This window comes from Papaver somniferum, chromosome 4 (assembly GCF_003573695.1).
Source record: "Papaver somniferum cultivar HN1 chromosome 4, ASM357369v1, whole genome shotgun sequence".
In the NCBI taxonomy this organism is placed as follows: domain Eukaryota; kingdom Viridiplantae; phylum Streptophyta; class Magnoliopsida; order Ranunculales; family Papaveraceae; genus Papaver; species Papaver somniferum.
In genome coordinates, this window is record NC_039361.1 from 47,586,360 (window position 1) to 47,657,240 (window position 70,881).

Here is a 70,881-nt window from a genome sequence, read left to right on the forward strand (position 1 = left end):
TTCGAATTTAAATATATCATTGGGTTTCCTAGAGGTGGTAGAAAACATGGGTTGTTGTCCGATTTCGACAAATCAGTCAAGGTGGCTAACGGCAGTGATGACAAGATGGCTCCTGCTGCTGTCATTGCTTCTCGAAGATGAAGGAGGGGTATGAGTTTAGAAGGATACAGACGGAGTTTATAGTTGCTGGCGATTCAGGGACTGAGTTCGAAGAACAAAGAAGAAGAAGAATGGCCGATATTGGCAGTTACGGAGCTGAGTCTAGTTTTCTGTTGTTGATTGAGATGATAATGACGCTGTGGAGTTGAAGATTGTTGTCAATCGAGATAAGAGCTCGAGAAAAGCTGCTGCCGTTGATGGTGATCATGGAACGAGATGACGATAGCAGTAATGATCGGTGATGTTTTGGAAGAACAAGGGACTGTCATCGATCATTGGCAGAGAACTCGAGCTCGATAGGGAAGTGATGATGATCGAGATGGAGTTGATGGAGGCAGTGACGGAAAAGCTGACGGTACATTCGATGCTGCTGGTAATGAGTTGATGAATCTCGTGATCAGAGGATGGAGTTGTGACGATGGCAGAGATGAAGAGGTTGCGGAAGAACAAAAGATGGAGGAGGGGTGTTGCTGCTGAATACAAGCCAGAGATTGAATGAGTTGATGGTGTAGGTGGGAAGTCCGAAAGTCGTACAAGTCAGAAGAAAACAATAGGGCAAGCACGTGATTAAGGAAGAGTACGTGTGGTGGGCCGTGGTGCAGCAGTTCTGCATAGCTCTAACGCGTAGATAAGAAGGTGTTGATTGTGTGTACTTCGGAGTATCGAGGAATGATACATAGACGGTGTAGATAAAGACATAAAGGGTTTACAGAGGATCGAACGAATAAGAAATCATATACACTCTACTAGAGTGTACCGCGATGCACCAAATTATCAGTGGGATAAACTCCGCCAACTTTGCATCTTTATCATGTACGAGTTTTGTGGATCGGGTAGGGTATTTGAAAGCTATAAATAGCAAGCAAAAAACTTAAGAGAAAATCACTTTTGTTGTATGATATTCAAATCATACCGACAAACATTTATAGCTCATCTTAAACGTAAGATGATGAGAAGTCAGGTGGCAGTTGGAAACTCGAATCCTTCATGGATTCATTACATTTACTAGTCATAACAAGATGCAATATGAGTCCTTCATGGACTACCACGCTAAAGTGCATCTATATTAGGATAATGTTGTTCGTTTTACAGAGTCAATCCTGGGGGGTTCAGCAGGAAAAACCCTTAAATCGCACCTTGAGCGATTATATTACTTTCTCTGCGCTTCATCTCAAACACCAACCTGTAATATTCAGGCCTCATGATTTTTATGGTGTGAGTCGGATCCGATCTTTTACGCTTTTTGGAGAGATTCCATCCTCTACCTTATTTTGAGGGGAATATACTATATGCCTACCAATCACGATGTCGATGTTCCTCTGCAGAGGGGTACATAACCACCATTGTAAATAGATAATTGACAATTATATAAATCCCACACATTTCTCTAATGCATGCATACTCAACAAAAGTTTCACATACTGGTACCAGCGCCACTTCAGGGGCATTATCATTTTCTCATTTTTAATGAGGTATAAGCTTAGAGAGTGTGGATCATATTCCGATAGTCTTCACGAGCACTATCTGTAGTCTCTCTTCAAGAGCACTACATATTAGAAAAGTGATTGGACTCTCCTTTAAGAGGCATATATGAGCCAGTTATTCAGGCCTCAAGCGTGTTTTAACACACGACTTGGTCATTGCGAGATGCATGATTTAACCTGATGTGACAACTTCTCGTGTCTGCATCCTCAAGCAAGTGACAAACAATATTTTCCCAGAGCTATTGCAGTTATTTGTTTTAATCATGAGTAATCTCCAACACCTCAATTACATCCAATATCTTGGTGTGAGAAAAACAAATGAGATGTTTCACGCCAATTCTTGTGGCAGCCAAACTTTCTTTGATCAAGATAAGGCTTAATCAGATAACCTATTTGATTGTCGACATCTCTTACTGCAACCCTTAGGTGATGCATGTCATATCTATGGATTCAAAGGAAAGCCTTTAAATTTGTCGACATAATACGTGCCATCTTAAAACGACAGTCTTTCTCCCCCTCATTAAGGCGGGAGAACCTTTTTAGGTTATCAACACAATTCGCACCATCATCTTGTGGTGACTTTTCTCCCCCTGATTAAAGTAGAAGAACCTTAAAGGTTATCAACCTTGGTCACGCCAACTTCTGGTGGCGGGTTGTCATGCCAACTTCTGGTGGCGTTTTAGTCTTCCTGATCATGGCGGAAATATTACTATCTCATTTATGGAAACTTCTGGTCCCATAATTGCCTGATTTTCGAAGGCAATTCTGCTCATGATAGTTTCTGGGTGTTAATTAAACCACACAATAAGTATCCCAAAAACAGCCGCAGGCTCGACAAGAGATGAGACATTTCACGCCGTTCCTTTTTAGCGGCTTACTTCCTCCCCCTAACGGCGGGAATACAGTCTCATCTTCAATAGGACATTACCAACACATGGTTTTAAATGTCTTATGAATCGAAACCAACATATATAGCTAGGTGACACTATGGACCAAACACGTAAATTGTAAGGTTGCTTCGCAAGACATAATTGATGGTAAATAGTTGGTCGAGCAATAAACTAAAGATGCTTAAGCAAAGAACTCAACTAGACCATGTCGAGTGCGCACATGTGCTAACTATATGCTCGATATAATACCAACTGAAGGCAAAGCATCAAAAACCAATAAATTTACCACCAAAATAAATGGACTTAGATGGAAAGTCCAAAAATGGATACACAACCACAAGATTTGCACAAACAGTTTGGCAAAATCTAACATCACGTGTTAATATAACAAGAGACCATCTAGTAGATGTGTCTATCACTACGATAAAGTATTGAAATAATTGTCCATACTGCAGTGTCAATAAGTCCTGCATATGCCACCTTGAATCCTTTCTAGGGATTAAAGTTGGTGTTTTAGCAACGGGTTACCATAATGTTAATGTTAATGCAATTTAACAACTAATTGTCTCAAGTACCAACAACACAATTTACATCCTCATATAATGGAAGCTTCAGGTTCTGTAAAGGATTTCCATGAGCATTTTGAATCGTCTACTCATCTTGGTAAAACTTTTGTTGTCCATATCGACCATGTCTAAGCATGAAAAATCAAGGTCATTAACTTCTGGTTAATGACACTGTGAGATTCTACTGATAGAATTTTCATATGGCACACCCCATAAAGAGAGAGCCTCAAGCTTCTCTTAACGTTCTTCTAGCACAAAAACAAATGAAGTAACAAAATACTCCATAAAAATGCTCATTTATTATTTCAAGGTGGTAATACCAAATATTTCTAAAACTCAACAAATTCTTCTGGAACCTGATAGAATATAAGGCAAGTACTACACCACCATATAAAATGATACACGCTCTTCTGCAGATGTTTATCATATTATTCGAACCTGAAATGCTATTTTTCACATTTCCAGAAACCTCTACAAGGTTATAAAATGGTTCGAAAATTCGTGTTTGTTGTTTCGTCTAAATTTGAGACAAGTATCTCCATCGTCCATATATATACTGGATTGATTACTTCTAGAATCCATATCCTTTGGAAAAGATAAGACGAGATAAAAATAGTAGAGTCACCAACAAAAACATTTGGTAATCATGGGCTACTTCGGGAACCCAAAATTTTATGGCTTATTCCTGAAATCCATGGACCACTTCTGGAGCCTAATATGGATTACCACATAAACCACATATTACACGTTGGACTGCTTCTGGAGTCGACAACGTCTCATGGATTACTTCGAGAATCCATTATTTACAAAACAAGGAAATAAAATAAACAGAACTTAAAAGCAAAAGGAAACATAAACATATATATGGTACTTAAAGGAAATAACAAATCTCCATTTTCGTCACCTTCAGGGTCGACGAAATATTAATTTCCAAGACTGCACATGGACATAGTCTTTGTGGAAAAATTTCCTAAATATCAGTTACATGTCACTTCAGGGACCACTGATAAAATCCGGCTAGCATTTGTACCGGGTCATTTTTGGGACCGATTAGCTAACCAGTACCATCCAATATCCATATCGTGTCGCGTAATATTCCAACTTCAGGTGGAATAATTTTCATTTCTAGAGATCATTTAGCGAAGAAAATTTGAATTTGTGTTGCCCCTGTGGGATGCAAGGATTCTTCGCTCTCATAGTACTCTCATTACATTAAAACTCTGAGTACCAAAAATAGAGAAAAAAGCAACGAGACAAGTAATTATCCACTATGAGTATATGAACTCACCGTTGATATACAATTCCGCTAATTAATTAACTTACCCACAAATATCAACTCTTGGCTGATATCTTAATTAAGAAAGAAACAAATTAGCCTTGATTCAGTCGTTTATCGAACTCATGGTAGAAATATGATTTGGAGAGCAGCCTACCCACGCATGATTAAATGGTGTCCTGCAAGACCTACACTCACCAAAATAACAATCATGTGAGTACAAAATTAGACAAGGATATATATATAATGAAGAAAATAAATTAAGCAGAGAGAAGAAGTGTCTGTCTGTCTTCTTTATGCTATCATTTCTCCATTTTCTTCGTTTGGAGATTTGAGCGGATAGCACATCGTTCCATATGTATCTGAGCATCTGTTCGAGAGCGATTTCGTGCTGATAACGTGTTGTATGATATTCAAATCATACCGACAAACACTTATAGCTCATCTTAAACGTAAGATGATGAGAAGATAGACGGAGACTTGACTATCTAGTTAGTTCACTAAATGGGTAATACACAAATAACATGAAAAGTTATATGGGAGAAATGGGACTTTCGTTTCCCTTTTCATTTCTTCTTTCTTAGTATACATTTCTTTCTCTTTAAAATGTACTCGTTACACAATGATACAATGGCCATTTATAGCCGAAGGGTGAAAATATAATGGTGACACGTAATAGTAACATGTGTCAGAATTACACCAGATTCTTAAAGGTTAAGGAATTAGTTATCCTTATCTAAATCAAAACTAAATCTAGGAAAAGCCTAGATTGATCTCGACGGTAAAAATGGTGGGCCATTCCACAAACTGTGTTTACACAATACTCCCCCTTGGACCACCATTCTAAGAAATGTTGACTTGTTACAGCTTTGCCGGTAAAATTCGATGGGGCAAAACCCCAGCAAATCCTTTGGCTCGTTAAAACCTTGTCAGAAAAATCCGACTGGGATAAAAAACTGGTGGAAGGAAAAAAGAGTACAACTCTTGGAGCTTTAAAGTGATGATGGTCGTCATGAATTTTCTCCCGTTGTTGAAACTGTGTCAGGAAAACCATTTAGGACAAAACCCGAGCTTAGAAAGAGGGTGGTCGCCGCCACAAAATATTTTCTTTGACAAGATTTACGCCAGGAAAACCACTTGGGATAAAACCTTAGCTCCTGCGTCAGGAAAACCACTTGGGGACAAAACCTGAACGCTTGTGCCAGGAAAATCGCTTGAGACAAAACCTGACCACCAAAATTCAGAATACTGCCGACATCGAAGAGCATGTTGCCTCGCTAAAAACCTCGTCTGGAAAACCACGTGGGACAAAACCAGACCAAAGGAAAAGAGTACAACGGACGTCGCCCAATGACAGTGCTGGATACGCATATGCTGCCTCGTTAAAACCTTAACAAGAAAAACCCCTCGGGACAAAACCTTGATGAAGGAAAAAGAGTACAGCGCGTTTAAGCTCAGCCAAAGATTCTACGAGTTTACTCCCCCTGAAGCATGACTTCTTAAAGCGGTTGGTGGTGTGGACATTTTACAGCCTTTAGAAAAACTGCTTTACTAAGTTCAGTTTATGGAGGATTGACTGCCATATTTTGCGCCGGCTGAACAATCGCCATTGTACACCTCGCATTTAAATCCTCCGCCCATTGCACACCAAATTCAGTTTTCCGCTTTAACTGTAGGCATAACAATGAAAGGCCTTTTGTAAACTCATAAATACCGTAAAATCAATTTCAGCCTCTAAAAGTGTAACCTGCAAAACAATAGTTAGAACACAACAAGATAATGCATGAATTATATTCGTATATGGTACTTCTGGACCATAAAGTATTATTTTTTACGTACGTATCTGATAGATCGATCACTTCCCATTTTTGGGAATCACATAGTAATGGTGCTAATGTTAGTAGCACAATAAGTATTACCAGTATCAAAAATTAGATACTTTAGTTTGTGCTAGCATACTCTCGAGCTTCTGGCCGAGAAATATTTTAATTTCAACGAGATCTCAAAATTTAGTTCAAGCGTGGATTTTAGCGCTATTAAGTGATCGTTAAGAGGTCAAGGATGATATCATCAACTTATCCGGAATTTAGTCATTTTTCAACAACTCAAAACACACAAAGGGTTGTTCACAAAATTCTCCACTTCTAACTGGTGATTATGACTTGATTTCAAGCCTGACATAGTTCAAAAAGTCAGGTGGCTGCCTGAGTTGGAAACTTGAATCCTTCAGGGATTCATTACATTCACTAGTCATAACAAGATGCAATATGAGTCCTTCATGGACTACCACGCTAAAGTGCATCTATATTAGGATAATGTTGTTCGTTTTACAGAGTCAATCCCGGGGGGTTCAGCCGGAAAAACCCTTAAATCGCACCTTGAGTGATTATATTACTTTCTCTGCGCTTCATCTCAAACACCAACCTGTAATATTCAGGCCTCATGATTTTTATGGTGTGAGTCGGATCCGATCTTTTACGCTTTTTGGAGAGATTCCATCCTCTACCTTATTTTGAGGGGAATATAGTATATGCCTACCAATCACGATGTCGATGTTCCTCTGCAAAGGGGTACATAACCACCATTGTAAATAGATAATTGACAATTATATAAATCCCACACATTTCTCTAATGCATGCATACTCAACAAAAGTTTCACATACTGGTACCAACGCCACTTCAGGGGAATTATCATTTTCTCATTTTTAATGAGGTATAAGCTTAGAGAGTGTGGATCATATTCCGATAGTCTTCACGAGCACTATCTGTAGTCTCTCTTCAAGAGCACTACATATTAGAAAAGTGATTGGACTCTCCTTTAAGAGGCATATATGAGGCAGTTATTCAGGCCTCAAGCGTGTTTTAATACACGACTTGGTCATTGCGAGATGCATGATTTAACCTGATGTGACAACTTCTCGTGTCTGCATCCTCAATCAAGTGACAAACAATATTTTCCCAGAGCTATTGCAGTTATTTGTTTTAATCATGAGTAATCTCCAACACCTCAATTACATCCAATATCTTGGTGTGAGAAAAACAAATGAGATGTTTCACACCAATTCTTGTGGCAGCCAAACTTTCTTTGATCAGGATAAGGCTTAATCAGATAACCTATTTGATTGTCGACATCTCTTACTGCAACCCTTAGGTGATGCATGTCATATCCATGGATTCAAAGGAAAGCCTTTAAATTTGTCGACATAATACGTGCCATCTTCAAACGACAGTCTTTCTACCCCTCATTAAGGCGGGAGAACCTTTTTAGGTTATCAACAAAATTCGCACCATCATCTTGTGGTGACTTTTCTCCCCCTGATTAAAGTAGAAGAACCTTAAAGGTTATCAACCTGGTCACGCCAACTTCTGGTGGCGGGTTGTCATGCCAACTTCTGGTGGCGTTTTAGTCTTCCTGATCATGGAGGAAATATTACTATCTCATTTATGGAAACTTCTGGTCCCATAATTGCCTGATCTTCGAAGACAATTCTGCTCATGATAGTTTCTGGGTGTTAATTAAACCACACAATAAGTATCCCAAAAACAGCCGCAGGCTCGACAAGAGATGAGACATTTCACGCCGTTCCTTTTTAGCGGCTTAGTTCCTCCCCCTAACGGCGGGAATACAGTCTCATCTTCAATAGGACATTACCAACACATGGTTTTAAATGTCTAATGAATCGAAACCAACATATATAGCTAGGTGACGCTATGGACCAAACACGTAAATTGTAAGGTTGCTTCGCAAGACATAATTGATGGTAAATAGTTGGTCGAGCAATAAACTAAAGATGCTTAAGCAAAGAACTCAACTAGACCATATCGAGTGCGCACATGTGCTAACTATATGCTCGATATAATACCAACTGAAGGCAAAGCATCAAAAGCCTATAAATTTACCACCAAAATAAATGGACTTAGATGGAAAGTCCAAAAATGGATACGCAACCACAAGATTTGCACAAACAGTTTGGCAAAATCTAACATCACGTGTTAATATAACAAGAGACCATCTAGTAGATGTGTCTATCACTACGATAAAGTATTGAAATAATTTTCCATACTGCAGTGTCAATAAGTCCTGCATATGCCACCTTGAATCCTTTCTAGGGATTAAAGTTGGTGTTTTAGCAACGGGTTACCATAATGTTAATGTTAATGCAATTTAACAACTAATTGTCTCAGGTATCAACAACACAATTTACATCCTCATATAATGGAAGATTCAGGTTCTGTAAAGGATTTCCATGAGCATTTTGAATCGTCTACTCATCATGGTAAAACTTTTGTTGTCCATATCGACCATGTCTAAGCATGAAAAATCAAGGTCATTAACTTCTGGTTAATGACACTGTGAGATTCTACTGATAGAATTTTCATATGGCACACCCCATAAAGAGAGAGCCTCAAGCTTCTCTTAACGTGCTTCTAGCACAAAAACAAATGAAGTAACAAAATACTCCATAAAAATGCTCATTTATTATTTCAAGGTGGTAATACCAAATATTTCTAAAACTCAACAAATTCTTCTGGAACCTGATAGAATATAAGGCAAATACTACACCACCATATAAAATGATACACGCTCTTCTGCAGATGTCTATCATATTATTCGAACCTGAAATGATATTTTTCACATTTCCAGAAACCTCTACAAGGTTATAAAATGGTTCGAAAATTCATGTTTGTTGTTCGTCTAAATTTGAGACAAGTATCTCCATCGTCCATATATATACTGGATTGATTACTTCTGGAATCCATATCCTTTGGAAAAGATAAGACGAGATAAAAATAGTAGAGTCACCAACAAAAACATTTGGTAACCATGGGCTACTTCGGGAACCCAAAATTTTATGGCTTATTCCTGAAATCCATGGACCACTTCTGGAGCCTAATATGGATTACCACATAAACCACATATTACACGTTGGACTGCTTCTGGAGTCGACAACGTCTCATGGATTACTTCGAGAATCCATTATTTACAAAACAAGGAAATAAAATAAACATAACTTAAAAGCAAAAGGAAACATAAACATATATATGGTACTTAAAGGAAATAACAAATCTCCATTTTCGTCACCTTCAGGGTCGACGAAATATTAATTTCCAAGACTGCACATGGATATAGTCTTTGTGGAAAAATTTCCTAAATATCAGTTACACGTCACTTCAGGGACCACTGATAAAATCCGGCTAGCATTTGTACCGGTTCATTTTTGGGACCGATTAGCTAACCAGTACCATCCAATATCCATATCGTGTCGCGTAATATTCCAACTTCAGGTGGAATAATTTTCATTTCTAGAGATAATTTAGCGAAGAAAATTTGAATTTGTGCTACCCCTGTGGGATGCAAGGATTCTTCGCTCTCATAGTACTCTCATTACATTAAAACTCTGAGTACCAAAAATAGAGAAAAAAGCAACGAGACAAGTAATTATCCACTATGAGTATATGAACTCACCATTGATATACAATTCCGCTAATTAATTAACTTACCCACAAATATCAACTCTTGGCTGATATCTTAATTAAGAAAGAAACAAATTAGCCTTGATTCCGTCGTTAATCGAACTCATGATAGAAATATGATTTGGAGAGCAGCCTACCCACGCATGATTAAATGGTGTCCTGCAAGACCTACACTCACCAAAATAACAATCATGTGAGTACAAAATTAGACAAGGCTATATATATAATGAAGAAAATAAATTAAGCAGAGAGAAGAAGTGTCTGTCTGTCTTCTTTATGCTATCATTTCTCCATTTTCTTCGTTTGGAGATTTGAGCGGATAGCACATCGTTCCATATGTATCTGAGCATCTGTCCGAGAGCGATTTCGTGCTGATAACGTGTTGTATGATATTCAAATCATACCGACAAACACTTATAGCTCATCTTAAACGTAAGATGATGAGAAGATAGACGGAGACTTGACTATCTAGTTAGTTCACTAAATGGGTAATACACAAATAACATGAAAAGTTATATGGGAGGAATGGGACTTTCGTTTCCCTTTTCATTTCTTCTTTCTTAGTATACATTTCTTTCTCTTTAAAATGTACTCGTTACACAATGATACAATGGCCATTTATAGCCGAAGGGTGAAAATATAATGGTGACACGTAATAGTAACATGTGTCAGAATTACACCAGATTCTTAAAGGTTAAGGAATTAGTTATCCTTATCTAAATCAAAACTAAATCTAGGAAAAGCCTAGATTGATCTCGACGGTAAAAATGGTGGGACATTTCACAAACTGTGTTTACACAATAACTTCTTTTTTTATTATTTTCTCTAGCCAGAAGACAGAAACAGAGAAAAATAAAGTTTTTGCTCCTGGCTTTTCTTGTGAACTTTTTTTTTTTAATTCAATTGCTTTCTTTCTTTCTTCTTTATTTATTTCTTAGTACTTTTTAGCTATGTCTAGCTAAACTTCTTATTGATTAGGGATGATTTCAAAGTCCTGAACAATGAAGGTTTAATTTCTTAAACCAAGTTTTATTTATTTGTTGATTATTTTTATTATTTTTTTAATGCTTAGTATTGGGTACACCATAGACTAAGGTGTTGCAACTACAATTCGTGGAAGTGTAGTTAAGGTCGTGACTCCATAAAGGAAGATGGAGAGACCACCGGTTCGATCAATGATCACCTATAAAGAAAGTAGATGAGTAAGGCACAACCTAATTTGTATCATTAATGAAATCATCTCATTTGATTGTCTTTGACTATGTCCATGAATCAATACTGGAGGACGCTCCGATGTTTAATGATTCCAGAGAACAATGAAATCCTAAAGAATTATGAGAACACACACGAGTCAATTAAAAAATCGTTCGAGTACATTAATGATTATTTATATATATAGTTGCTCAAGGAAATAAAGCACGGTGAGATCGAACCAAGCTTCTTATTGTTTAATGTCAACAAAGAGCATATTTGGCCTACACAATCCAGGTAGAACTTGGTTCTTTGACAAATATACATGTCTTCGGTGTTGTAGTGCTAACCAACCAAGTGTATGAGACTTACATGATTATTTGTCATAAAGCACAGTGGGAAGAACGAAGTCTCAAAGTATCAAGACTCGCCTTGTGGCATGAGGTTTCTCACAAAGTCCTGGAATTTTCCTCTTGTAATGATCGTTACAGCGTTCCGCTACTTAGTTAGCTTGGTAATTTCAAAAAGACTTGAAATGCAGCATATGTATGTCGTTGTTACGTATCTCTGAAAGAATCGAGAGATAAAAGATATTTACAAAAGGGCTTGATAGCCTTTTGTTACCCAAATTAAGTGACTTTAGACCACAAAGTGCGTTTATAATTAGACTTGATGCTCACTTATGGATTTAAACAATTATGTGAATGTGGTATAACTATCTAAGTGGCTATTTGATTTGGAGGGGATAGAAAAGTAAGGTATTTTTCCTTGCGTATTCACAAGCAAGTTCCTGGTTTGGAATTGTAGCTACCTATGTCGATGGTACAGACATGATGGGTGCTCTTGATGTAATAAGAGATCCTACAAGATACTCTAAATCCAAATTTGAGATGAGAAATCTGGGGAAAGCTCGATCGAATATTGAGCTCGTGGTATATTATTCCACCAGTTTGCATAAGTCTAAATTTGTCAGGCAATTTAACAAGAACATGCATCCTGCTAGCACCCTCATGGTTAGTCGAGGTTTACATGTAAGTAAGATGACGAAAATGTGTCCGGAGATGAATTTCCCTTATCTAACTACAATAGACGCATTATTGTACTTAGCATAATGTACTCGACCAAATGTTACATCCTCAGTAAACTTGTTATCTTGATGTAGCTCAGTGCCAACGCAACGTCATTGGAATGGTATAATGAACATAATCATATGCATAAAGGTAACCATTATCCCAGCAAATACATAAAAAAGGAATGCATAAGGAACCGCAATCCAAAGGTTGTTGATTATGAAGGAACAATAATATCTTTTCCAACGAAATTAAATCAGGGGGAGATATGGTAGACTATTTTCTAAGTCATTATCGATATTCCGTTTCGAAAATACATGACTAAAGGAACTGGCTGGAAAAACTCTGAAAGTAATCATGGGGAGATGCCGACATCAGGGGGAGGATCCAAGGATATGATGTCGACATATTTTACTTCGAAATTGAAGTTGTGTTGTACTCTTTTTCCCTTCGATCGAGAATAGATTTTCCCACAAGATTTTGTTACTTGGCGAGGTTTTTAATGAGACAACAACAAACACCGGGAAGTAATTTCTCAACTAAGGCTATTGTCTTTCCCATGAGGATTTTCTGCCTTAGGAGTTGTGAAGCAACTAGTCAACTTCAACGGAGCAAAGTAATCATCTGCAACAGATCACCTTTACTTGCATCTGTCACGTTGTACTCTTTTTCCTTCGTCAAGTTTTGTCCCACTGGGTTTTCCTTGTCAAGGTTTTAGTGAAACAACTTATTCGAGTCCAATTATTATAGGTTTGCTTAATATTGTACTCTTTTTCTTTAGTTCAGGTTTTGTCCTTCTGGGTTTTCCTGACGAAGTTTTAACGAAGCAATTAACTTCGACTAGTCGGTCCTTGAAGATTGTATTGCATGTGATGAACTACATGTAAATTACGAGACAACATGTGAAGTACTACATGTGAAGAGTTGTACCAAGGTTTTATCCCACTGGGTTTTCCTTGTCAAAGTTTTAGTAAGGCAATTGATTTCGGCACAAGTCATCAAGGAGAGAACGACATATCTAAATAACTACATCCAAAGCATTATATGTGAAGCACTATGTATAAAGTTTTGTTATTGAACCGCACAAGGAGGAGTGTTACAAGGCATGCGGCCCAAGGATGTGTGGTCCATCTAGTTTTCCCTTTTATTTGTATATAAAGAAACATATGTATTACAACAACTAATCTCTCTAATAAGATGATTCTCCTTCTTGTCTCTACATCTTCTTCCATCACCTCTGATTCTCCTTAATCAATTAAAAGATTTTAATGAATTTTTCCCCCTGTTATTAAACCTGAATTATCATTCAACATATATTGTAGAATAGATTAGCTCAAAGAGTTTTTTATGCTTATTTTAGAAATATGAACTCTAACTGAATGACATGGATCACATAGTCTCCCTCATACGTAATCAAGGAAAGATTTTTCTACATAAATTTCTTCGTCGGTCTCGAATTATTAACACTTAATAATGATAAACACCATGGTTGGCCATTTTGCTTGGCTATAGTTTCAATACAATATACAACCATCACAACCCTCGCTTAGCCTAATAGAACAGAGTTTGAATTGATCTTGACCGGATACCAACAATGGGATTCGACGGTGGAGAAGATATACCATTTTAAAATAAAATAGATACGAGAGAGATGTAACAAGAAAAAAGAAAGAAAATCAAGCAGATATTAATATACATACCTAAACTTAATTTCCGTACTTTAGGGAAATCAAATTACCGTCAGGCAATTTTTAGCTACAACGCGCATTTGTTCCCCATTAAAACCAAGAGATATGGCCATATTATAGCTAATCAATGACCTATAAAGCTAAGCCAAATGCACTGCCGTAGGCCTGTAGTGCTTGGCCATTTTAGGGCCGACTTATCCACGTGCTAGTGCCCTACGGCTCCACCGTTTTTTATCCTAAGCATTTTTCCAAACAATCACTATACTGCCACTGTGATAGTGTTCTCTCTCTAGCGAGTCTGATGAGTTGCGTGTCCCCTCATTGTTTCTTACTAGAGACAGTGGAAATCTACTCATCCCAATCCAAAATCGCTGTTTTTTTTTTGTTGTTTTTCTTTTTGAATTTATATATATTTATTTAATTTAAAGAACAGAAAAAAGAATGAGTAGTTTATCATCATTATTAGTGTCTCAGATCAGATGGCTTCTTCTTCTTCTTCATCTTCAATTTACTCTCAAATTTCTCTCAAGGTCTCTTTTTTAAAACTTAATCTCTCAGTTGGGTAACCCCAATTTTCATTATTGCACACATTACTTTCTAAAGATTTGATCTTTTGGATAATTTTTGATTGATTTTTCTTATGGGTTTTGTTCTATCCTTTCTTTTCTTTTTGTAGGTTGGCCGGTCCTGGCAACTCCATTCTACTCATGATGGGGTACAGCGGCGTGTCATATCCGTTGGTATTGGAGGTTCGGATACTGAATTGTTTGGAACAAGAGTGGTGGGAACAATTGGGACAAAGCTAAGCAACAAATGGAGTTTTGCTGGTGGATCTAGAGTTGTTGTCATATCAGATGTTGCTAAACTAAACCCCTTTAGGAAATGCTGTGGAGTTTCTGCTTCTTGTAAGCAACTTCTTTTGGTCTCTTCAATTTTGCTGCTGGGCAGTTTCCTTTTACCTATATTACTAGGTGTTTGCAAAAGTTCTAACCTGGATTGTGCCAGTAGTAGAAGCAGATATGTTGCTAGATTGCTAGATTGCTAGTTTACACATCTATGTTCTCCTTAATGTGGAAACAATGATTAGAGAGCTATACAGTCGTTTACATTCTTCTTGGTTGCAATTGTTGTTTGGAATTTTGATTGTTTAATCTTGCTAGGATACTGGATGCTGTCTGAGACTGATAGCCGTATAGGAGTTCTTTACTGTAAATGAAGTGAGCATGTCATTTTCTTGTCTTATGACCGTCTCAGTGCTCTAGATTGCTTGTTGGTTCAAGCAGCTTGGGCATTCACATAAGAGCGGGGAAACTTTCAAATAAGTGAGTGAAATATGTATTAGAGATGGAAGAATCTTACAAGGTTTAGATGGAACCTAGTAACAGTGTTCAATACCAATGATCAGACAGTCTTCAACACCTCATGTCCTTGTGTGATTGATTACATTTGTACGCTTATCTTGGTTCACTGATCAAGTGATCAGACTCTTTTTGTTCCTTTTGTCTGCTTTTTTCTTTTCTGAATGGGTTAATCTTGTTTGCAGGGTATGCAGGCTCTCAAATTGCTAGCAGTGCATTCACTCTAGGAACAGTTGCTGTTCTTCCATTCTATACCCTCATGGTTCTAGCCCCAAAAGCCGAGTTGGTAAGTGGAGACTGGCTTTACTCTTCTGTTTATCAACAACTTCGTTTTGGTGTGATATCACGTGAGATAAATAAGCAATAATGATTTGATTGAAACATTTAAAATGCAGACAAAGAAATCTGTGGAGAGTGGTATACCGTATGTCGTCCTTGGTCTACTGTATGGATATCTGTTATACCTATCTTGGACACCTGATACCATTCGGATGATGTTCGCAAGCAAATACTGGTTGCCTGAGGTAACCATTTTTTTACTTGTACGCTTTACAAATTTGTTGCACTGTTAGTTCTTCCAGCTCCAGTTGGAATGAAAAATAAAATAAAAATCCCCTACAGTTGATTTGTAACAAACAGAAGTTATCCGCAGCTGCCAGGTATAGCGAAGATGTTCTCCAGTGAGTTAACGTTAGCATCTGCATGGATTCACTTGTTGGCTGTCGATCTCTTTGCTGCAAGGTATCTCTCTTTCTTTCACTCTTCTGATGTTTCTCTGTTTGGGGAGAATGGGATCATAGTACACCAAGGCAGAAGTAAGGGAGGTGGTTTAATTTCTGACATGTCTTATTCTTGTGTCTCACCAGGCAGGTGTTTCTCGAGGGCCTGGAGTTTGACATCGAGACCAGGCATTCAGTTTCTTTGTGTCTGCTTTTCTGTCCAATTGGAATAATTGTTCATGTAATGACAAAGTTATTAACAAAAAGATCGGGTAATACCTAGCAAGGCATGTAATAGTCTGAACAAATTATCGCAGAATCAATGAATTTGCGTGAGAATCCTATTTGACAACACTTTTGAGCTAAATTTTGTACAGATACAAGCATCTTTTTCTTTCTAGGAGATGCTGTTTTTACCTTTTTATGTATTGAGACTGAAATGATGCCACGGCTGGCTTTTGAGTTGTTTTCTTTTTTCTAGAGCTTTGTTAACTTCAAGTTTTCTCTTTGTATCAATCAAGTTTACAAATCAGCTGCCCGTAAGAAGACTCCGGCCAGTCCGCTTAGGCCGAGCCTTTATTAGCGACCTCTTCCTTAATTAACATTTCCTGTCAGGGAAAGAAAGATGGACTTGCCTAGTTTAAGATTTTTAGACAAGGAAAATGAGCTTGATATTTGTGGATCTTGAGCAGTTGGCCAGTTGAGTTCATAGACGGATGTAAACAAGGTGTACGAAGTAATGTAAAAAGAGATTGAAGTATGAACAGAAAACTAAAGATGACAAGTTTACAGTTTTAAAAGCTTTTGGACAAAACATGGAAACTGTTTATTCACAGCTAGGTGTGAAGTATGCAACCAGCACCATTTCAGCCTTTAAATCAGCTAGGTCCAGATCGTCTGTGCCACTGCTTGGGTGTGCCCTATGTGCCACACCAATAGAAACACGGTATTTTCTCTTGGATTTGTAATATCTTCTTTAACTAATTAATTATCTTTCCTAATCGATTAGTGTTGTATAAATAGAAAATCTATTTAGTTAGTCATGGTTAATGAGAGGAATGATATGGCGTGTTTCTATTGGTATGGCACATAGGGCACACACAAGCAGTGGCACAGACGATCTCGACCCGAAAACATGTATTGCATAATCTGAAAACGCTTAAAGAATATTCTCTTTATTAAATGATGAAAATCTTCCAATATTTCTTTCTATATCAGTTTCGTTTCACATTTATGATTATTGCAGTCCAATCCAATAGAATCCAAAACAAAAGCATTTATATCATAGAGTATATGTATGATACATACTTCAAATTATTTCTCCGACTATAAATCTCTTCCTCTTTCTCTCTTGTCTATCTAAGAAACAATGGACATGTCAAGTGCTCAAAAAATAGTTCTTGTGTCATTGATATGTTCTATGTTCCCAGTGATTTATAGTTGGGGAATTGATGGTCACTATGCAGTTTGCAAAATTGCTCAGGTAAACAACTTTTCACTCTTAAGTTTCTTAATTTGTTTCGTTTTTCATCTTCCAAATGCAACGATTTCTCTGTATTTTGGGTATATAGCCACTGTTGAATGAAGCTGCAGCAGATGCTGTCAAACAATTACTTCCCAAGTCTGCAGAAAATATTTGGGAAGTACGTGTTCATGGGCAGATAGGGTTAAATTCAGATATCACTGGTCATCCCCACTTCATTACATTGACACACCTAGAGCTGGCAAACGGGCCGGGGCTGGCTTGTGACCAACCCGCGGGTTACGGGTTAATACAAGCCTAAGCTTGCGGGTTGAAATTCTTCACGGGTGGTCATTTCTCCAACCCGCGCCCGTCCCGGATAAAGCTTGCGGGTTCACGGGAACTCACGGGTTAGCTGGTTTTTGTTGAGTCAACTCGCCAGAAATCGATTTCTGGGCTATTTCCGGCCACATTCAGGCCATCTAAAGCTCATTCCCAACCTAAGTACTTAATTTAACATTCATCATTTCATCTAATTCATTTGATTTCGATTCAAAAACTCAAAATTGCAAAACTAAACTACTTTGCAATTATATTAGAAGATGGTTCAGCTGCTTCAGCATTATCAGTTTTGGACTTGTTATTTATCAGGGATGCTTCATCAGTCTTCTCTTTGTTTTTCATCTGCAACAACCATAGCTTAGTTAAAATGAGAAGCTATACGGAAATTTCTTTACACTGCAATTGAGATGACAAGTCTTAACCTTTATTTCCAACTGGTTGACCGGCTTCTTCTTTACTGCTTCCTTGCTAGTCTTCATTATTGCAGTTATGCCTTGCAAAAACAGAATTCAATTATCAATGTGGCTCAAAAGCTAACACAAAACCATCATTTCATATCCAGAACATGAACTCTTGTGCATATTATTATTATTTCAAATACTAAATAAAGCATGTGAATAATAAAAAGGGAATCTTCAAACCCATATAGCATCTCAGTCACTACTCTTTGGGTCTGGCTCTCTTTTGCAGACATTATAATTAATGACAAGACATATTTCATGGTTTCAGTTCTCTGTACGTCGATTGACACTCTTACTGGTTTACAGTATCCAACTTATACACAATATGCAGAAGTAGTTTATCTAATTCTGACTATGAAAGTCAAAATCAATCATAAATCCACATAACAACAAACAATCATGTAAAATAGGAGATATGTCATGCATACACTATGAGAGGGTAAAACCATACAAGGCTTAATTTATGCCACAAAACAGAAAACTGGACGGAATTAGAAATGAGACGGGACTCCTCTAAACTAGTCCAGGAACATTATTTCCACCAGAAATAGTATCAAACAGTTCATGTGCATTTCAAATTATCTGCAGGATTTTTAAAAATTCAAATCCACATAAGAAATACTGACATCTCTCTGTGTGTATGCATATGCAATTTAAACATGGATTTCGGATATAGACAAATGAGATGAATAGAAATCATTTCAAATACTTATCATCAACCAAAGAAATAAAATTCAGTTGATTTGTGCGTACTTATCATCAATCAAAGCATGTTAACAAATGAGTTGATTTGCATAAATGAGCTACAGAGACAAAATCATCAAAAAGACCAAAATTATGATGAAAATCATCATGAAAATCAAAGACCAAAATTAAAGATCTAAAATCAAAAATCCCCAAAATTAAACAGGACCCAATATAAATTTCATCATATAAGCAACAAAACTTAAGTTGCATGTTAAGATCTAAAGTTCTAAACATTTCTGAGAGGAAAAAAAAAACTCAAAATTATACAATCCCTAAAACAGAAAACTGGAACAGAAATTATTCTTAAGATTTGAGAGTATGAGAGATTCTTACCCCTTGGTGAGATCTGATTGAGTTCGAGAGATTAATCCTTTGAGTTTCTGCTGAATAGATTGAGAGATTGCTTCTGAGTTAGGGTTTTCTGATTATGGGTTATCTTTTGAGAGATTTAGAGATCGAGAGATTGCTTCTGGGTTGCAGGGTTAGAGAGTTTTTGTTTTCTTTTTCTGGTGAAGAGGGTTTTCGTTTTTAGTGGTTTTCGTGTCATTGTGTTTGTGTGACACGCGGCCTAGTGAACTGAGCCGGGTTACCCGCGGGTTTCACGGGACGGGACGGGCCAACCCGTTTCTTCACAAGCCACTAATTATACAACCCGCGCCCGTCTTGTTTAGTTACGATCCGGGACGGGTGCGGGTTTTCACGGGACGGGACGGGCCAACCCGCGGGTTTTGGCTCGGATTGCCAGCTCTAGACACACCTGATTCTCTCTGCACCTATCAATACAACAGTAAGTTCAATTCAGTATTCTCTTATTAGCCAGCAGTATAACTCTCACCAATAAAATGGAAATTGTGGCAAACTGTGGACAACTATTATGCATGCCAGAAACTTCCTAAATCATTTCGTCCATCATTCTGAAATTGCAGGGGACTGCAAGGATGAAGACGGAGAAAAAGGAAGGTGTGTTGCAGGGGCAATAAACAATTACACTGATCAACTTCTCAGCTACAGAACCTCAACATTTTCTCAAGCCAACCAATGTAAATAAAGATTAGAAAGATTACTGTTGAATCTTAAGTTTTTTTCATGGTTGCTTCATAATTTCTAACGGAATTTCAAATGTCAGATAATCTAACAGAAGCTCTTTTATTCCTTTCTCATTTCATCGGTGATATCCACCAGGTACAACTATGATTACTGGAAATTATTTACCCTTGTGTGAAATCAAGTTCTACTCTCACCCTTCTTCGATCTACCAAGTTTTCTTCAATAACAATTGATCGATTTATGTGCAGCCATTACATGTGGGTTTTACTTCAGACAGGGGTGCAAATACTATTGATGTTCATTGGTACAGGAGAAAAACAGTTCTTCACCATGTAACTACCGTTTTTTCTTTCCGTCTGATGTATCTAAATTAAGCTTTTATTAGTTAGACAGCTAGTAATTATGAATGTAACAGGTATGGGATAATAGCATCACTGAGACATCCCAAGAAAGGTTTTATGATGCAAGTGTAGATGACCTGATCACTGCTATCCAGAGAAATATTACGGTGACACTTTTCACATCAAAGACCAACTTTTCAAAATTAGGAAACACCTTTTATGACTAAAAGATAACATATGCTTTTTCAATGACAGGGTCCATGGGCAGACCAAGTACCAAAATGGGAGAAATGCAGCCTCAATAAGACTACTTGCCCAGACATGTAGGTTTCTCTTGCATAACTTTTACTTAGATAAAGGTATTACTGTTATATATTCTGTTCCTAATTCAATTTTTCTATCTTCTGCACAGATATGCATCTGAAAGTATCAAAGCTGCATGTGAATGGGCATACAAAGATGTCAGTGAGGATTCAGTACTAGAAGGTAATTAAACCATCACACTATCTCTTTTGCATACTAATTTCTCTGAATTGCTGAAAACTAATGTCACATTTGTTCTCTCAGATGACTATTTCCTATCCCGGTATCCTGTGGTCAACAAGCGTCTAGCTCAAGGTGGAGTCCGTTTGGCAGCCACACTCAACCGTATTTTTTCATGAATATCAAATAATGTAAACCAATTATTATTGCTCCTTGTAACGAATAAGATAATACACTATCTATATTAATACATAAAGCAAGGAGGTATTTCGTCTTAAGCGAGTTAATGACCTTGATCTAGGTAGATGTTCTTAATGGCGATAGTGCAACTTTAAAGAAACCATGGTTTTGTTAAAAAATTATCCATATGCTACACAGATAAATTCTCCGTTCATATCTGTTATCTATAGAAAGCTACTTTTGTACAAGTGGAACGAACCTAACGATGTATTCTAATTAACACAAAAACGAGGAAGAATACAACATACACGGAAAGAAGATTCATCATTCACTGTTCAAATGATATCTATATAAGTGCCATGGACAATGAAGGAAAAAAGTAAATGAGTGACTCGAGTTATTACTAATACTAACTGCAGGGTAGATTCTCGTTCTTCTTTCTTTCTTTCTACTGCTCACTCTTAACTTTCACATCTCCATTTGGTAGAATAGTTTGTGCCTGTGCAAGTCGCTTCGACTCCTGTAAGAAACATTTAGAGTAAGACATAATAATAGCAGAGTACAATATACAAATGAGCGCCCAAAGCACCATAAAACTGAACGACAACAAAGCATGAAAGCACCATAAAACATAGAATTAGGTTGGATAACTTCAGGTAAGATGGCATAGATGATTTGAGGGAAAAGTTTTTGCCGTAGCAGTGCTAGAGCATTATTGAACTAGCAGGCTAATAGACGTCGGATCCGACAGATTTGATGTCATCCAACCCATGGATTAACCATGGTTATTTAACTATATGAAGTTTTTTTTTTCTCTTTTCAAGTTCTAGTTTTAATTGGATTTTGTTAATTCATGGCTGCTCTAGATACTTCAAAGAACAAATCTCTATAGGTATATATGATGATAATCATTTATCGATACCTAAATGAAATCAACGTAAAAAGTAATCTACCAAGATAACCCATGAACCTAAAATCCTTGCATCTTACGGGCCAATGGGAAGACCTCTGTTTTGAAAGATTGGTTTCTGATCAAAGGAAGAGTTGGTAATGCACTGATCATTCTTCTTGCTATGAGAAGGTTCGGGAATTACTATCATGTAATTAGGAAGAGAAATACTATAAATAAAATTACCATCAGATGAAGAAGGCAAAGCCGCAGAAAATCTTTCGATTTGGGACAGTTTCGTCGTCAACTAAGTATCATGGAAGATACTGTTTCATGATAGTTATTAATCATTATTACTGATTAATGGAATTAATCAATACGATACAAAATGTGATAACATACTGTTAAGTATCATCCTAACAACGATCATGGTTAACTTACAATTTCACGATAGTTAATCATTATATGTGATACGATCATGGTTAATCGTTATTATACTGATTTTGTCATAATTAACATACTGTTTCATGTAACTCTTCACAATTCATATATAAGGGATCTTAGTTTTACTTAACTTGTCAGCTTCTTTGAACCTAATTCGAATGATTATATCTTCATATATCCGACCATTTATTGATCTGATGTAGATCAGAGGATGCTGATTTTTGCTTTCAAGAAATTAGTTATGACAAAATTTAAAAGAAACTAGCTATGGTTAACTCATGGGTTAGATGACATCACATCTACCGGATCCGACGTCTATTAGCCTGCTAGTTCAAAAATGCTCAAGCATTGCTAGCGCAAAAAATTATCCTGATTTGAGATAGTTCAGACGATGCAAAAGTTTTACCAAGGTCTACAAAGACCCCATAGTTGACTTCCGAATAGAAAGCTTGTGACAACTGAATGAACTTCAGTAGGTAAGAGCTGCGCAGTATGAAAAGAAAAACATGGTGGTTACAATTAACTTACGGCAGCAGAAGTCGCGCGTATCTCCCTGTAAGCTTCCACTTCATCAGGAAATGCTTCTTCCAGTTCCTCCAAAATATGTCGCCGCAGACCCTGTGCCCATAAAGAAAGTAAAGAATTAAAACTACAATCGCATCAAAAAATTGTCCTAAAACTCAAAATCATGAATACTTAATTTATCATCCTTCTTCTGCTACACCTTCTTTCATATTTCTTAACAAGGTTTCTCAAACAAGGATGTATGGAAAAATTCTCCTAATACAACCTGCGGAAATGCAACAAAAGAATACCTTGAATGCATCGGTTTTGCCTTTTGTAATCTGGTTCCTGGCTATACAGCTATTCAGCACATCCCGTGTAAATTCATCCGGATTCTTCCCATCATCAATTAGACTAAACACAACCACAAACCACACCAGTTTGAAAAATAAATAAAATAAGAATCAATGAATTTCAAAATTTCCCAACAAAGAGCATAAAAGAAACTCACTTAAGGACCTCAACTGGAACTTGAATTTTACAATTATCTGACAATCTCTGCAAATTATCAAGCTCAGATACAACAGCGTTTCTGCAAAAACCCATAAAACCAATAAAATCTTCACACAGTCATGGACAGAACTTAATAAGGAAGATGAAGATGAAGAATTGGATTTACATGCGTTCAAGAAGAGGGAGTTGAGAGGCCATGTTGAAAGATGAAACAGTGAGGTAAAGCTGGTGAAGAAGGCCGAGGACTTTCTGGATTGAGTTTATAACTTGAATCAGATTCTGCTTTGCTTCATCTTGTTCATTGTTAGAGACTACTCCACCATTCCCATGACCAATACCTGTACTCCCTGAAGATATCTGTGATAGATCCATACTCTGATGGAATCGCTCTGGAGCGGGATAGGATGAGAAGGGTTGATTTGATCAGAGCTCCCTCTAGGTTTTGGAGAGCAATTAAATAAATAAGACTCAATTTTAAACTATTTCAATTTGGGATGGTGAATGTTTTTATTTTACTATTTCAACCCAACTACTCTACTTGTCAGTTTTATGGAACCGACAGTACAAAAAGTGTGGATTTCGATTTTATCCATAAATCTTGACTATAACTTTCCCATGAACTTTCCTGGTGAATTCAAGCTTCAGCAGTAGTACGAGTAGCTATGGCTGCTTTATTTTCATCACAGACCAATTTATCTTCTTCCCTTGTTATTCATTCATACCCAGTGAAGTTGAAGAAGTTCCCTATAAGGAAGAGTGTAAATGTAGCAAAGAAAGTATCTCTGTTTGCAGTTTTAGTGGATAATGGTAAAATGAAAGTCCCATTCAAGTTAAAGGAGGGTCAGTCAAGAAAATTTCATCAACTTCCTTCTGGATTAAAAATGGAAGTTATATCTCAAAAGGGTTTGGATCAGAATACTAATAATAAGCTGAAAAACCCACCTCTTGTTTTTATCCATGGAAGTTATCATGCAGCATGGTGTTGGGCTGAACATTGGCTCCCTTTCTTTTCTGAAAATGGGTTTGATTGTTCTGCTCTTAGCTTGCTTTCTCAGGTAATTCTCTCTTTATGTGTCTCAATCTCATTACTAGTACATGATTGTTTGGAATTTTGGTTGATTGTGTCAGAATTTGTCGCTCAAACATTTTGCAAGTTGTAATGTATATCCTTGATGTATTTCTAGGGTGAAAGTGATGAACCTCCAGGACCAGCAGCAGGTACCCTTGAGGTATGGTTTAAATTTCGAATCTTACAATTTCAAAACTCAATTCTGACAGTATGCTCATAAGGTTCTTGTAAGAGTGTTTCAATAGCTATAGACCTGTTGTTTGATATCTACTGACTAGTTGGCTGCCTGAGGTTTTATATATGTGAACGACTGTGTAGTAGTGCACATAAGATCTCTTTTGATGTACTCTTGAGGCATAGTTTACATTTCTTGTTATGGAATGAGGGATTTGTAGCTCAGTTTTGTAAATTTTTGTAAGTTCTTTGTAAGAAAAAACAATTGGGAGTCTTTTTGCCTAGTTGAATGGCCGAGGTTCTATGTGTGCAAGACCCAATGGACTAATAATCCTTTGGGTTTAGGATCGCAGGCCTTAGATTCACTGTGACTGGAGTTGTCAGGCAGTAGAGGCCATGCACTTGTAGACCAATGACAAGGCTGTAAGCGTATTTCATATATTTATTACTTAGCTCCTGTTTCCTTGAAATTGTGCAGTAGACACATGCTAGTGATGTTGCTTCCTTCATCCAAAAAGAAATTACTGCACCACCGGTGTTACTTGGACATTCATTTGGGGGACTTATTGTTCAGTTTTACTTATCAAGCGTGGAAACTAAAGAAGAAATCCCAGGTAAGCAATTTGTTCTTCCATGCTTATCTAAGTTCTATGAACAAAAAGAAAAGGTGAAATGGGAAATAAATTGAAACATGTTAATCCTTAAAGGGAAGTTTAAACTCAAGTTTTTTCACATTTGAGCAATTTGAAATGCATATATTTGGCATGTCACAGAAATCTGAAGTACTAACACATAGAAAATCCTAAACCTTTGCTATATTTGAAAGTTAAAACTGTACTGACACAAAAATATTTGAGGGTGGGGAAAGATCTCCAATACCAAGGGCACATAAAATACGAACAATGTGACAGAAATTGTTACAAAGGAGGTGGATTTTAAGAACGCCGCTTATATGTTAACTTCGTGAAATATGCCTCAAAAGCATTGTTCTGCAACATTTTTCTATTGTTACATACTTACATTACTACTGAGGTGCTTTCTTTACATGCTTATAATGGAAATTATTTCGTCAACACAGGATCTGCAAATTCACTCCCAAAACTTGCTGGAGCCGTACTTCTCTGCTCAGTACCTCCTACAGGAAATGGGTAACTGCCACAAATTTTGGTTTCTGTAGCTTGTTTCATGATTGACCCTCGTTTTGGTTCCAATTGTTTTGCTTACTGCGCAGTGGGTTGGTGTGGCGATATATGCGTTCTAAACCGATTGCTGCTTTTAAGGTACTCCGTAACTATATTCAATAGAATATTATTTGATGTAGACAGAACCTTGCTTTCTTTATCACTTGGATGGAATCAAATGATTAGTTTAAAATAGTTTCTGTAATTTCATCTCAGAAAACAGATCATAAGTTTTCTATGGCAGTGCAGACTCTAGTATGGTATACAAATGTATGCAAATTTAATGAAATGGATCTCTAGAAAAAAGCCTTTAATGCTTTTAATTGTACAAACTCTTACCAGGTCACAATCAGTTTAGCTGCAAAAGGTTTTGCAACCTCTTTATCTCTTTGTAAGGAAACGTTCTTCTCCCCTGAACTGCAAGACCATCTGACCCGAAGGTTTGTTCACGATCCTTTTTACCTTATACCCGTTGCAAAGATGAGATTGCATACAGTGTATCCTACTATACTCCGTACACACTCAAATGGAGCTTGCATCTTCATTAATATTTTTGTCCTTCCAGCTATCAGAAGTTAATGGTAGAGAGTTCAAGGATGCCATTGTTTGATCTGAAGAAGCTGAATGCATCATTGCCTGTTCCTCGTGTACCAAGATCGTCTTTTGAACTACTTGTTTTAGGTGCAAGTAATGACTTCATTGTGGTGAGTCTAAACTCCAATTCATCTTTTATTATAACTTGAATTTGAAATCTTAGGACAAATGGAAAAATTCATACTCTGATAATTGTACCTTTGGGGTGTAATCTTCAAATTTTCTGAAATGAGCATGTAATTACAATTTGTGTTAAAGATGCAGTCATACAGCTTCCCATCTTCTTTTTGCGTTCATTTCTTTTTTTGGTGTATTAAACTCAAACTGAAACTTAGAACTCTGTAGGATTCTGAAACAGCCATGTTTTACGGTGTTGAACCAGTCTGCATTGAAGGGATTGCTCACGACATGATGTTGGATTGTACATGGGATAAAGGTGCACATGTTATATTATCCTGGTTGAGTAACCGATTTACGTGAACAGATCAATCATCATTACTGCTAGGAAAAGGCTTTTTTGTTGCTTCATAAAAAATGTTGGAATCTTGGGAACACAAATAATTTAGCTTTGTAGCCCTTTACTTCTTCAAGTGATCGGTTTGTAGGTGGTTTTTAGACTTTTGTTCAGTTTTGAAATGTGTCTGGCAGTGAGTGTGTAATCTTTTGGATCCATTTTTAATCCCAAGTTATTAACTTTTTTGTTTCACATTTTGGTCATGATAATCATTATGTGCCTTTTAACTCAAATGCTGGGATCTTGTTGAGCTTCTTTGAGCTAATTCCTTCTCGAATTCGGTTTTCGAGGAAAAGGTTGGACAGTGTTTATACGCTGCGGAAAACCAAATTATTAGCTCCCCTGGAAACTGTAAACATAAAAAGGAAGTTACAAACAGCAGAATGTCTTTGGTCAAATCTCATTGTGTGAAATAACAAAATTTCCATGGAACAGCTTCTTTGATCATTCATTGGGATTTTCATTTCCTATAATTCCAAGACATATCCATATCGAGAAATCTTGGTTTCTTTCAGAATTTCAGTTGAATTGCAGTCAAATTAAGCTGCATAAAGGAGTAATCTTGGTTTCTTTGTCCACTTAAACCTTATATTATGATGGCAGTGTGAAGAAACAAGGGAACCACATGGGGAATTACATTGTTGCCGTGTGATACAGGCAACAGCATGACAGCCCTACATCAGGAAAGGTTACTTTTTTCTTAGCAACTCTCTAATTAAAGATTATCTCATATCTTGGTCTTAACTCTTAATTAGGGAAAATGAAAAGTTACTTGTTATTTCCCAAAATCAAAACCAAGCATGGTCCTGAAAGGGATTTTCTTGTTCGGGTTTTTTTTTGATCTAGCAGCATCACAATTCACAACCAACCATTTTACATATGATCGATTGTGACGATTCTTGCAAAAACACTTGATGGATGAATGTCTAAATTAACTGAACTAATTACATGCTTTTCATATTTGCCAATGGTTAGTTCTGTTATGATTTTGCTAAATAAAGAACGCTTGAGCGGCGCGCAAATAGAGAATTTTCTGTCATTGACATGAGAACAGTAATAGTAAACAACCCACTTTTTAGAAGGAAGCCGGAATTTCCAAGTCTGCTAGTCATGCCGCCAAAGAGAGAATATCTAGAGATTCTAGATTTTGAAATGCAATGTGGTTGCATGGTAAGTGGTGGATATTCCACAGTATCACATATATTCTTCTTTATCACAGACTCTGACAAAGCTTCAAGACTCAAAGACCAAAGAAAGTTGATCATAGAATCTTTTTGACAAACAGAAAAATCTAGAGTACAATTTTGTTTCAACCTGGTGAAATGTGGTAGTGCACAATATGGAAGTTCTTAGGTAGTTTCCACTGTGACACTTTTGACTCCATCTAAGTACTTAACATTATTAGTCTTTGAATAACCTCACTAATAACATACATTTAATTAGCATTTGATTAGTTTAATTGCAAGTACTAATAAAAAAATGCTTAATTTGAACCTTGTTGGAACTTGAATACAACATATGCATGAAGAAGGCCTATAAATTGTAGGATTTGTTTAGAAGATTCAACATATTTTCCTGACTTTCATTAGTTGTAGTGTTCTAACATTCTTCATTATCAGTATAATTTGTCCTTGGCTTCAGTGGCAGCCAATTTTAGCACTAGTGTTGTTAGGAGCAATGTTAATTTTCATGAAGATGAAGAAGAAGAGGAAAATGAAAATGGTGTTCTAATTCATGATGATGAAGATGAGTTGAGAAGAGGTCCATGGACTCTTGATGAAGACAAACTTCTCGTCCATTACATTTCTTGCCATGGCGATCGGCGTTGGAATCATTTAGCGAAATCTTCAGGTAAAATCTATGACACTTCATATATACTCATATGTACATAGTCTCCAGATATCCAAAATGACACTAGTCTGAGTTTATTTTTGTTGATGTCTTTCAGGATTGAAGAGAACTGGTAAAAGTTGCAGATTAAGGTGGTTGAATTATCTAAAACCGGATGTTAAGCGCGGAAACCTTACTATTGAAGAACAGATTTTGATTATTCAACTACAATCGAAGTTGGGCAACAGGTAAATCTTTTGATCAATGCATGAGTATTGCAACATGACCATGCTACATGCGAAACGTGCTAGCTAAGCTAATATCATACGCATCTATTTTGCTTCAAATGTCGAACGAAAATTAACCTATATGCAATTGTGCAGGTGGTCCAGAATTGCAAAACATCTACCAGGAAGAACAGATAATGAAATAAAGAACTACTGGAGAACACGCGTGCAAAAGCAAGAAAGACAACGCCTCAAGTTCGATCCTAATAACATGCCTGCACTGGTTCCTGATCACGCAATGGGATGCTTTGCACCTAGGACAACAATGGACATAATAGGGGATATGAATTGCAACACAAGTCAAGCCCTCGTAAATAATACCGCAAGCTGCACCTCTTCAACGTCATCATTGGTGCCAAATTCAACAATAAGCATCTCAAGGGCATTTGTTGATACGTCAGGAGACTCAGGACACCATAATACTCACACTACTAATAATGGTACTGCTGAGTATGATATCAACGGTTCTGCATTTCCAAAGGCAATTGACTGTAGTTATCAAATGATTAACGATTGTGGTAATGTTTATGATTACATGGATGCTTTAATCAACTTGGGAAACTCGATATCGAGTCGCTGCCACATCACAGAAGACAACGCGGTCTTGGACGATCAGACGGCAATAAATGATCTTTGGAAGTGGTGACATGTGCGGATCCTAAAATCAGGAGGCACTGCATTGCATTGCGTTTGCATATCATGAACCTATGTGATCTGTTCAATTTGGAGATATTTGTCCCAGAGCATCACCAATGGAGGGTGATTTTTTTTATTTTCACGACATCTATGATTTTAGATCCCAATTAACACAAATTCATCTCCGGTGGTTGGATCCTACAAACTAGGAGGGATGGGAAAATAAATATGAAAGTGTTAAAGAAAGTCTTATTTACACCTTACACCTCCACGTCATATTTTCAATTATTTTATTAATATTTAAAAATTAGTTAAAGTAAACATAAACGGTTAAGATCCCTTCGCTAATGGAGATAGTTTTTTAACCATGGAGTCTTATATTTACTACTAGTGGTTTGCCCGTGCTTTGCACGGGCTTAAGTTCATCATCCAAGTAAATTACACTTTTACGAAACCTATGCACATTTTAGCGTTGTGCTCGTGAGGTCCGCGATTCTGTATGTTAGGCAAATTAATGTCTAAACATTGAAAAAAATTGAACCCCAAAAGAGCATATGAGATACAATTGATTGAAGGATCAAAAATGTTTTGTGCGGTGCCTATTTAAAACAAAAACTAACAATCCCTTTGTTCCGTGTCCCAAAATGCACTTACACATTACAACTGTCCCCAGTACGAAGCAGAATATGGTTACTAAAGATCGAATGACTCTTTTGTCTGTCTTTTGCATCCTCAGCTCTAACCGAGATACATAGTTTGCCTTCTCCCTCATTTGACTAACTTCACTTTCAACCACTTTTTTTTGTATCTTAAAATGCGAGCCAAATGTGTCCCAAAAAATGTCAAACATATTGTTATACCACTGCATCTTGACAGCTAACCATCAGCAAGTACTTAAACTTATTGCAACACCAGAAAGAAGCACACCAAGGCACCATTCAGTGGCATGAAAACACAGACCAAAATCAGAAATTAAATAAGGACTACGGATAAACTATAATATCTGCATGGTAGAAATGGTGTCTTAATCCCCTGAAAAGAATTCAAAATGCAGCATTAACTCCAATAACAATGTAAAATGCAATTAGCATGACCTACTCCAGCATTGTCCTTCAACTACAGGTTTCATATCTCAAAGTAATCACATACATCGTATTAAAACTGATGCGTTTTATTCAAACAATTGGATCAGAGATTCTGTGATCTTCAAAAGAATAAATTGTTTCTAGCTTACCTTGGTTGTTGTACCTTCAATGGAGAATGTGAATGTCTTTGACTGGTTTGCATCTAGAAAATAAGAATACCTTTGAGAGGTTTGCATCTATGTATGGGTTAAGATTGACATTCGAGAATTTGAAATCTCATATGAACTTACTGGACAAAGATTAGAAACGAAAATATATTAGATGAGAATCTCAGAATAAAAAAAACCCACGGTTCTTGTCAAAAACATGCCGCGTACTAACTCCTAAAAAAGTCAATAAAATGGTTTCCCAAACCAAACTAAGAAGTTGATCACACTGATAAGACCCAGTAAGACAACCCTTCGAGTAAAGGTATGAAATAATCAGCATACTATTTAAATAACTTTTTGACATGGGTATAATTGCCTTTATAAGAAGTAACATTTCCACCTTAATTCGCCACCTTCGAGCCCGTCCAGTTTGTGATAATGGTGAGAGTAATGTATTATGATGTGTAAAAAAAAAATTAACACAGATTTTTGCATTTATAGATGTAGTATGTATATTTAAGTGCACCTGCCGATGGTACATCAAATGCCCCTTTCATCATTACAACTCCTTGTGGTCTTCCGAATCTGCCAATCCCCATGAGTCAATACACCCAGCCGGACATCTACATTAAAATTATCTGGATATCCAATTAATTTGTTTTATATGCTTCAAAAAAAACGGAATTATTAAAATATAAAATTTAATGAGAAAAGAATACACATAACAACAATCCAATTTTTGTTAGCATGAGTAGTGGCCATATGTAGTCCTTATTCTGGTAAGAGTATAAAAATAAGAAAAGAATATAGAGTACACAAAGATATGGAACAAAAATAAGTAAGCCGCAAACGCTAAAAAAATAGTGTAGAAGATTAAGAGATATCTCGAGAATAAGAGATTACCACCAGAGTTGTGTGCTTCACAATTTTTGGACAATTAGCCACAGTTCAAGCCTTACCATAATTGTGCAGCCATGATGAAGTGGTGGCTTACCATTTTGAAGAGTAAAGGCTTTAACGGAAAAAAACAAAATCCATATCCTTGACAGCCAATCAAGGTATAGAGCTTTGCGGACACTGGTGATAAGTCCACTTATTTGCAAATGATCTATGAAGGTTGATATTTTGATGCGTCGTGATCATCCATCCATTCTCTGTCTCTCAACTAAATTTATGTCCTCCATGATGTCTTCAGTTTGTAACTGCATAGATGCAAAAGAAGCTTAGCTTATGTAATAAATCATTTAAATTTTCTAAAGCAAACAACAACTCCAGGCGGGTATAACTTACTATTATGCGTTGGGTCTAATAGTGATTGAAGTCTCCTTATTCGTCGGTGTTCATCAATTAATCTTTCAGCAATCAAGTCCATCTCCTTGGATATTTTATAATTATCTTCATGATTTTATTTTCTCTATCCGCATCAAGAGAGTGGAGGTATGAACTTTAGATGCAACTGAACCCCTGATTGTTCAGAGAATTCTATGATAGTCTCTCCAAGTTTTCGACCTTTTAATTTATGTAATAGGTGTTAAAACTAAAAACGATTATCAGAGCTAAATTAGATTTAATTTGTGACCTTTTAATGAGGCCCGAGCTTAATTAGAATTGTATCACAGCTTGAAATAGCCATTATAGCCAAAATTATCTGAATCCTGAAATTTTAATGTCATACTCTCATTCAGCAAACTGCTTCAAAGGGGTTATTAACACTTATAGTATGATTCAACTTTCATGCCTACTAACGTGATAGTCCATGATTGTGGTTTGCTTGTTGTTGTTAGTTATACTACAAGCCTACTAATCTATTTAAACTTCAGAATTAATCAGAGAAGAGATCTATACCTATTTTTGGGAATTATTCCCAATAACCTTGCCATCGATAATATAACAAAGTTGTATATATAATTTGAGTATAATTGATGAAGAGAAAAATTTGAGAAATAAATAGACAAATGGAGAAGAGGGTTAGGGTTTTGTACCAAATATGATACCTTTTCCAGTAAAAATCACACCAAGCTACAAAATAAAACAAAAACAGAATAGGGTTAGGTTTACAAATGGAAAATAGGATTTTGTTGAATCGAAAACAGTACTAAAAAAAATGAATACATTAATAGGAAACCTAACATAATGAAATCAACTTCAACTGAACTTGATTCTCCGAAGCCTGCAAAAAATAAATGATAGAACCTTCAAGTGATTGGTTCTGTTTTCGAAAATAACCCCAAGATTTTTATAAAAAACCCTTGAGATTGTTATCAAAAACCATATAGCATTTTTTTGGCTCCGTAAGGTTTCATGGGAGTAGGGAGAATATTGAGGCGGAGAAACGCGAGCGAAGATTAAGCTTATTTTCGGGAAGGTACTTATCTCTTTTCCCATTTCGTGTATGGCAAAAACATCCAAAAGATTTCAAAACCGCAAATCCTGAGATAGGAAATGAGAGATACGTGGGGCCGAAAAAATGAATGTTGGTGGCGTGAAAAAACGAAGTCACGTGGGGTCGTAAAAATGAATGTTGGTGGTGGTCTCTCAATTGGTCTAAGTATGTTCGGTGGGGTCAGAAGCTCTAGAATTTGGGCGTGATACAGCTTTTAACCACAGCAGAGTATTTTCTCCTTAAACTACATATATAATATGTGTGAAATCCCCTAAATAAAAGTCTTAATTAAATTTTCACGTAGAATTTTTTACACCCATTGTTGGAAATGCTCTTAGAAAATTAAGATGCATATGCATTTTTACTTGATCACTAGAATTCTAGAACTAATTACACTAGTTCTTTTTTCTTAGATTGACTATTGGGCTTGGGTTTCAAAACTAAAGTTAGCCACTGTTTTTCTTCTTTTTTGTCTCTTTCTTTTCTTTTTCTAAGCAGGGATTTTTATTTAATGAACAAAATTTTACTGTATAAAAACATGATTGATTTGATGATGATGATGATGATGATGACGTGAGATAAGGAAAGAACACGAATAAAGAATAAATAAAGGAGACAAGAATTTAACGTGACTCGGCGAATTATGTCTACATCCACGGACGAATCCCCGTAGGAAGATTTATTGATGTATTAGCTAAGATACAATGATTTGTTTGTTCCCTTCTACGATTTCGTGGTGTACTTTCGTGTGTATCAGCCTATCCGTTACAGTTCAGATCCCCTCTATTTATACAGTTGAATTTATGAAATAAACCCTAAATTCGAGATAAAACCTATTTGTGATAACTTGGTCAGTAAGATATCTGGAATTTTCTAGAATTTTTCCCAACGACTTGGCCAGCAAGCAATCCAGAAACTTCTTCTACGGTTTTCGCATTGGGTCGGAGGAAAAAAAGTCAAACTGTCACAGGCCAACGGGTTTGACCAACATGCCTTGACTTTGACCGGCGGGGTAGATTTTGATCGACATGCGTTGACTTTTTATTGTTGATTGCGGCTATCGAACTTTGACTGGTAGGACTGGGCTGATAGTCTGGATGGTAGAATGCAGAAAAACCCCGGGACCTAGTCCAGATTTGAACACCACACTGTATTAAGCTGCTACAGACACTAGCCTACTACAAGTTAACTTCGGACTGGAATGTAGTTGATCCCTAACCAATCTCACACTGATTAAGGTACAGTCGTGTTCCTTATACCTTTGAATCCCAGCGGGATTCTACGCACTTGATTGCCTTAGTTGATCTCACCCACAACTAAGAGTTGCTACGACTCAAAGTTGAAGACTTGATAAACCAATTTGTCTCATAAAGAAAAGTCTATTGAATAGATAAATCTGTCTCCCACAAAAATACCTATGCGTTTTGTTCCGTCTTTTGATAAATCAAGGTGAACAGGAACCAATTGATACATCGGACTTATATTTCCGAATAAAGCCTAGTAATAATATCAATCACCTCACAATAGTCTTAATCGTATGGTAGCGAAACAAGATATTGTGGAATCACAAACGATGAGACGAAGATGTTTGTGAATATTTTTTATCTTGCCTATCAGAGATTAAATCTCGAGCAAATATTAGAGAAGATAGTACTCAATACGATAGAATAAAGCAAGATCAGAACACGCAACTACAGAGAAAATAGTTGGGTCTGGATTCACAATCTCAATGAAGTCTTTAAGTCGTTAACTTATGATGGTTTTAGAAATACCTAGGTTAAAGTAGAATCGACTCTACTCGCAACTAGTATCACACAGGAGGTATGGGTATTATGTAATACCCGACAATTTCAATTTCCTGTTTCGTGGGTGCGCTAGGTTCGGGTTTGGTTTTGTTTGTGAACCGTTAGACTTTTTCAAGCTTGTGATTGATTAACTAAGTTAACCATATTCATTTAGCATTTTCTTCAATGAATTCTCTAGAACGTGTTATATACCTTACTACACCTTTGTTCTTAAGTATAAGTTACCATGCAAGGAAGCTAAAAGCCACCAGGTTTTAGTCTCCCCTTATAATAACTCTAGGGTGCATTAAGTCGCATAATTAGGGATAAAAGAGAATTAGAAAAATAAGAAAAGAAAATAAACGCATAAAAATCATTATAATGGGAGATGGGAAAAATACATTAAGTGCTTTTTATTACATTTAATACTAAGAGAAAGAAATGCAAGGTATAAAGAGAAAGAAATACAAGGTTTAAGTTTCTGGACATACAATAGTTTGCATGTTGAATTTCATCTGAGAGTGGAGAAAGAAATCTAAGGAAAATTATAGAAGCTTCAACTAATTCGAGGTAGGTTTTACTAACTCGTCTTTATTGGATTGTTTCCTTGTGTTTGTGAAAATTGTTGAGATTTTTAAAAGTTCTGATATTGATTCTTTGTATTGTGATGACTCCTCTTATTTAGTTTTTATTAAAACCATATATTTACATGTTGATACCTTGCTATGTTTTGTTATTATAAATCTGATTTCAATGTTGTGTTGATATTTCCTTCCACAATAAGTATGATTTTTGGTAATTGCCTTTTGGACTTATGGAACTCAAGATGTTTGTTAAAATAATTGTGAAGGATTCTGGCGTTGTGTAGCATTTTTACTGTTGCACTATTTGGGTTCTAATGATTGAAAATGTTATTTGTGGATTTCAATTTGAGGATTCTGAAATGAATTGTTAGCAACTAATCGTTTTGAAAGGTGAGTTCATGATTGATCGTTAGTTGGAAATGTCCCCCAAGTTAACGAAATGTAGATTGGGTAATGATTCCCAAGGGGTCTTGAGTCCCCAACCATCGATGGTAGTGGTGTCCGTACCAAGGAAACACGAGAGGTGGAGCACGAACAAAGGCAACTCGTGCCATGAACTTAACTTCATGTTTTATGTAAAGTTAGAAAATGATTTTGTAACAACTCTTCTGACATGTTTGCATTTCCTTTGCATTTGGTGTTTTGATGGTCAATCTCTGAATTATGTTGTTGTCTCTTGGTTTTTGATGAATTTCCTAATGTCAGTAACTATTGTGAACTGTCTGCGAGCCTTCCAAAATTAATCGTTCTTATTCGAAGTTCTTACTTACCCTTTATTGTTATATCTTTCCTTTGTTTTAATCACGACGTTTTGGTACTCCTTTGAAGACAGGAAAGTATACTTATTGAGTTGTCATCTCACTCCAATTGAGTTCTTGCAGATTTTATCGAAGGACAAGGCGAATAGGAGTTGCTACTTTAAAGAGTGGATTGTTCTTTGTCTTACTTCTATGTACTTTGCTTGGATGTTTCACTTGAGATTGATGTTGGAGACTTGAATTTATGTTTTACTTTCTTAGAAGTTTGTTTTTGATAACATTTGAAAAGATTTCCAATTTTATTAAAGGTATTTTCTAAGTTAGCTTGAGAATTACAGCTGAAAACTTCATTTTCTGACAACCAAAACTGTGGACTGTTGACTGCGAAACTGGCACCACTAGGTAGGGATTTAGGTGACACTTTCTTTAAAAATAAATGTTCCTCTATATCTACTTTATAATGGGTTAAAAGTTCTTGCCATTTAGATTTATCATTTAGGATTTATTGCTCTCTATATAGAGCTTGTCAGGACTGAAAACTGTAGGTTCGCAGTTCTGTGACCATATTAGAACACTCGATTCACAGACCAAACAAACTCGTAAGTTAGATTTTTCAGGTGTATTCGAAAGCTGAGTCTGTCTACTTTTTAAATTGGGGTCAACCATTTGAGCTTATAACGAATTATGTGGAGCCTCGACAAGACAGGCTGTTGAGACGTTAGTTTAGCGACGTTTCTGCCCAGATTTTGCCGTACATTTCTTTTGTCTTCTGTTCTTTTGTACTTCGAAATATTAAGAGTTGTTAGGTGAATATAACCTCTGTAGTGATACTAATTAAGGCCTGTTTAATAAGATTAGAGCATAAAATGGAAGGGAAAGAAATATATTTGAGTTTCGATACCCGCCCGTAACCTCTAGAATTCGGGTTAAATCCATGATCCGAATTTTGGGGTGTTACAGATTAGGTTCCCAGTTGCTAGAGTTCTCCCTTATATAGTTTTCAAATCATAGTTTGCAATCAATGTTACCTTGGTAATAAAGCATTCAATATTCACCGTTAGATGAAAGCCTGATTAGACTCAATCTAATATCTTTCAACCGTTAGATCGAACTTAGCTTGTTACACACAAATGAAAAGTGACTTCATTTAGATATGGGTAACCATACCTAAACGTGTACACCTTACTAGTTAACCAAAGTTAACCAAAGTTAGCCATATAAACAATTTCATATCAACCTTGTTCATCTTAACACAACTAGTTCAAATGACTCTCAAACGAATCTAGTTCTAGAGTTGTTCATTCTCATAGAAGTATACAAGACACAATTGAAGCAAAATCGATTTTGATTCACTCGAATCAATTCATGAACATAATAGCCACGGTTTGTAAAAGATTGCATTCCTTAATTTATAAATGTATTAGTTCATGAATAAACCGATTTTAGAACACAACCTACTCAAGTATGCAAACGGGTACGCATACCTAAGTGGCCGGACCTGGTCTGGGTTCGCCAGTATGCAAACGGGTACGCATACTGATAAGTTGAATTTCCGGACTTGAACTTATGCCGGTACACATACGGGCATGCATACTAAGTTCTCGAACTTTCAACTAACCAACCAGTAAGCATACGGGTATGCATACTATGGTTCCCGGACTTGGAATAACTTGCAACAGTTAGCCTACAAGTACGCATAATGTGCTATATCCAATCATGGTTAATTCTTCTAAATTCCCATTTCAATCATTAAAACATTCTTAGAATACGACAATAGCTGTCTCACACAAACTATTAGCTTCAAAGCAATTTTCAAGTGATCGATAGATCAATACGAAATATTCCGAGTCTACATCAAATGATTGTATCACACAAATCATGTAAGATGCTACCATGCGATTTTCACATGATCATCTTTTGACTTTCGTCAAGAATATAAGATGAACTTGGTTAAAGTGAAATCTTACCAACACATATTTCGAGAAATATGTAAGCGAGTTAAACTCGGTTCTAAATATCAAATGTGCAAAATCGAAGTCTATATAGCTATACGACTTTTGTCTTAAATAGGAGACAAAGTAGATAGACTTTTGAGTGATAGATGAGTTCAAGTCTCCACATACCTTTTGTTGATGAAGTTCCACAAGCTCTACTTAGTAGTTCTTCGTCTTTAATCGATGAACGTCGTGAAGTCTAAAGCTCAACTACACTTTCTATCCTAATCCGAGACTTAGCTATAAGTAGACTATAAATCAAGACTTATAGTTTTGGCAACTAAACTTGGCAAACAAGCTTGAGATAGCAACGCTTGCGAGTTCGACCGAGCAGTGCTCTAATAACAATATCTTTAACCTTATTGATCGGGTCTTACCAGTTTATCTTTCGAACCTTGTTCTTTCCTCAACCGTATTTTATTTATCATTGTTATTATCTCTTAAAATCTGTTTGCCAAGATTACTTGCCTGTTTTTCAAACTTTTACTCTACTAGCAATCTCTCTGCAACTATACTTGCAATTTATTGGCAACTTTCTTTTAAATGAATCATATGGGTTCTATTAATGAATTGGGTACTATTACTGCCCCTGTGATGGACGATATGCCTTTACAAGAGCCCACTATGATTCAATATGGTGTAAAACTAAATTATTATTTTTTTACTCTTTGATCCCAAATTGCGAGTCTGCGACCATATTTTCCTCAAGTAGGGGATAAAAGGTATATCTAAATGGTTCCACCCCACAACCCACTTAAGGAGAACCTACGGATGCATTAGGAATGGATTATGAAATATTCTCTTGTGAAAGGTTGGCTAGTTGGTGCCATGGAACCAGAATTAATGAATGTATTCGCTTGCTTACCTACTGCAAAAGATGTTTGGGATAATGTGAAACAGAGATACTATGAAAAGGAAAATAAATTAATTCTTTACGATTTGTCCCGTAAGGTTATGAAAATAAAACGAGTGAGTCGACCGGTGAATTTATTCTTATCTTACGGTTATTTGGAAAACTTGATTATCGTAAACCAATTACATTTACCTAAGAGGGCATCATTAAAATTCGCAAAGCAGCTATAGATGAAGAACGGGTTTCTTTATTCCTTGCTAGTCTTAATGATTGTTATAATTCTGTCAGAGAAGAAATATTTCGTAGTACTCCACTTCCTGGACTGGCTTTTTCGATTGTGAGGCATGAAGCACAACGTCGTAGTAATAATGAGTCAAGTTGTTTACTCCCACCATAGCTATGATAGTCAACAAATTTGGGAATAATTTTTTGTCCCAACAATCATCCTTAACAAATGTAAGCGGAAAATATACTTACTCTGGAAATGGTAAGCACACGATGTAAAAATGCTTCAAGAAGATTGGTTATCCTGAATGGCGGAACACTCAATCCAAATCAAATAAAGGGAATGTAAAACACTTATTTGTTCTACTGAGATGACAGTCCCAGCAACAAAAACTACTCCGACGGTCGATGATCTTACTTCAATTATGGATCATCTCACTCTCCAAGAGTCAGGTAATATTGTCCTAGCTTTAATAACTGCTAATACAAACAAAGATCATGGTTGGATTTTTGACTCTGGTGTAACTAACCATATGATCACTTGAAGCCTTCATTCCAAACGACTTGTATGCACCAAATTGTTCAGCCGTTCACAATGAAAATGGTGTTACATATCTATTTATTGGAGATGGGATAGTTGATTTGAATTCTTCCTTAACTTAGAACATACTTTTTTAATTCCCTCTCTTTGTAATAATTTGTTTTCAGTATCAGAAGTGATTCCGCAATTAAATTGTTTAGTGTTAATTTATTTGACTTTGTGTTTCCTACAAGATCTCAGCAACATGATGATAATTGGGCGTGGTACTAAGAAAGAGAGACTGTATTATATAAAAAATGTATGTGAAGTATGGTCTTTGTCTTCAAAGGGGTCTTCCAGTACCAACGAATATCAAATACAATTATGGCATCACCGCTTAGGTCACGTTTGTTTTGGTTATTTGCAACATTTGTTTCCAACTTGAAAACCTTCGTATTGTAATTGTGAAACTTGCATTTTAGAAAAGCGTTGTCGTACTAATTCTAATAGAAGACTGGTTCCATTTGCTTTGGTTCGTTCTGATATTTGGGGCCTTTGTCGAATTACTAGGAATTCTGGATTTTGATGGTTTGTTCAGTTTGTCTATGATAGCACTCGTATGACTTCACTGTATTAAATGGAAAGTAAAAGCGATGTAGATGATATTTTTAAATACTCCTCCGTCCCAAATTAGACGAGCTAGTTTTAGTTTGCACAATTTTTAAGGCAAGGAGCGAAGAGGAGTATGTTTAAGTATTTTTTACAATTATACTCTTATGGATAGTAACTAGTAAAACTTAGAAATGATTTATCTCTTAAATTATACCACGGTTTTTCGTAAACTTTATATGAAAAGCATTTTAAAACACCTACATAACGAATATAAACATGGCTATCAAATTATATATATTTCTTATAATAACAATAATCAATTAAAAGGGTAGTTTTAGAAATATTCTCTTGATTAGAGAGATAGCTGATCTATTTATAGGACAAAATTTAGAATCAACTAGCTCATCTAATTTGGGACGGAGGGAGTATGTTCGTTATATGATTCAAACACAATTCTCAACCACTTTGTAGGTTATTCGCTCTGATAATGGTGGTGAATATATAAATGAACCTTATAAAGTTATTTCCAAGAACACGGTTTAATTCATAAGGCTACTTGTCCATCCACACCATAACAAAATGATGTTGTGGAAAGGAAGAACAGACAATTACTTGAGATTACTAGAGTTTGCTTAATTGGAGCAAATATGAGGCCACTATTTTGGGGAAGAAGCCATTACTACTGCAGTGTATCATCTGAATCGCGTACCCACTAGTGTTTCGAAATTTCGAACACCTATGGATAAATTGGCTTCATTTGTGACAATCCTTTTCAACTTAAACTTCCTCTTAGAGTATTTAGGTATGTAGTTTATGTACACATACAAAAGCATCTGCGCAACAAACTTGAACCATGTGCTTTAAAGTGTGTATTTTGTTGGTTATTATCTGTACCAGAAAGGTTACATGTGTTATCATTGTTAGAGCATTGCTCGGTTGAACCCACAAAGTATTGGTATGTCAAGGTTGGTTGTCATATGTTAGTTTCAAAACTCGTTTCAAAACTCAAGTCGCTTGATTAATTATTAGAGTCAACTTTGTTAGGTTAGACTAAAATTTTGAGACATACAATCTGAAGATGTATCGACATCAACGAACACATCATCCTTATGTTCAAGGTTAGTAATACAAGACTTGACTTGTTTCCATTCCTATATACGTTACTTTCAAGTCGTTTAGATTGAAAACATAACATGTGAAGGTGTTTGAGGGTGAAAACGGTTTCTGCTGATTTCCGTAATTTCGGGCGTGTGGGTGAGAAACGAGTCTAAACCCTAAACAATGTAATGCAAGGGAATACTTTATATTCGAGAGATCAATCTGTACAAATCCGTCCTAAACCAAGAAATGGCCGTTCCAGACTTTTTTCGGTCACAAAGAGGAGGAGAAGGGTTGGTTTTGGGGAGGGGACCAAAGAGAGTGTTGAGACCAGAATAGTTGATTCTGGAAGAGTAGTTGTTTTGTGACTTGTATCAGAAAGTGGGAAGCTAACAAATGAGAAAGCTAGCAAACTTTTTCTGAGTGTTGTATGCTCCTGACAAGAACTTGTTCTTCGGTGGAAATAGGTAATGCCTATTTATACAAGTCGAAGTGAAACGTACTCTGGTCTCACTAAGAAAAGGAAAACAGGTGAGTAAATGGGAGGAGGTGGTAACCGGTAACGCTTGGAATTAATGTTCCATAAAAGAAAGCGTTTCACCATTACTCCCTGTATTTACTAACCGCCTCATCCTTATGACACTTTCTTATAACGAGCGTAGTGTACGCCGCACGCTGTAAACCGCCAAACCAATACCCAATGAGCATCCCTCAGTTTGTGACATGTGTTGATGTCTCGAGTGTTTTCGTGGAAAACATGTAGCATGTTGTTGTTGTCTAGCAAGTTGAGCTTGGGAGACTTGTCGGCTCGGTGGTGACCTTCAACGATCGAGATTTTGCATCTTAAGAGGAAGGTAGCCGTTGATTATTGCAATATTTCGTTTGGTAGCCAGTGGCATGAAAGTATGACCAGTATGGCTTTAATGTGGACCAGTTTAGGCACGTCCAAAAGTCAGGGTTTTGGCGTTATTTAGGCGCGACCAAACTAGGGACAAAAGTTGCCATGTGTTAGCTGGTAACCTTGGACGGCTAAGATCTGCATTTTAGATGAAAAGGTGGCCGCTGATTGTTGCAGGCCTTCGTTTTGGTAGCCGCATAGGGAAGGTCGGCATGGTATGGCGTGGCAAGGTGATTGGCATGCCATTGGCACATGTGTCATGGCATGCCCTGGCGCAATTTGGTGTGGCCAAAACTAGGGTTTTGGACCAAAGGTTACCATGCGTTGCTTGGCGACGTTGGACGGCTAGGATTTGCATCTAGAATGGAAGGGTGGCCATTGATCGTCGCACGCCTTCGTTTTGGTAGCAGCATGGGGAAGGCCGGCATGGTATGGCGCGGAAAGGTGGTTGGCATGCCATTGGCACATGTGGCATGGCATGCCTTGGCGTGGTTTGGCGTGGCCAAAACTAGGGTTTTGGGCCAAAGGTTACCATGCATTGTTTGGAGACCTTGGACGGCTAGGATTTGCATCCAGGATGGAAGGGTGGCCGTTGATCGTCGCACGCCTTCGTTTAGGTAGCCGCATAGGGAAGGTCGGCATGGTATGGTGCAGCAAGGTGGTTGGCATGCCATTGGCACATGTGGGATGGCATGCCTTGGCGCGGTTTGGCTTGGCCAAAACTAAGGTTTTGGGCCAAAGGTTATCATGCGTTGTTTGGCGACCTTGGACGACTAGGATTTGCATCTAGGATGGAAGGGTGGTCGTTGATCGTCGCACGCCTTTGTTTCGGTAGCCGCATAGGGAAGGTCGTCATGGTGTGGCGCAGCAAGGTGGTTGGCATGCCATTGGCACATGTAGCATGGCATGCCTTGGCGTGGTTTGGCGTGGCCAAAACTAGGGTTTTGGTCCAAAGGTTACCAGGCATTGTTTGGCGACCTTGGAAGGCTAGGATTTGCATCCAGGATGGAAGGGTGGTCGTTGATCGTTGCACGCCTTCGTTTTGGTAGCCGCATGGGGAAGGCCGGCATGGTGGGGCCAAGGCCAATGACGCGGATGGCTTGGAATAGTGGGGCCAAGGGTTTGGTACGGACGGCTTGGCATGGTGGGGCCAAGGAAAGGTGTGGTTGGCTTGGCATGGCGGGGCCAAGGGTTTGGCATTCTATTGGCGCATGGTGCAGATAGCATGGTTGGGGCCAAGGCAAGGCGCGGTTGGCTTGGCATGGTGGGGCCAAGGGTTTGGCATGCCATTGGCGCATGGTGCGGCTAGCATGGTTGGCATGCCTTGGCGCGGAGATGTGGCTGGCATGGTTTGTCATTGACACAGTGGTGCGGCTGGCATGGTTGGCATGCCTTGGCGTGGAGATGTGGCTGGCATGGTTTGCCATTGGCACAATGGTGCGGCTGGCATGGTTGGCATGCCTTGGCGTGGAGATGTGGATGGCATGGTTGGTATGACTTGGCGCGGAAATGTGGCTGGCATGGTTTTCCATTGGCACAATGGTGCGGCTGGCATGGTTGGCATGTCTTGGCACGAAGATGTGTCTGGCATGGTTTTCCATTGGAACAGTGGTGCGGCTGGCATGGTTGGCATGCCTTGGCGCGGTAGCATGAGAATTAGGGCTTGGCATAGATGATGTCGGTCAATGTTAAGGGTTCTACCGTGGAACATGACACATAAAAAAAAAGGTACCCTGGTAATTCTTACGTAGGCATGTTGATCGATTCAATAAATGTGTTAATGGTCATAGTGACGTCATGTCAGTTGTACGGTTTTATAATTTTAACCCTAATTTAAAAACCACCATCAACATTAAGTCCCCTGCTTAGCTCGGAACATGAGCATTGTTGTGAGGTAAGCATAAGATGGTGACGGTCAAGGACAAAAATCGAAATGACAAGTCATGGAAAGATGGTCAGGAAGGTCCGACTAACCTTTTTCGAGAGGTAAGGAGAGTCCATGATCCTCGTGTTTGGCGGCCTTGCGTAGATTCTATTCGTGGTGTAGACCGTGAAGTGGTGAGATGAAGATCGTCGGCTTAGTCTGGATATGCATCACCTTGGCTGGGTTAGGGAACATCATGACGCAGGATTGGCGAGTTGTCGGTGTTGGTGCGGCAAGTCATGGCGCGGACGACTTGGCATGGTGGGGCCAAGGTAATGGCGTAGTTTGGTGAAGCAAAGCATGCAGACGGCTTGGCATGTGGGGCCAAAGCATGGCGCGGTCGTGGCGAGGAAAGCATGGCGGATGTCTTGGCGTGGTGGGGCCAAGGAAATGACGCAGTTTGGTGAGGCAAAGCATGCGCGGACGGCTTGGCATGTGGGGCCAAGGCATGGCGCGGTCCTGGTGAGGCAAGCATGGCGGATGAATTGGCGTGGTGGGGCCAAGGCAATGGCGCAGACGGTCTTGGCATGGTGATTGGTCTTCGCGGGCCCGGTTGCCTCTTTTCCTTACTTGACTCAAATAGGAAGTCCGTTCCTTATTCAACCCCCCCAAGTATCACGCCTATAAAAAGAGGTCCAGCCTCTCCTTTTACTTCACACCTATATTTTCTTTTAATTCTGGCCGTGTGGTAACAGTAAAGCGGACGAGCGAATCCCAGGTTTGTCTTCCAACACTTCCTCTTTAACTTTCGTTTCTTGTTTTTTTTGTGTTAGTGCAAACCCTAGTTGTAGGCGTACCTTTTCGTGAACTTGTAGAAATGTTGTCCTTCTGCGTTGGTATGCTTTGCACGAACTTGTAGTAACATTTAGGCGTGAATACCGTAGTGATGTTGGCCGCCTCAATTACCGTGCAAAGTAGGCATGCATGAGATGGTAATTGTCATTCCCTTCCCGCGAAAACCTAGCTTCTAGGGTTTACTCCTTTTTCCTGGTGTGACCGTGTGTATGGTTCCCGTGGTGGGTCGCACCTCCTCGGCCGGGCGCAGATTTCCCGCTGCATGGTATGGTCTTGGCATGAGGAGGTGATGCAGGGTCTGCCAGTCCCCATTTCTTTGCCTATGCGCATTATGACTTTGAAACAAATTGTCTTCCGTCCAGGATGGATCTCCTGTGTCTGATAAAATAATTTCCTTGCACTTTCCATAATAATTTCTCTTCGTATTGTTCCATTGTAGTTATTTCGAAGGTGGAAGTAGCGTGAGAGAATTTTCGTTAGGATGTCATTTGAGAAAAGTTCTGCCGTACCGAAAGATGTTGGAAATTCCAAGCCAAACATAGATAATGAGTTCTTTACAACATCCGCCACGATTAGGAGAAATCATCCCAAGTATGTGGAGATTCTTCTGACTGGTACGGAAAGTGAAGGAGAGGCTCGGTCGGTTCGGCCAGGAGGTGTAATAAGGTTTTGTCTTCAGAGGAAAGAGTATCATGCTTCTCCTATTGACTTTAAAATATCTGTAAGTCTGTTGCATCCCTTTGAGAAATGGATGAGATTCATGATGAGCCAGGAATGTGTAAAAGCCAGTTTGACCAAGGCGCAGATCATTGATGTTGTCGCGGCTTCCGCAGTGCTTCAAATTAGGAAAGATACTCCAGGCTTGGTTGCTTTTATTTCTAGATGGTGTCCAGACACTCACACGGACATATGCAGGTGGGATGAAATGACTATCTCCTTAGAGAGCGTGGCCGTGTTGCTGAACCTTCCTGTAATAGGAAAACTCAATGTCAAATTGTCTGCAGATGAAGAAGAAATGTGCGTCGCTCTGGTTGAGAAATAAAAAGGATTCATTTATAAAGAAAACGAGACGAGGTGCTTTTATGGCTAGTGGGTGTCTCAGTGGTTTCCCGATGGGTTGGATCCGAATCAGAAGAATAATACGCTTCATGTCACGACGTTTTTGGCTCTTTGGTTATCCAGAGATATTTTCGATGACGGCTCGGGTAAGAAGGAGATAAGACAGGAACTTATCAAGTTTGCCATAAAATTGGAAAAAGGTGTCATTCTCCCTATTGGCGGCTTGTTTCTTGGTTCTCTGTACACACACTTGGATCAGCTGGTCGGGGACATGTGCGCTTCAAATGGTTACATGAAAGTGGATTCGTATATTCGTGCCGCCTTTCTCCAAGCGCGGTTGTGGGAGCACTTCGAAAGGTATGCTCCAAAACCGTTGGCCGTACTTCCCGAGTCTTGGGGTGGCTCTAGGATACTGCGAAGGTCGAATAGGCGCCCAAAGATTGGTTCGAACCTGGTTGGATTCCTTGACAACTCGCACATGGTCAATTTTCGTCCATGGGCTCCGGTGCATGCGTCCATAACTCAGATCAGTACCTTTGATCCTGCTCCGAGCATGTCTTTGTCTTCTGATAAAGAGGATATGAGTGTTGGAGAGGTGGTATTCATGCGAAGCTACACGCCCGGTTATGTGTCGTCTTTCTTTCGAGGATCTTGCAAAGCAGTCTCTTAAAATATCGATAGGGCGGCTCGGCATATGGGTTTTGACCAAGGGGTCACACTTGTTCGTCAGCCGGTTGTTCCAGAGTCTCGTTGCCAACTGTTCTCGATGCTACTGTTCTTGTGTCGGGTAAAAGTCTCCCTTTCCTGCTTGCAGAACGAAATCCATTAACAACCTCCAAATATAACATATTTTGGCAGGATGAGTTTCTCGTTTTCCATGGATTCGTGAATAATGTGGTAGAAAACCTTCGCGGTAAGCCTTCTCCTGCGGTTTTAGCGGATCATCCATTGCTAAGGGATCCTTCTTCGCCCAAGCGAAAATCCGTTAGCCCGAATGCAGATAGTATGCAAGTGAAGAAGCGAGATCTAAAAGCCGTGCAGATGGTTCCCAGTCAGTTTCGACAGCCCTACCGACTTTCAGTTCGTCCAATACGCGGGTACGTGTTATTTTCCTCTTGACTTTAGTTTGATCGTGTATATCCTTGTTTCTTTCCTGAGTATTCATCTTTGTATCTTGCCTAAGGTCTCGGAAGCCTGAACGCCTTTACCAAACTTGCAAGTAGTCAGAAAACATCGCTTATCGAGACGGGTGGTGGCGGTGTTGAGCCTATCCGTGGCGATGGGGAACCCGAGAATGATGAAAGCTCAGATTTCAGTGATGGCGAGAGTAGTTCTTCCGACAGCAGTGCTGAATCTTCCTCTAGCCAGTCTGAAAGCGAATCAGTGAGTATCCCGCATGTTGTTTTTTTTTTTCTTTATCTTTGGAAAATATCTAATCCGTGATGTCATAGGAGGAAACCGTTTCTGAAGATGGCCCTGAGACGGAGACTGGTGGTGATACATCTTTGTCTCCAATTGTGGCAGCCGCACCGGGCGACCTTGAAATGGATGTTGATCGAGATGAAAACGTCGTTGTGACTCATACAATGGAGAGTACTCCAGTGGCCGCAGGTGCAATTATCTTTAGGAATCCCTTGTCGGTTGTTAATGTAGACGCGGGCGCCACTTTCAACCCTCCATACCTGGTTCCTTATCCGAAGCATGTGTTGATCGGGGATTTAGCGTGCCAGCCAAACATGCAGCTATTCACCAAGATATCGGAAAGCTACGGAAATATAGCCACGACCAAGAAGGTTACTAGTCGATTTGCGTTGGTTAAGCATGTGGAGGAAGCTTTGTCTTCGATTGACAACTGATAGACGCATTTATGTGTCTAATTTGTCCCAATTGTATATATTGTTAGTGCTCGATTTTGTACTTATTTGGTTATTTTATGTCTTTGTAGGTGTTTTTGGAGAAATAAGCTTTTGCTGCGAAATTGGCTCAAAATGTGGCATTTGAACCTCCGTAGATAACATACCAGAAGCTCCCCAGAAGTATGCCAGAGACACCCCAGAAATACCCCGGAGGAACCCCGAAAAAGTGCGGAAAACATCCCAGAAAAATTACTAAAGGCACCCAAGTTTTGGTTATTTCCACCCAATAATTTTATTTCAGCCCCACTTGCTATTCGCACCCCATCAGAGGATAGGGGGCATCCTTCTTCACATTTCAAATTAACGTTTTGGCGGGAAAATGTTTCCAACGAGAACAGAATTTAGGGTTCGATTGTTAGGTTATTTTGGGAGAGAATCAATCGCCAATATCAACTAGGATGGACTCTAATGGACTTAACAGAGCTTTTATGGGCAATTTCCTCGATCCAATTTGGCTGAATCGTCGATTCCAAGCAAAACAGAGGGATGTCTTTCACGGGTCTTCTGTGGAGTTGGTTTTGCGAGATACGTGCAGATAAGGGAAAGTTAGGATAGAGAATATCTTCTATGGGATATTTACTGAGTCCTAAGAATAATTGTAACAACCAGGGACGCGTACATAAGCTAAAAAAGAGATTTTCTCTCAACTGTTGACCGAAGAGAATAAAAAGAATATTCATAGATAAACTCGGATTTGTGGGTTTTGCTGGGTATAAAAAGGCTGGTTCGAGTCTTAGAAAAGTTATCAAGAAGTTTGGGGAAGTTTAGAGACCACAGAGACACAGCAGAGAGGCTGGAAGACGAAGAACAGGAAGCTGCAGGAAAGATTCCTGCTGCTTCTTGAAGAAGAAGAAGACGAAGAACAGACAGTCAGAAACCGTCGTTCTTCAACAGAGGCAGCAGCAGTTTGCATGTGTCGTTGTTTACAGCATTATCGTCTTATCGTTCTTTCTTTGACGCCTTCTGTGAGTCTCAGAATCGCTGTATTATAATTTCTAACTCTTTTAATCATACTTTGAGCATCAATAATGTATTTTGAGAACATGATTAATATGAGTAGCTAAATCCCAACACTGGGATGATGGAGGAAGCCGTTCTTTACGCATATGATAATTATATTTAATTCTTTTATGACTACTTGCACTTTTATTAATTGTTTTATGATTTTTCTTAATTGGTTGTTATATCGTATGATGATGTATGCTTGGTCGAAGTGCTTTTGATGCGTCATGCTAGTGATTTACAATCAATCTTCTAAAAATCTACCTTGGCAAGAATAAGAGTCGATATCATTTGAGATGTAATTGTTTGGGAATAAATATATGAATTGTGTGAATGATTAATGGTGGAATCCTGAGTCCTAGTATATCTTGATCTTGTGATATATTTTGTATATACAATTTTGTTTTTAAATCTTTTCAAGTCCGAGCATCGAACTCTTATTTACAGCATTAAAATTATTACAACAAAATGGCGTCGCTGCCGGGGACTTGTTTTTAGGTTTATTTTTTTTTACTATTATTTGTTCCTTTTTACGTTTCTTTTTGTGTCTTTGATTTATAGGTTCGAAGTGGAATACTAAGGACTTGGGAACAAAAAGCTTAAAGCTAAAAGCTAAAAGAGAAGAAAAAAAAAGACATAATTTTTTTTTTAGGATTTAATTTTTATTATTATTATTTTTTTGTATATAGCTTTTATTTATTTATTTTTTTAGAATTTGTAAATAGGCTTTATTTTTCATAATTTTTGTAATTTTTAGACTTTTTATTTGGACTTTATTCTGGACTTTTAGACATTTTCTTTTTTATTTTTTTAACCCTACGGAAGGGTCTTATTATTAATAAAAAAAATTAAATATAAACTGTTTGCAGGGAAGGACGACGATTACAATATCGTCTCGGCCCCTCGGGTTCGTACATGACATAGGAGTCGTGGCCCGAGTCGACTTCAACGGTTCATCCCCCGTCTGGTACGGGAGGTAAGCTTTCGAAACACCCGCGAATCCCCTGTTAGCGGGTTTACTGTATTCCTTAAGGTGATTCATTGATTTAGGACGAATTTGGACTGTTTTTAAATTCCTAGTAAAGGGAAAGGACTGGCCAGTACAAGATAAGGGTTCGGATTTCATCACCGCTCCCTTCTTGCCCGCCTTAGGAAAACGAAACCTAACGCGAACCCAAGCTTAAAACTTGACTAGAACGAGACCAATAGGGTATTGCGCTTATCAGGAAAAATTTTCGAAGGATATTGGTTACTTTCTTAAGCACACCTCGAAGTTCATGATGGTTTCTGTAAGTTGAATGCGTGACTGCGCCACCTTGTGATAGCGGCGAGGCCTTGGGTATCAAAGCTCCACTGATCTTCCCTCGCCTCAATTCAACTTACTTTGACTCGGATTGATTCCAGAGGGGTTTGCTTAAATTGTAACGAATTCCCCTTCGAGAGATAGAAGCAAGTCTAGAAACAATCTAAGTGAAGCCATCATACTTTTTGTTTTCTAGAAATATTTAGGTTTGTTTTGGTGGAGTCGAGTCGGACTTGTTTGTGGTTGTGTAGAATTCCCTTGCAATTAAGAATGTCGAACTGGTATGATAGAAGCCAATACAATGAGTATCGACCTGAATTTGAATATGGACATCATCAGTTTTATGACCATGGTGGGAATAGTAGTTGGGAACGCCAACCTTTTCAAGGTTATGGTTCATACCATGGTGAGCCCAATTACTATCCACACGCGAATTGGTCTTACGAGCAAGAAAATCAGGAACATTGTAGTACTGGTTACTCGTTTTAGGAAACTAGTCCTGATTATGATATTTCTGAACCTGTTCCATCTCTAGAAGAGACCCAACAACGGATTGCAAGGACGTATAAACGTTTAGTTGCAATGAATAGTTCAAAGGAAGAGTGTACACGATATTCTGAGATGATAAACGAGAGTGGTGAACATATAAGTGTTATGCTCAGTAAAATTCAGGCACGTCTAGAGGTAGAAAATGAACAGTTGGCTAATGCTGCTCGAAATAATCTAAATTTCCAAAATAGGGTTTCTAATTCTACCCTTGATATCAATAGTGAATATTTGCCTAATTTAGAGGACGAGGCTAGAATAAAAGACACTACTTATTTAGATAAGGTTCAATCATCTTTGTACTATTATGATGATGAGGATAGTAGTAATGAAGAATCTGAAATATGTAGGCATAGTGATCAGGAATCTATTAATCCAATTGAGCTTTATAATGATTATATTATTTCTAGTTCAAATCCAAATAATTTTTATGATTATTCACCTATTCAAAAGGACGAGGATTTGATTAGGGATACACCGTTTTAGACGATGTAGTTTTTCCTTTTGATTACGAAGCCGATAGTGGTTTAGAGGAACGAGTTTATTCCGAAAATGTTGTTTTAGAGTCTAGCGACTTAGAAACAATAGTATTAGATGAAGAAGATGTACACGTAGAGATGAGTAAAGATGCACTACCTGATAATAAATTAAAAGAATCAATTGACCATTTTCTAGAATCTAATGATCCAGAAATTAGGGAGATTGTAACTAGTCTATCTAGAGACACTGAAAACTCTAAGTTTGGGGGTGATTATCACCTTCCTAGTGCCTTACCTTTAACTCTCAGAAAGTCCCTTCACTTAGGACTTGATATCTCTTCCTCGACAATTTTACAAGATTACCTTCATACTCGTTTTCCCGAACCTAATGATGTCCAGGAAGAAGTTCAGTCGTTAGAAACCCATCCTATGGTTGATGTGGTTTGCCCAGGCTATGATCCCCAGATTGACTTTTTTTTTCCCACCAAATAGTTTTCTTCCAACTGTGGGAACGTTTATATTCCAAATGTGTCGAATATTAAGTTGTGAGACTAAACCTAAATGCTTTAGGAAATTAGAATCGACACATTTGCTTCAGAATGACCACTACTCTCATTGTGGTCAATTACGTAAGTCAAATCTTATTGACTTAGAGGATCCTCAGTTATTTAGGTTATTATTGTGCGCTTCTAAGATCATATTTGAGTTTTTCCAGACTCTAAGACCTAATGATTCGGATCCCACCTATGAAGAAACGCAGCCAATGAAAATTTTCTATGTAGACCCTTTCATAGAACCTGAACCTGAACCACAATTAGATATAAATTTCTTAATCAGGAAACTAGTTAAGGGCATGCTATTCTTGTTCATTTTCTTGGTTTACTGCAGTTTCCTTTGGTCATCTCTATTTGGTTTTGAAGACCCACATTTATTTCGGCTACTGTTATACGGTTCGAGTTGACTAATCCTTTCCAATGTCTGGCTGAGGACTTTAAACTTAGCACTTCTTGGGAGGTAACCCAATCTCATGCAACACGGTAATATCTTTCCTTAACTCTTTTGCTTCAAATGGTAACAGTTTCTCCTTGTTCATGCTTTTAATTTTATCTTTAGAACATTGAGGACAATGTTAGATTTAAACTTGGGGGTATGGGAGAAACTTTTTAGTTGCAGTATGAATAAATAAACTCCAGAACCTAGAAATTTATGCCTATTGAGGATTGCACTAACTAATCTAAGTGGATGGAAGCATTTTGGTTGTAGGAGTTGAGGAACCAATCTGATTAGATGGCAACATCTAAAGACTTTTTAGTTGCAGTATGAATAAATAAACTCCAGAACCTAGAAATTTATGCCTATTGAGGATTGCACTAACTAATCTAAGTGGATGGAAGCATTTTGGTTGTAGGAGTTGAGGAACCAATCTGATTAGATGGCAACATCTAAAGAGTCTATTCATAAAAGCACAGAGCTCAGTTGTTAGGAATAACATGATAGTTTCACCATATCTCGTTGAGTCCTTTTCACTTCTTTTTTTGATGTTGTTTTCTTTTTAAATATGTTTCTAAGTGATTTGGTGGGGCTCACGATTCAAGTTGTTACCAATGCTAGGGTGAATTAGAGTGATTGAGATACCATGAAAAAAAAATTGAAAAAAATTGAAAAAAAATAAAAAAAAGAAAATAAAATAAAATAAATTGAGACCAGACCATTTGACCAAAAGGAATAAATTCAATAAAGTCGACCACTGGTACCCTTGTATATGCCAGTTGTGTTGACCTAGAGTTAGGTTATCGACCATTGGTACCCTTGTATATGCCAGTGTGTTGATATTAGTCAGACTAGTATCTCAATCCATTAGGATAGGTTCATTTTGGCGGAGGCCTTCAGACAGATATGTGAAACACCGTTCACTTAGTAAACATCAAAACCATGTTTGTTTTTCTATATCCATCTTCTTGATCTATCTATGTGATTAGTTTTGACTCCAGATATTGATGTCCATAGTGCGACTATCTTAGTAGAGCTCTGTCACTTTATATGAATTTTAGTATGCTTGAGTGCAAACTCATGTACAACAATTGGAATTTCGCATCAGGGTACTTCTTCCTGTAGTCAATAAGTATGCCAACCAAGGAGATTCTTTAGTGCCTTCCAAGGTTCTGCGTAGATATCTAAGGTCTGGAGTACAGGTTTTGTGGGTATATCTCTTGTAAGCCCTCCTTAGACTATAACTCGGCCACTATGGACACCTAGGGGTTTAAAGGCTTATTGCATATGCTAAATGCAATCGACGATGCCTGCGACAGTGAGTTAGGATTTTATTTTGTAGTTTTGATTTGCTCGGGACTAGCAAATAATAAGTTTGGGGGTATTTGATAGACGCATTTATGTGTCTAATTTGTCCCAATTGTATATATTGTTAGTGCTCGATTTTGTACTTATTTGGTTATTTTATGTCTTTGTAGGTGTTTTTGGAGAAATAAGCTTTTGCGGCGAAATTGGCTCAAAATGTGGCATTTGAACCTCCGTAGATAACGTACCAGAAGCTCCCCAGAAGTATGCCAGAGACACCCCAGAAATACCCCGGAGGAACCCCGAAAAAGTGCAGAAAACATCCCAGAAAAATTACTAAAGGCACCAAAGTTTTGGTTATTTCCACCCAATAATTTTATTTCAGCCCCACTTGCTATTCGCACCCCATCAGAGTATAGGGGGCATCCTTCTTCACATTTCAAATTAACGTTTTGGCGGGAAAATGTTTCCAACGAGAACCGAATTTAGGGTTCGATTGTTAGGCTATTTTGGGAGAGATTCAATCGCCAATATCAACTAGGATGGACTCTAATGGACTTAACAGAGCTTTTATGGGCAATTTCCTCGATCCAATTGGGCTGAATCGTCGATTCCAAGCAAAACAGAGGGATTTATTTCACGGGTCTTCTGTGGAGTTGGTTTTGCGAGATACGTGCAGATAAGGGAAAGTTAGGATAGAGAATATCTTCTATGGGATATTTACTGAATCCTAAGAATAATTGTAACAACCAGGGACGCGTACATAAGCTAAAAAAGAGATTTTCTCTCAACTGTTGACCGAAGAGAATAAAAAGAATATTCATAGATAAACTCGGATTTTTGGGTTTTGCTGGGTATAAAAAGGCTGGTTCGAGTCTTAGAAAAGTTATCAAGAAGTTTGGGGAAGTTTAGAGACCACAGAGACGCAGCAGAGAGGCTGGAAGACGAAGAACAAAAAGCTCCAGGAAAGCTTCCTGCTGCTGCTCGAATAAGAAGAAGAAGACGAAAAACAGACCGTCAGAAACCGTCGTTCTTCAACAGAGGCAGCAACAGTTCGCATGTGTCGTTGTTTACAGCAGTATCGTCTTATCGTTCTTTCTTTGACGCCTTCTGTGAGTCTCAGAATCGCTGTATTATAATTTCTAACTCTTTTAATCATACTTTGAGAATCAATAATGTATTTTGAGAACATGATTAATATGAGTAGTTAAATCCCAACACTTGGATGATGGAGGAAGCCGTTCTTTACGCATATGATAATTATATTTAATTCTTTTATGACTACTTGCACTATTATTAATTGTTTTATGATTTTTCTTAATTGGTTGTTATATCGTATGATGATGTATGCTTGGTCGAAGTGCTTTTGATGCGTCATGCTAGTGATTTACAATCAATCTTCTAAAAATCTACCTTAGCAAAAATAAGAGTCGATATCATTTGAGCTATTATTGTTTGGGAATAAATATATGAATTGTGTGAATGATTAATGGTGGAATCCTGAGTCCTAGTATCTCTTGATCTTGTGACATATTTTGTATATACAATTTTGTTTTTAAATCTTTTCAAGTCCGAGCAATGAACTCTTATTTACCGCATTAAAATTATTACAACAACAATATGTGCAACATGACCGGTAATACTGTTTCCGGGGATGTAATCTCGAGCTGGAGGTTCCATCGTGACATGTTTGTAAACTTCGAGTTAAATGTTCGTTGGTTCGTTGACGGTTTCTCTGAGGTTGAAAAGTTGCTGGTAGAAACAGTCGAAGGTCCTTCTGCGGATATGGTGAAGAAGCAGGAAGCGGAAGTCGAAAAATTGTCCAAGAAGCTGAAGTTAAAGAGTGCGGCTCTCCAAAGCACGAAGAAGGATCTTGATAAGAAGAGAAAGCCACTTTTGAAAAACTTCCCTTGAATGTATTTCTGTCTTCTGAACTTCTTATTTTAGGTTTTTTTTTTGAAAGGAAAATGAAACGCCTAGTTTATGGTTCTGATTTCCTGGATTTTTGGGTTGATATAAAAATGTTACCTTGAGGATTTTGGATTATTCTTTTGGAAAGAATTGTTTTGGAATGGATTGTTTTGGGAATGATGTTGTCTTGGTTACGATTGCAAGTGACGCAAACATCCCAAGAAAACCATGGAACCGTGAGCGTTGTGTGTCGGTAGATAATATGGGTGAAACATAACATGGTATCGGTTTTATCATTCCCATGAAAACTTGAAATGACAAACCATGTATTTTGTCTAGGTAAGACTTACTCAGTTTTTCAGGTCTCCTGATGAAAAGGGAATCTTCAAGGTGTAAGACCGAGTTTTACGGGAGGCACCGACGTGATTGTGGAAAGTCCCCAGTCGTCTCATCTGATAATCGAGTCGTCGATCCCTGGTTGGATATTCTCTTTTAACCTCTAGGCAGTCCCCAGTCATCCCTCACCGTGTCAAGACTGATAATCGGGTCGTCTGGTAACTGAGTCGTCGATCCCTGAGCGGATCGCCTACTTCTACCGCTTTTACATCTGGGTCGAAGCATGAGATCGATGGTCGAAAATTGACATTGTAACCGAAAGATCAATCTCCCACTGTAGTCGCCAATTGTTTGAGGGTGAAAACGGTTTCTGCTGATTTCGGTAATTTCGGGCGTGTGGGTGAGAAACGAGTCTAAACCCTAAATAATGTACTGCAAGGGAGTATTATGGATTCGAGAGATCGATCTGTACAAATCCGGCCTAAACCAAGAAATGGCCGTTCTAGACTTGATTCGGTCACAAAGAGGAGGAGAAGGGTTGGTTTTGGGGGGGGGGGGGGGAAACGAAAAGAGTGTTGAGACCAGAATAGTTGATTCTGGAAGAGTAGTTTTTTTGTGACTTGTATCAGAAAGTGGGAAGCTCACATATGGAAAAGCTAGCAAACGTTTTCTGAGTGTTGTATGCTCCTGACCAGAACTTGTTCCTCGGTGGAAATAGGTAATGCCTATTTATACAAGTCGAAGTGAAACGTACTTTGGTCTCATTAAGAAATGGAAAACGGGTGAGTAAATGAGAGGAGGTGGTAACCAGTAACGCTTGGAATTGATGTTCCATAAAAGAAAGCGTTTCACCATTACTCCCTGTATTTACTAACTGCCTCATCCTTATGACACTTTCTTATAACGAGCGTAATGTACGCCGCACGCTGTAAACCGCCAAACCAATACCCAATGAGCATCCCCCAGTTTGTGACATGTGTTGATGTCTCAAGTGCTTTCGTGGAAAACATGTAGCGTGTTGTTTTTGTCTGGCAAGTTGAGCTTGGGAGACTTGCCGTCTCGGTGGTGACCTTCAACGGTCGAGATTTTGCATCTTAAGAGGAATGTAGCCGTTGATTATTACAACCTTTTGTTTGGCAGCCAGTGGCATGAAAGTATAGTCAGTATAGCTTTAAAGTGGCCCAGTTTAGGCGCGGCCAAAAGTTAGGGTTTTGGCTTTGTTTAGGCGCGACCAAACTAGGGCCAAAGGTTGTCATGCGTTAGCTGGTAACCTTGGACGGCTAAGATCTGCATCTTAGATGAAAAAGTGATCATTGATTGTTGCAGTCCTTCGTTTTAGTAGCCGCGTAGGGAAGGCCGGCATGGTATGGCGCGGCAAGGTGATTGGCATGCCATTGGCACATGTGGCATGGCATGCCTTGGCGCGGTTTGGCAAGGCCAAAACTAGGGTTTTGGGACAAAGGTTACCATGCGTTGTTTGGCGACCTTGAACGGCTAGGATTTGCATCTAGGATGGAAGGGTGGACGTTGATCGTCGCACGCCTTCGTTTTGGTAGCCGCATGGGGAAGGCCGGCATGGTATGGCGCGGCAAGGTAGTTGGCATGCCATTGGCACATGTGGCATGGCATGCCTTGGCTCGGTTTGGCGTGGCCAAAACTAGGGTTTTGGGCCAAAGGTTACCATGCATTGTTTGGCGACCTTGGACGGCTAGGATTTGCATCCAGGATGGAAGGGTGATCGTTGATCGTCGCACGCCTTCGTTTTGGTAGCTGCATAGGGAAGACCGGCATGGTATGGTGCGGCAAGGTGGTTGGCATGCCATTAGCAAATGTGGCATGGCATGCCTTGGCACGGTTTGGCGTGACCAAAACTAGGGTTTTGGGCCAAAGGTTACCATGGGTTGTTTGGCGATCTTGGACGGCTAGGATTTGCATCTAGGATGGAAGGGTGGTCGTTGATCGTCGCACGCCTTCGTTTTGGTAGCCGAATAGGGAAGGCCTGCATGGTGTGGCACAACAAGGTGGTTGGCATGCCTTTGGCACATGTGACATGGAATGCTTGGCGCGGTTTGGCGTGGCCAAAACTAGGGTTTTGGGCCAAAGGTTACCATGCGTTTTTTGGCGACCTTGGATGGCTAGGATTTGCATCCAGGATGGAAGGGTGGACCTTGATCGTCGCCCGCCTTCGTTTTGGTACCCGCATGGGGAAGGCCGACATGGTGGGGCCAAGGCCAATAACGCGGATGGCTTGGCATAGTGGGGCCAAGGGTTTGGTACGGACGACTTGGCATGGTGGGGTCCAAGGCAAGGTGCGATTGGTTGGCATGACAGGGCCAAGGGTTTGGCATGCCATTGGCGCATGGTGCGGCTAGCATGGTTGGGGCCAAGGCAAGGCGCGGTTGGCTTGGCATGGTGGGGCCAAGGGTTTGGCATGCCATTGGCGCATGGTACGGCTAGCATGGTTGGGTCCAAGGAAAGGTGCAGTTGGCTTGGCATGGTGGGCCCAAGGGTTTGGCATGCCTTGGCGCGAAGATGTGGTTGACATGGTTGGCATGCCTTGGCGCGGATATGTGGCTTGCATGGTTTGCCATTGGCACAGTGGTGCGGCTGGCATGGTTGGCATGCCTTGGCGCGGAGATGTGGCTGGCATGGTTTCCCATTGGCACAGTGGTGCGGATGGCATGGTTGGCATGCCTTGGCGCGGAGATGTGGCTGGCATGGTTGGCATGCCTTGGTGCGGAGATGTGGCTGGCATGGTTTTCCATTGGCATAGTGGTGCGGCTGTCATGGTTGGCATGCCTTGGCAGTTGGCACGGAGATGTGGCTGGCATGGTTGGCATGCCTTGGCGCGGTAGCATGAGAATTAGGGCTTGGCATAGATGATGTCGGTCAATGTTAAGGGTTCTACCGTAGAACATGACACATAAAAAAAGGTACCCTGGTAATTCTTACGTAAGCATGCTGATCGATTCAATAAATGTGCTAATGGTCATAGTGACGTCATGTCAGTTGTACGTTTTTACGATTTTAACCCTAAGCTAAAAACCACCATCAACAGAAGGTTATATTTATGAAACTCTAGTATTAGAGAGTTGATCAACTTATTATGATTAAAGTGTCACGGAATAAAATGCAAGTTATATTACAACTTTGGTATATTAAATAACAAAGTATAACGCTTATCTTTCGAACTTCGTAATTGCCACATAGACACTATCTTTTTAAGTTTTTACTAGAATGTATAATGAACTTGGGATTGATTCCATGCCTAGAAAACTATGTTTAACTACATGAGTGTAAGGAAGTAGACTTGCGAAACTTGTTTCTTAGTTGAAAGGAATTAATGGGATCGGTGGTCCAATTCCTATTGGGGATCTATAGCAGGATCGTTCTCTATAGGAAAGTTATATTTCCAGTTTCACGTATACTTTAGGATTTGTGAGATTTTCTGAATATGGGTTTGCTATTTAGGTAAGTTCAAGATGTCGACATTGTGAGTAATTTGAACATGTGTAAAATATTATTGTTTTATTGTTCAAAGATATTTTTTGATAATCAAGGTGAGATCCCAAACCGAAATGTTTGAGAATTTTCTTTTGAGATTTTAAAAATATATGTTTTATTTTTCCAGCAATTAAAACATTTCTCTGGAAGATATGTTAGTAACGTATACTTATATACTAGATAATATTGAGTTGTCATCCATGAGAGATTTGGGTACAACAGTTGGATATTTGTTGGAATTAGATAAAACTGAAAATTGATGTTTATTGCTTATTTTGAGAATATTTTTGGTTATGGAAATTCCTTAATATACAATCTATCTGGTCTATAAATAGTGAAGTTTTTTTTTTTTTACAAACTTATCTTGACGCATGCACTTCATTTTGTAGTCACTGCGGCAGCCAACTAATGGTATCACTTGTAATACTATCTTAGAGAGGAGGGTAATCTAATTAGGAAAAATCTCTTATATCCGCTAGTTTAAATACCTTTGTGGGATCAAAAAGCGTCTAGATAGTATCGTTGGTGGGAAACTAGAATTTGCCTTGTTTTAGTTTTCGATTATTGCTTTGATTGAGTGACAGTTGTTCTTGACAACCTTCTCTTATGACATAAGGTCACTCAAACTAGATCAATGATTGATGGTAGTTCAAATCTGTTGTTAAATTTGATGATAGACTTGTGATCATCCATTGTTAAACAAATTTCATCATGTGCGTGATCGATCATAAGTGAAATCAAGTTTATTTTTGCAGGTACATTGAAGACGAAGATCTGAAGACATGAAAATTTCTTATTGGTTTCATATCTTTGTGATTTACTTCGTGTACATACTTGATCGTATGGGATCCAACTTAGCTTTGTTTATCTTTTGAATAAAAATCTTATTGCTAGTCTTATAGATCGACAGGCTATCATTTGGTGGTCTTCTTCAAGATCCGAATCTGCTAGTTTGTAGACCTAGATATAGTTATCTTGATAATCTAGATATTGGTTGATCTAATCTAAACAAAGGAGTTTATTAGATTGAACGGAAGAGCCTTTGTTTGACTCAACACAAATCTCTAATTTACTTCTTGAGATTGAGAGAACAATTATCGAAAACAGATTAGTCTTTTGTTGTTTCAGAATATGATCCAAAGGAGTTGAGTTGAATAAGTTTTCACGAATAATGAAGCATCTTAAGAAAATGGACTCTATCTTAAGATTCACATGCATTGTCCAGATTGGTTGTAGGTGCAGGGATACTAAGGAAATTGGTAAGTAAGGGTAGTATACTTGGTCTTAACTATACGAAGTTGGTAGTTGTCTTTGTATTCAAAACTGAACTAGGTCCCGAGGTTTTTCTGCATTTGCGGTTTCCTTGTTAACAAAATCTTGTTGTGTACTTTTACTTTACTTTCCACATTATAATTACTGTTTTAGTTATAATAAAGTAATCACACTTTTACGTCAATCAAAACACTTGGGTTGGTCCCTATAGTTAGTTCAGTTTCGATACTTATTCTATATACCAAGTGTATACCTTGTGGTTGTTATCTTCTTGACAATCTATTTCTATATTGGATAAAATATTAAAAGTGTTGAATCTTTCAGCTTTAATAATATAATGCATAAAATATTAAAAGTTTTGCCTTAGAAACCCTAATATTATTGTTATATATTACTACCGCCATGATATTACAGAACATCGAGTCACCCCTTGTGAAGATACAAATTTCTAATTATTTCGATACTGATCAGAGATACGTAATTTCCGATGTGATTTTACGAATATAAACTTCGTCAAAAATCCATCATCAACAATAACCAAATTTCTTTACCAAATAATTAGGTAGATTCAACCAATAACAAAACAAGGAAGACGAAAAACTTACTACTACTAGGATTTGAACAAACCCTAAAAACCCTTTAAAGAGATGTAGGATGCGGTGGATAAATCTTCACCAACTAAACTGGTTCTTCGCTAGAACACCCTTCTTCTCCAAGCTGACAAAATCTTCACCAAAAATCCCTAATGGCGGTTGCACATCTTTTCTCTTTTCTTCTCGTTTTTCTTCACGGCACAAAACAACTTTCTCTGTTTTTGGTCGCGGCTACGCACACTTGTTCTCACGGACAAGAGTTTTATATATCAAAACCCATTTCCTTTTCTAACTTAAACTAACTAGGCAGCTTCTAGTTAGACCCCCCCCTTATTTGATAAGGGTCACCGACTGTTGGGCCATAAGGGGGTGAAAACCCAACAATCTCCCCATCACGACTTATGGCGAGGTACCTGTCACCACCGCATATTCCTTGCTGCAAAAATGTACATGCTTGTACGTCGGTAGTGACTTTGTCATCATATCAGAATCATTGTCATTTGTATGGATTTTCTCAACTAGCTCCCCCTGCTTCTTATCCACTTTCAACATATCATTGCAATCAGACATTAAAATAATATCGTAATCATCTACTGTAACACCTATATCGTTATTGTCTCTATTATTTCCATTTCTAGGTTCTTGCTTCGGATTCCTACATTCAGTTGCATAATGACCTTTCTTATGACAGTTCCAACATTCAACGTCTTTTCTGCTTTTTCTTCTCCCCGCTTCTCTGTAATAAGAGCTTATGAATGAGACGAGTCTGATGACTTCCTTCTAACTTATTCATTCAACAAACTGTTTGTTGCAATAGCCATAGTTAACTTCTTCTCTTCAGCAAAGTAGTCGAAATCGGTCTCCTCGGCCGAGTAATCGGTGAGTACTCGCTACAAGGTAAATGAGCGAGGCGATTTCCGAGTACAAGGTCATTCTGATGAACAACCCAGTAATCAACCGAAAACCGAGTACTCGCCGAGGAAATCCAGTATTAGATATAAATCATCTGAGTACTATGTATAATTCATGACTCATGTGTATGACGTATAAATATCTAATAAATAGGTTCCGAGTATGAGGCTGAGTATTGGAGATTTCCAAGTCCGAGCTCATTGCTCTTCACTACAAGGTACCCCACCGAGTAGGACTGAGGAATATTTTCAATTACTTTGATCTTCAGCAGTATAACTTATAGACATCCTCAATGCTTACCAACTCTCAAGTAAAGTATTTAGCAAAAGATAAGCTTGTATTTCATGGGGAATACTCAAATCCATACATGTGGCTGATTCATGATGCCCTTCCATATCACATAATTCTCACCGGTCAAACTAACCATTCTAGTACTAGTGATACTATCCATATTGCCCATGATTATCCCGACCAACGTAGCTCTGATACCACTTGTTGGGGGAATTACCAATCTGGGACACTATGCACAATGTGGAACCTACACAAGTAATAATACGCAATATCCAAATACGGCGAAAATAATACCAATCACACAACACCAAAGATTAACGTGAAAAAAACCTCTTCAATGCGAAGAGTAAACAACCACAAGCAAACTTCCACTATGAAAAATAATGGGTTACAACGATATCTCCCAAATGGGGGTTTCACACAACTTCAAGGTGCATATAGAACTTGGATAACAATGCCTTATTTCTCTACTCACCGCTAACGGTGGATAACCTAAATTCTTTACCAAATAATTAGGTAGATTCAACCAATAACAAAAAAAAGGAAGACGAGAAATTTACTACTACTAGGATTTTAACAAACCCTAAAAACCCTTTGAAGATATGTAGGATGCGGTAGATAAATCTTCACCAACCAAACTGGTTCTTCGCCAGAACACCATTCTTCTTCAAGCTCACAAAATCTTCACCAGAAATCCATAATGGCGGCCGCACTTCTTTTCTCTTTTCTTCTTGTTTTTCTTCATGGCACAAAAACATCTTTTTTGGTTTTTGATCGCGGCTATGTACAAGAGTTTTATATATCAAAACCTATTTTCTTTTTTAACTTAACCTAACTAGGCAGCAGGGCCGGCCATGGGATTTCGCTGCCCCAAAGTGGAGGCAAGATTGTTGCCCTATTCTAATAATCCCTGTATTTGATTAGATCAACTTTAGCTTAGATTTTTTTTATCTGCTGAGGCATCTGTGACTGGAATGGCAAGCAATATCATGGACACCATCATTCCATTGAGTTCATTCATATCATTATCAGGACTATTATCATTCTCATGATCATTCACACCATTATCGGCAGCACTGTCATTATCATTGTCATTCTTGAAAGACTGCAACACACAAAAAATAATTTACCTTTCATTCACAAGGTCTTTTTTGAATTGCAAATACTCAAAAGCAGTCAGCCTCTCAGTAATCTATTTCTTATGATTGAATTGAGGGTTTAGTTTTACTTACTGTGGGGATGATGGCTCAAATGGAAATGGTGTAGGGTGACAAACCAGAAGGAAGAAAAGGGCGGATTTTCTAAAGAACTCGAGAGAAGATGGATCTCTGGAATATATACGACACTTTTTATATATTTAATACTAAGCCATTAAAGTGACTTTATTTACAATATACCCCTGAATATCTCGAGAATACGTCCCTTTTCTTATTGGTTATCAAGATTTAGTCCTTGATTTTGGTTTTTAACCCAAAAACACCCTAAACGGAAAACTTATTTTGTTGCCCCTTACTCGGTGCTGCCCTGAAATCAACCTGCTGGCCCCGCTAGGCCGCTCCAGTTAGCTCCCCTTATTTGATAAGGGTCACCGATTGTTAAGCCTGCAATGTCCATGTCAGAAATGTGATGAATTCCAATCCATTGCTGCCTGGATTGAACTATCAGGACCTTGGGATTGTGGCGCAGAACAGTATACCAGATTCTCATCATGGAGTGAACATTGACCAGCAAATGCACATCACTATCTTGATATATAGTATGCCTTCGTGGTTTCCACTTCCAACTCTATTTGTAGTGGAGGGGTGGTGGTGATCCTACTAATATAATATATTCTCACCGGTCGGAATCCAACTATCCCCCTCTTACCCACATGAACTCTACTATGCCAGACAATGAGTTATCGGCACAAAATTATTACTCCCTCCGTTCTCTTTTAATAGGCCAGTTTCTATAAATAAAAATTTCAAAAAAATAGGCCAGTTTCCTAATTGGGAAAGTCAAATGTTATTTTAATTTTTGGGACCACTTTTCTCTTAACTTCTTTTGATGACAAGTGTCATGTGGACCACTTCACTTTAATTATTTTGCTAACAAGTGTCATGGGGACCATTTCATGTCACTTCTTTTATTGGCAAGTGTCATGAGGACCACTTTCAATGATTAATTCTCTTAATTTCCTTAAATTTCGCTAAAAACAAAACTGGCCTATTAAAAAAGAACGGAGGGAGTATTAGTTTAATTCATTATTAGCCTAATGCACGCCCACCACGAGCAATTCACAGATAACCCAATAAGCTTTTCAAACTCTTTGCACAAGGAACTATCGGAAAAAATTGAAATAACTTGATGGAACGTCGATACTTGACTTGTAATCATTGAAGTACCAATCAGAAACAATCTCGTATAATCAAGATTCATGATACGCACTAAACCCGAGCACCTTGGAAATATTCGTTCGAATATAAAGATTTTTCCAACTCATATTATTCTCTCCTGTTCATTTGAATTAAACTTAACCTTAAATTAACGAAGCTTGGACGTCTATATATATATATATCATATCATATCATTAACTGCGTACCAATTATCCCTGTTAACTCTTCTTTGTTCATAACTTAGGTTGATAATATCATGAAGAAGAGTACTCAGGTCAATCTTATTAATTTCTTATCAGCATTGTCTTTCTCATCTCTCCTCCTAACAGTTTGGGCGCAAACGAATTCAAATGATGGTATAACTTTGAAATCCCATGTACCGTATCGACTTTGTGTTCCTATTTTTTCTTTTATCAGGTTCTTATTTCATTGTGAATGGCATCTCTTTTGAAGTTGGTTCACGTATATAATTGTTTGAATTATTACTTATCAGTGGAAGCAATAGATTTGCTACAAACAACTTTTTCTTATGCGCTATCTTCAACCGGTGATCCATGTCTTCCCATACCATTTATATGGGTTCAATGTAGCTCCCATATCACACCTCGAGTAACAGCATTGTAAGATAGTCCTATTCAACTGCTCTCCTTCTGAATTATCTCATCCGTATTGGTGGTGTTCTCATGTGTTTCATCTGGTTAATTACATTTACAGAAATCTAGGTAAGTATTTTTTGGTTGCGAGCTCTACGTTACTACCTCTCCCAGATTTTACTGCCATGGATGCACTTGAAGTCATGTGAGTAATTACCTTTAGTAAAGTTCTACTGGATCAAAAAATAATAATTAGTAGAGGGATTAATATGTTACTCTAATTGTTTCTCCTTCTTTTTTTCACGGTGAGCAGAGACTTGAGCGATAACATTTTGATAGGAGAATTTCCTGATTTTCTTGCCAATTTCCCTAAACTAAAAGTTTTGTAAGTTTTCCATTTTCATAATCAAATTTTGTGTCGAAATTAATCGAATTTTTGTTATCTCATTTTTGGTTTTAATTTATTTTTTTCGGGTTTTTTATTTTCTAATTACTTGTAGGAATTTGGCGAATAACTTTCTCAATGGAACAGTGCCTACATCATTAAGGGACAAATCAGAAGCAAACGAATTGGAGCTAACGTAAATGCAAACCGATGAGTATTATTTATATCATTGATAATAATTGATGGCGTGGAGATTATTCAAGCCATTTCCTTAAAATCAAATTTGATATATTTTTATTTATTTTTCTGTTATAGGCTGACGGGAAAAAATATGACCCTGTGTTTCTCCGATGAAAACACATGCCGAACCATTGGTTTGACTCCAACTTCAAATAAAACGCCAAATCTTGGGATTAGAATTGCAATCCGAATCGGAATCGGATTAGGAATTCTAATTGGACTTTTCGTGATATGCTTGGTTATTGTTCTAATAATCGGTCAATGTCAGAAGAGAAAGGCTGTAGCAGCATCAGGTTTAGCACTCGCAACTTTCATATGTGTACACTGTAAGTCTTATTGATGCTAGTATTTAATCCTAAATGATAGCTCAACTTGTTATGTGTGTAGGGTCTACAGGTGAGATATCAGGCCTGGCAATGCCCGTGAATGCAGAGACCCAGCAACAAATGCACCCGACTGTTCAATCTATTCGAGTTGGAGCTTAAGTTTGGAAGCTTGGAGCCAAATAATTGTTGTTTCGAAAAACTTTTAACTGTTGAATATTTTCACGGGTTAAACCCTGCTTTTCTGTAATTTGTGAAATGGATGAGGAGAAATGACTTGGTAGGTAATAATATTTGTCTTGTCTCTCACATTGTATATTTAAAGACTTAAAGGCGTAAATAATATAAGTGTCACATCCTTACTTTGCATCCTGTAATTTTCTCGAGCTGTAATCTGCAGTATCGTGATTCAGTGAACTCTTTCCCCCAAAATACTCAGCCTTAAAACACTCGGTTAACGCAAGTGCATATCAGTAACAATTCATCTTGAATTGGCAATAGAAGTCTTTCTATTCTTTTTTTTCTCTCTTCTCAAATGTATCCAACTATACCACTCAAGCTTTGCCATACTATTCAATCACAAATCAACGAACTTAGACCGCCAACACAATTAAATTAATTGAGGTTGGAAACAATATTTATTAATTATTGTTTTAAGGTTTTTAACAATAATATTAGTAGATTATTATAATATATTTTTTTATAATTCCTTTTAATTATAAAATTTTAATTTTGGACTAATAGAGGAAATCATACAAAGCTATTGGTTGGCAACCTAGCAACAAGCTGGGCACCAACCCCCTCTGGATAGCAATGCCTAATCTATTGTTTTGTTTGTGAATGGAACTTATTAGTCCCACATCATGGAGTTTCTATTTTTTAATAGTTTTAAGAGACTATATAAAACTTTTAGTCCCACATCGGGGAGTTCCTCTTCTTAAGTTGTATTAGTCAATTATATAAAACAAATTCACTACCTTTGTAAAATCTATGGGAAAGGGGATTCTCTATTTTTTAGAGAGACCCCCAAGGAAAAAAATATTTTATATTGTTTTCTTATGCGTTCGCGATTTTCCTTTAGGGTTTTTTCGGAGTTGCCAAGCTCAAGTTGAGCACCTACTACATATGCTAATGCTAGTAGTAGGTGTAGTAGGGTGTTTTATTCTGGAGATATCCGTCCTGTGAGGGCTATAGCATCACTCTTCAGTGTAGCAGGACGCTAATGTCTTAAGGGAAACGTGTTGAACACGTGACTCACTCTGCCTTTTCCAAAGTTTTTCCTTGTTGTTGTTGTGGAGAATAGGGAGATCGTCCGTTTCGTCAAATCGATCACTTCCATTATAAATGAGCTAACTATCAATAACTTTTTATTATTGGATTTTTCCTTGTTTTTGATTATTGCACCCAACAATTGATATGTCGGAAAATTGTCGTACAACATAATTGAAATTTTATTCACATAATTAATCTGTCATTTAAAAGTGTCATATACAGCCCTTTCTGGATAACTAAGATATTATCTTATATTTGATAATATATCTTAATAAACTAAAATATATTCTAATTAACTATAATATAGGAAATAAAATAGATACTCGAGATATTTAGAAAACTACCTAAAATACACAAGAGATTTTATTCTTGGAAACTTGGTTTGATCTTCGTCGATCTTCCTTAATGTTTAATCTCTGTCGATCTTCTGATACCTTGAGTCTTGAGTTTTGAGTCTTGACCATTTCATCTTGAGCTTGACCACCTCGTTATTCATCTCGGTGTATATATTCTAACAAGCAGTTCCATAATCGAATAAAAGAGGCGTAACTGACCAGTTGATAGGTGTCTATGACACCTTGATATGCTTTCTTTGCTAAATTTTCTTGTAAAATATGTATCTTATGTTTGCTTTGGAGTGTTTAGGTACTTTGGAGTCATTTAGATCAAAAAAATAGGAAATTTTCCATTTGGAGCAAGAAGGGCAGAAGCGTTAATTTGGAGAGAAATATTTCTCATTATTTTCTTTTATTTCTTCATCTCTGTCTGAAAAGCATGCCGACTTTATCAACAAATTTATCTGTCTGAAAAGCATGGCATCTTTAGTGATGTAGAGAAATTGAAGAGAATAAGTGGATCTGAGAATTAAGAGACGGCTGTTGTTGGTGGAAGAATTTGAAGAAGAAGAAAGCGTGCATTTGGAGTAAAAAGTGCGAAAGCGTCGTTTTGTGTGCATGCGCTATTGGGAGCGTAGTGGAGGATAAGGGGTAGCCACCTGCTCTTTTTAGCGGCATGTATCTAGTTTTGGGTGCATGTTCCAAACTCATTTCTTACAGACCTAAAATTCAGAGAAATCATTTTCTCTTAGAGCTTCTCCAATGGTTGATGTGCTTATTTCATGTGTCAACACTGTCTTGACTTCCTCTTGGTAAAATTTCCCTTGCATAAAAAATAAATTCCTAAATAGAACTAAAAAAATTCATCTCCAACCCAAATCAATCTTAATCTTTTGTTTCTTAGGTGTCATTTAATAATTGGTTAACAATCATTCTATTTTTATTTTATAGCTTATTTCATTCACAGAAAAATGACTAGGATAGGAAGACATTGTTAAGGTGAATGTCTAAAACTAGACATTCACTTTGACAATGTCTTCCCAAAATTAAGCCACGTCACTCCACATTCATTTAAGAAGTTAGGGTTGGAGAATAGTTTTAGAGAAAATTAATGTGCATCCTATGTGGATTTAGATATTTATCCCCACACACATTCCATTGGAGAAGCTCCTATCTTCTCATTACTGTTCTGACTGAAACCGGGAGAGAGCCATGGCGGCTCAGAGAAGAGAGGTTGTTGTTGTCGTGTGAAACCAGTGATGATTCTGTTTCTGGTGATTAAGAGATACGAGATGATTCTCGAAATGAGATCGACAAGATGATGTTGTTCAATCTAGTTTAGAGAATCAAGAGAAGAAGAAGAAACTGATGTTGTTGAAGATCTCAGAGAAGGATTAACTGAGGAATTCGAGCTAATGGGTTGTTGAATTAGGGTTTGAATCACTTAATTTTGGCAGAGAGATGAAGAATGAAGTATTATTTGTTTATGAAGTTGTTAGGATGTGAGAGAAGATTCAGATGAAGAGAAGCTGGTGAAACTAGGGTTCAATCTGAGATGGTTTGAAGGTTTGATTTCAGTTTAAGATTCTGTGATGAATTATGAGTTGGGTTCTTGTTGGATTCAATTGTACAATGAGTTATGAGAAGGATGAAAGGTTTGACATGGCTTGAACTGAAAAAGTGTTACAAATTGGTGATGGAATTGAAGGCTCAGCTGGTGAAGGAAGCTGAGGTGGCACTGAAGCTAAGAAGGTGCAATTGCAAGCAGATGGAAAGATGGGAAGGAGAGATGGGTACTGGTAGTGTTGATGGTGTTACCACAGATAACAGGAAATGGTAAAGTCTGGTGTCAAGAAGGTTTGAAGAAGTGGAGATCTGGAAATGGGAATGATGATTGTATGCTACAGGAATTGGTGGTCTGATATTTCAGGTTATGCTCATGGTGTCTTAAATGGGTGTGCTTGTTAATTGTTGTTGGCTGGATGGTTGAGCAAAGAATGAATTGTGACTAGCTAAATGTATAGGTTTACAGGGTTCTGGTGGAATTATGCAGTTGAAAATTGAGTCTGGTATTCAACCTGACTTGCAGGTGGTGCTGAGCTGAACGGAAGTGAGAATAGATGTAAGACTTTGGAGATGCAGTTGCTGGGAAAATGGCTGAGTTTGAAGATTCAGATGGTGCTGGTTTATTGAGTTATTACATGTGGACAGTGAACTAATGGTTTGCAGCCGAGAACAGGTGTTGTTGGTGGTTTGCAGTTGAGCATAGAACGGGTGAACGAGCTGAAATTGAAGCTGCTTTAGATGTACGTTCGGTTTACAGGGCTAGAGTGCTGGTAGTGTTGTGTTGTTGCTGCTAAGATGGACTAGGTGGTTGAATGCAATTCAAGTTGTTGCAGCTGGGAAGAATGGTTTTGTGATGTTTGATGCAGTTGGTTCTGGTCAGATGAGTTGGAATTGATGGTTGAGGATGGTCTGAATTGCAGTCAAAGAGGAGCTGAAACTGGTGGTTTGATAGAAGCAGCAGCTGAGATTGGTGGTTCTGATGGTTATGAGGATATGGGTTGATGTTCAGTCGAATTAGGATGAGACATGAGGTTGCAGAGATGCTCTGGTGGTGCTTTGTGTTTGGCTCAGTGGGATGTGTTGCAGCTGAAGTGAAGTGGGGATTTGGTGAATGTGGAAGTTTGGATGAATGTGACT

At 38.1% G+C, this 70,881-nt stretch overlaps 5 protein-coding genes, 3 long non-coding RNA genes and 1 pseudogene across 9 annotated transcripts; 6 read left to right on the forward strand and 3 right to left on the reverse strand.

Moving 5' to 3' along the window:
- Positions 1 to 14,175: 14,175 nt before the first annotated feature.
- LOC113273839 (protein ABA DEFICIENT 4, chloroplastic-like) lies at positions 14,176 to 16,356 on the forward strand. The gene is made up of 6 exons (XM_026523432.1): positions 14,176 to 14,329; positions 14,476 to 14,704; positions 15,343 to 15,443; positions 15,553 to 15,681; positions 15,810 to 15,898; positions 16,024 to 16,356. Exons 1-6 carry the CDS (start codon positions 14,279 to 14,281, stop codon positions 16,157 to 16,159), a joined length of 735 nt encoding a protein of 244 aa, XP_026379217.1. The 5' UTR covers positions 14,176 to 14,278; the 3' UTR covers positions 16,160 to 16,356.
- Positions 16,357 to 17,123: 767 nt separating this feature from the next.
- Positions 17,124 to 21,025, forward strand: LOC113275381 (annotated as a pseudogene).
- On the reverse strand, positions 17,831 to 19,464 carry LOC113275382. The gene is made up of 3 exons (XR_003323565.1): positions 19,222 to 19,464; positions 18,103 to 18,173; positions 17,831 to 18,022 (listed from the first exon to the last, which is right to left on the reverse strand). It is a non-coding gene; the product is annotated as an uncharacterized LOC113275382 (long non-coding RNA).
- Positions 21,026 to 21,092: 67 nt separating the features above from the next.
- Positions 21,093 to 23,749, reverse strand: LOC113275380 (mediator of RNA polymerase II transcription subunit 10b-like). The gene is made up of 5 exons (XM_026524866.1): positions 23,456 to 23,749; positions 23,288 to 23,368; positions 23,088 to 23,190; positions 22,801 to 22,890; positions 21,093 to 21,459 (listed from the first exon to the last, which is right to left on the reverse strand). Exons 1-5 carry the CDS (start codon positions 23,659 to 23,661, stop codon positions 21,388 to 21,390), a joined length of 552 nt encoding a protein of 183 aa, XP_026380651.1. The 5' UTR covers positions 23,662 to 23,749; the 3' UTR covers positions 21,093 to 21,387.
- A 181-nt stretch (positions 23,750 to 23,930) lies between these two features.
- LOC113273840 lies at positions 23,931 to 27,013 on the forward strand. 2 transcript variants are annotated; one of them, XM_026523433.1, is made up of 8 exons: positions 23,931 to 24,344; positions 24,474 to 24,518; positions 25,014 to 25,146; positions 25,611 to 25,680; positions 25,764 to 25,812; positions 26,056 to 26,153; positions 26,279 to 26,417; positions 26,653 to 27,013. In XM_026523433.1, exons 1-8 carry the CDS (start codon positions 23,952 to 23,954, stop codon positions 26,785 to 26,787), a joined length of 1,062 nt encoding a protein of 353 aa, XP_026379218.1. In that variant the 5' UTR covers positions 23,931 to 23,951; the 3' UTR covers positions 26,788 to 27,013. The 2 variants fall into 2 exon arrangements, with proteins under 2 accessions (XP_026379218.1, XP_026379219.1); XM_026523434.1 differs by having other exon boundaries at positions 26,690 to 27,013.
- A 918-nt stretch (positions 27,014 to 27,931) lies between these two features.
- Positions 27,932 to 29,780, forward strand: LOC113272466 (transcription factor MYB62-like). The gene is made up of 4 exons (XM_026522294.1): positions 27,932 to 27,991; positions 28,417 to 28,672; positions 28,770 to 28,899; positions 29,035 to 29,780. Exons 1-4 carry the CDS (start codon positions 27,932 to 27,934, stop codon positions 29,582 to 29,584), a joined length of 996 nt encoding a protein of 331 aa, XP_026378079.1. The 3' UTR covers positions 29,585 to 29,780.
- A 329-nt stretch (positions 29,781 to 30,109) lies between these two features.
- LOC113275383 lies at positions 30,110 to 33,191 on the reverse strand. Its single transcript, XR_003323566.1, has 2 exons — positions 32,099 to 33,191; positions 30,110 to 32,010 (listed from the first exon to the last, which is right to left on the reverse strand). It is a non-coding gene; the product is annotated as an uncharacterized LOC113275383 (long non-coding RNA).
- Positions 33,192 to 65,254: 32,063 nt separating this feature from the next.
- On the forward strand, positions 65,255 to 65,796 carry LOC113274522. The gene is made up of 3 exons (XR_003323042.1): positions 65,255 to 65,386; positions 65,524 to 65,650; positions 65,745 to 65,796. It is a non-coding gene; the product is annotated as an uncharacterized LOC113274522 (long non-coding RNA).
- A 12-nt stretch (positions 65,797 to 65,808) lies between these two features.
- LOC113272467 (LRR receptor-like serine/threonine-protein kinase IOS1) lies at positions 65,809 to 66,769 on the forward strand. Its single transcript, XM_026522295.1, has 5 exons — positions 65,809 to 65,828; positions 65,937 to 66,008; positions 66,124 to 66,204; positions 66,324 to 66,541; positions 66,636 to 66,769. The coding sequence occupies exons 1-5, from the start codon at positions 65,809 to 65,811 to the stop codon at positions 66,731 to 66,733; spliced, it is 489 nt and encodes a 162-aa protein (XP_026378080.1). The 3' UTR covers positions 66,734 to 66,769.
- Positions 66,770 to 70,881: the final 4,112 nt, after the last annotated feature.

Excerpts from the sequence above, each read along its gene's own strand:
- LOC113273839 (XM_026523432.1), top strand. The coding sequence starts at position 14,279 with ATGGCTTCTTCTTCTTCTTCATCTTCAATTTACTCTCAAATTTCTCTC. Across the intron at positions 14,705-15,342 it reads CTGTGGAGTTTCTGCTTCTT|GGTATGCAGGCTCTCAAATT; the intron begins GTAAGCAACTTC and ends TCTTGTTTGCAG. Across the intron at positions 15,682-15,809 it reads GCAAATACTGGTTGCCTGAG|CTGCCAGGTATAGCGAAGAT; the intron begins GTAACCATTTTT and ends AGTTATCCGCAG.
- LOC113275380 (XM_026524866.1), bottom strand. The coding sequence starts at position 23,661 with ATGGATCTATCACAGATATCTTCAGGGAGTACAGGTATTGGTCATGGG. Across the intron at positions 23,191-23,287 it reads GTTCCAGTTGAGGTCCTTAA|TCTAATTGATGATGGGAAGA; the intron begins GTGAGTTTCTTT and ends GGTTGTGTTTAG. Across the intron at positions 21,460-22,800 it reads TACGCGCGACTTCTGCTGCC|GAGTCGAAGCGACTTGCACA; the intron begins GTAAGTTAATTG and ends TGTTTCTTACAG.
- LOC113273840 (XM_026523433.1), top strand. The coding sequence starts at position 23,952 with ATGGCTGCTTTATTTTCATCACAGACCAATTTATCTTCTTCCCTTGTT. Across the intron at positions 25,681-25,763 it reads GTACCTCCTACAGGAAATGG|TGGGTTGGTGTGGCGATATA; the intron begins GTAACTGCCACA and ends CTTACTGCGCAG. Across the intron at positions 26,418-26,652 it reads CAAGTAATGACTTCATTGTG|GATTCTGAAACAGCCATGTT; the intron begins GTGAGTCTAAAC and ends AGAACTCTGTAG.
- LOC113272466 (XM_026522294.1), top strand. The coding sequence starts at position 27,932 with ATGCCGCCAAAGAGAGAATATCTAGAGATTCTAGATTTTGAAATGCAA. Across the intron at positions 28,673-28,769 it reads TCATTTAGCGAAATCTTCAG|GATTGAAGAGAACTGGTAAA; the intron begins GTAAAATCTATG and ends GATGTCTTTCAG. Across the intron at positions 28,900-29,034 it reads CAATCGAAGTTGGGCAACAG|GTGGTCCAGAATTGCAAAAC; the intron begins GTAAATCTTTTG and ends GCAATTGTGCAG.
- LOC113272467 (XM_026522295.1), top strand. The coding sequence starts at position 65,809 with ATGGATGCACTTGAAGTCAT. Across the intron at positions 65,829-65,936 it reads ATGGATGCACTTGAAGTCAT|AGACTTGAGCGATAACATTT; the intron begins GTGAGTAATTAC and ends CACGGTGAGCAG. Across the intron at positions 66,009-66,123 it reads TTCCCTAAACTAAAAGTTTT|GAATTTGGCGAATAACTTTC; the intron begins GTAAGTTTTCCA and ends AATTACTTGTAG.